The sequence below is a fragment of the Oreochromis niloticus genome, unplaced genomic scaffold (genome assembly GCF_001858045.2).
Source record: "Oreochromis niloticus isolate F11D_XX unplaced genomic scaffold, O_niloticus_UMD_NMBU tig00008834_pilon, whole genome shotgun sequence".
NCBI lineage: Eukaryota > Metazoa > Chordata > Actinopteri > Cichliformes > Cichlidae > Oreochromis > Oreochromis niloticus.
In genome coordinates this window covers 59,212-120,159 of record NW_020329461.1, presented here as the reverse complement: position 1 = coordinate 120,159, position 60,948 = coordinate 59,212, and the positions used below count along the sequence as shown (strand labels likewise).

General features: G+C 43.3%; 3 long non-coding RNA genes across 3 annotated transcripts; all 3 read right to left on the bottom strand.

Annotated features, from left to right (window-relative positions):
* Positions 1–16,321: 16,321 nt before the first annotated feature.
* Positions 16,322–16,973, bottom strand: LOC112845979 (uncharacterized). The gene is made up of 2 exons (XR_003218827.1): positions 16,486–16,973; positions 16,322–16,392 (listed from the first exon to the last, which is right to left on the bottom strand). It is a non-coding gene; the product is annotated as an uncharacterized LOC112845979 (long non-coding RNA).
* A 6,193-nt stretch (positions 16,974–23,166) lies between these two features.
* Positions 23,167–23,803, bottom strand: LOC112845978 (uncharacterized). Its single transcript, XR_003218826.1, has 2 exons — positions 23,331–23,803; positions 23,167–23,237 (listed from the first exon to the last, which is right to left on the bottom strand). It is a non-coding gene; the product is annotated as an uncharacterized LOC112845978 (long non-coding RNA).
* Positions 23,804–30,469: 6,666 nt separating this feature from the next.
* On the bottom strand, positions 30,470–31,626 carry LOC109201590 (uncharacterized). The gene is made up of 3 exons (XR_002061642.2): positions 31,587–31,626; positions 30,632–30,715; positions 30,470–30,508 (listed from the first exon to the last, which is right to left on the bottom strand). It is a non-coding gene; the product is annotated as an uncharacterized LOC109201590 (long non-coding RNA).
* Between the last annotated feature and the right edge of the window lie 29,322 nt (positions 31,627–60,948).

Below are 60,948 nucleotides of genomic sequence, written 5' to 3'. Positions count from 1 at the left end.
CGAGACACAAGCATGACAGCATTAACCAGGCAGACCAGAAACATGACACATAAGACACAATAAACAACAATGGGAACTTCAACACATGGGAACACCGCTGACACACATGAACCTAATGAGAGGGCAGGGGAAGGGAAGGGAAACTAAATACAATGAACAAAGAACATACTGGACTCTTTCAAAGTAAAACAGGAAACATGGAGACGTAGACATGACACACAGGGGAGCCTGAAAAACCATGACCTAAACTGCAAACTAAACATGGCTGAATAACTAGATAACTGAAAGGAAACTAGAATACCGATGAAATATCAAAACAACATGAAACAACATGAAACTCAGAAACACTGGGTCGCATGACCCAGGACCATGACACCGAGCCTGCATGCTAGTAGCACCTTAGCCACAGCTCTGGTGTGAAAAAGCTGGAAAACAAGGTTTTCTAGTTTGTAAGGAGGAAAAAACTGAGAGGACTGAGTTAAAGAGAGGCTGGAGAGTAACAGAGAGCAGCCATGAAAGCTGCTCACACAGTTTAGACAGTTTAGCATCAAATGTTCTAGTGAGTTAGCTCCCAGCTAACTAGCAAACCAACTAACTGAAGCCACAAGCTGCGACTGCGTGTCACGGTTCTGGGTCGGTTCGACCCAGCATTTTGTGTTCTTATGTTTTGGTTTATTTTTGAATGATCGTTTTGTTTCTCTGGTGCTTTGTTGAGGATGATTATTATTTATCTATTGTTCAGTGAGTCTGGTTTAGGGTTTTGTTCTCAGGTTTTGTGTTCTCATGTTTTGTGTGGGTTTAGTTCTGTATCTCGTCTGCGTCTTTGTGTAGTGATTTCTTGTTTCCTGTTTTATTGTGAAGGTCTGCATCTCATGTGAGTGTATTCAGTTTTACCTCCTTTGTCTCATCTCATTAATTACTTCCAGCTGTGTCCCCCACCTGTGTGTAATCTCCCTGTGTTTCTCTGAGTGTATTTAAGTCATGTCTTCTGTCGTAGTAGTCGCTCATCTGTCTGTGTATCCACCGTGCTTCATCAGTGTGTTCTTCCTGCCATCTACCGTCATCTGCCTCTGCCCACCCTCCTTCATGTTTGTGTCCTTGTTCATGTTTAGTAGTTTAGTTGTTCCCAGTTTAGATTATCTTCAGTTCGTTTTGCCGTTTTCCACTTGTGTTTTATTTTCTCAATAAACCTCCTTCGCACCTCCACGAGTGCCTGCAATTGGATCCTCCTTTATTTTTCCCACACGGCTCACTCCACTCGTCGTGACAGAATGGACCAGCCAGACATGGATCCAGCAGCATTTTCCCCTCCCAAGGAGCTTCAGAAGGTCATAATTGACTTGTAGCCAGGCTACAGCAGCTTATTTCCGGTGACCCCTGGCTATTGGACTCACTGTACCTGCTCATTCAGGATTTTATACTCCATGAACTTCACTTTCACTCTCCCCGCTGCTACCGCTCACCTCCTCGCGTCAACAGAGGATGTGCTGTCCGAAACGCCGGACGTGGAATTACCCGGCCCGTTGGAGCCGTCTCCGAGAAGAAAGCAATGTTCGCGTCGCCGGCGCGTCCCCCCCACAGCCGGATGTCGGGATATGTAAGTAACCGGCAGTGGTGAGTGAGAGGGACACTGTGCTTTGTCAGATACTAGGACTGTTTATTCTGGGACTATTTTTTGTGTGTCTTCTGAAGATAATAGTGGTTTCTAGGTTTCATCCATGGCCATTGCTTCAAAGACTGCCTTTTCTGAGCCCACATTCTGTGTTAATGACTGTGCCCCTCTGTTGTTGCCAAGCCTGGAGTTACTGAGTCTAGCGTTATGAATTTAAAGAATGAAAATGTTTGGGATGCTTTTTCACCTGCACTGGTCCATTCAGGGAAAGCTGTAAACCTCACTGAAACAGTCTTTCCTGACCATATTCTCCCATCCACACCTTCACCACAGTCAAACATCGGGTCTTTAGCACAGTTAGCAGTTCAGTCAGCAGCCCCGCTGCCCGCAGTTCAGTCAGCAGCCCCGCCGCCCGCAGTTCAGTCAGCAGCCCCGCCGCCCGCAGTTCAGTCAGCAGCCCCGCCGCCCGCAGTTCAGTCAGCAGCCTCGCCGCCCGCAGTTCAGTCAGCAGCCCCGCCGCCCTCAGTTCAGTCAGCCACTCCACCACCTGTTACACCGCCACTACAATCTTCACTACCTGTTGCTCAGTCTGTAGCCGCCTCGCTACCTGTAGCTCAGTTGCCGCTAGCTCAGCTGTCTGCCCACTGATTCATTCAGCCACCATCCTTACCATCTCATTCTAAGCAGGGAACACACTTCACAACAACATGGTAAATGGCCTGTATTTGTATAGCGCTTTACTAGTCCCTAAGGACCCCAAAGCGCTTTACACAACCAGTCATCCACCCATTCACGCACACATTCACACCCTGGTGATGGCAAGCTACATTGTAGCCACAGCCACCCTGGGGCGCACTGACAGAGGTGAGGCTGCCGGACACTGGCGCCACCGGGCCCTCTGACCACCACCAGTAGGCAACGGGTGAAGTGTCTTGCCCAAGGACACAACGACCGAGACTGTCCAAGCTGGGGCTCGAACCGGCAACCTTCCGATTACAAGGCGAACTCCCAACTCTTGAGCCACGATCGCCCCTCTGCTGGTTCTCCAAAGCTTGCTTTCTCAGAGACAGTTACTCCCTCCAGGGCCTCCCCAGAGGCTGGGTGTCAGCCACCAGCCAACTCTGGACCCCTAGAGATCAAAACGCCAGCACCAGCAGCTTCACCGGGGAACTCAACTGAACAGTCTCAGCTGTCAGCACCCACTGAGAGTTCTAGTGAGTTCACCCATCCACCTCCGTCCTCAGCTGGGTGTGTTGGAGAACACTTTCAGCCCTCTGAGGACTGCATCCCACTGTTGCTGCCTGAGCCAAGCCTATGGGCCGCTCAGCCCCAGCCAGTGTCCACACTGCCAGAGGTCTCCGTACCTGCTGCTTCAGTGTCTGTCTCTGCTGGAGGGTCAGAAGGACCCATTTAGCCGCCTATCTCCGCTGGAGGGCCCGAGGGGTCTGTGCAGCCTTCTTTTGTTTCTGCTGGGGGTTCAGGGGAACCCAGCCAGCGTTATGCCACGTCAGCTGGAGGGCCCGAGGAGCCCGTCCAGCCTCAAGCTAAGTTAGCTGGAGGTTCTGAGGAGCCAGTCCGGCATCAAGCTAAGTCAGCTGGGGGTTCAGGAGAACCCAGCCAGCATCAAGTCTCGTCAGCTGGTGGGTCTGAGGAGCCCATCCAGCATCATGCCTCGTCAGCTGGAGGGTCTGAGGAGCCCATCCAACTTCACGCCTCATCAGCAGGGGGTCCTGGGGGACCCAGCCAGCACATCCTCATGTCTGCTGACGGCTCTGGGGAGTCCTTTCAGCCACCACCTGCAACTTCCACACCGTCGCCTGCAGTGTCACCACCTGCAACTTCCACACCGTCGCCTGCCGCGTCACCACCTGCAACTTCCACACCGTCGCCTGCCGCGTCACCACCTGCAACTTCCACACCGTCGCCTGCCATGTCACCACCTGCAACTTCCACACAGTCACCTGCAGCGTCTGGTTCCGCAGCTCCCACGCTGCTGTCTGGTTCCGCAGCTGCCATGCTGCCGTCTGGTCCTGCCTCGTCTGGTCCTGCCTCGTCTCTTCCTGTGGTTGTTACACTGTTCCAGATCCAACTTGGCTTGTACCACCTTGCCTTTGCCGCCCACTTTCCAGGCCTCTAGTTGGGCATCGAGGTCGGCCTCCTGAGAGAGGTCTTCGCCGCCGCCGGCCAGCCTCCGGACCTGCTTTGTCGCCGCCGCTGCTGTCCGCATGACCGGCCCCCTGAACTATTTTGTCCCTTGTGCTGTCGACCTCCGGGTCGACCCCCTGAACTTTTCATGCACTCGTATTACGATCCGGTCTAGTGTTGTTAGAATCGTTGATGTATTTTTGGACGTGTGCTCCTTGTGTTTTGTTTGTTCCAGAACCTGGATACACAGACTCACCTGTCACACAGTGACACACAGTGTGGGCTACACACACATTAGAATGTGGATCATTCACACTTGTACAATCATTTGTAGTGCTGGGCAACCATGAGCACTTTGAATCACCATTAATGGCTTTGTTACAGCAACATTCAATCATGAATTCAAAAGTACTGTATTGTATACTTATTTTAATAGTACTGCTGTATGAGAAGTGCAGCGTTCAGTGTGCAGATGTGAAGCAAATCAGGTGCTTTTGAACAGCAGCATTCCCTTTAACACAGTAGCAGTTCAAATATTTCTATCAATCTGAGCTGAAACATGAATCTAATCAAATCAAATATCAAATCAAAGTTATTTGCCTCTGCCAGGACGTTAACATTTGATCTAGTTTGTTCCAAACAAAGTTCCCCTTAGAGTCCAGAGCCACCATCATAACATTATAACAGGCACCTTTGATCAACAGCAAGTGAACATTTATAAATGTGTGTTTTTAGAACAGGAAGCAGCAGAACTATTTTTCTGTCATCAGGTAGCAGCACAAACGCTCATCAGCTCATTTACTGTGCAGGGACTTTGAGTGTGTGAAGTCTGTGCTTGTACTGGATTTTCTTTGGAGAATCTCGGTCAGAAACAAGACAAAGAAAAAGACTTTCAATAGTCCAGGTTGAGTTGACAACATGAACTGCATTTATCTTCCTCTGACTTGACATTTTCTTCCTCCTTTGCATCGAGCCAGCTGCTAAGACACACAAGCTCATTGACATTTTCTGATGATAAAGAAATTCTCTTCTTCTGTACAATATGAGCAGCAGCAGAGAACAACAAGACTGGCTATGTTTAACTTGCTGTTTAAGCAGCTCCCAGTTTGAGTTCAGGAGACAGACACCCTCTGTACTTTGAACATCAGCTTCAAACTTTCCTTTTTGATAAAGCTTATACTTAGAGCTGGATCAGGTGATCCTGAACCATCCCTTAGTTATGCCGCTATACGCTCAGGCTGTTGGTGGACTTCCCATGATGCTCTGCTTTCTTCTCCACTCCCCTCTTTTCACTCCTGATGCTTTTATATGCCACTACTGCATGTCCTTAACTTTTTTCTTCTCTCTCCTTAGTTTGTTTTGTTCTTGTCTCTCTGAGCTCATCTCTTCTCTTTCCCCTCACCCTGCAACCAGTCATGGTAGATGCTCCTCCTGGAGCCTGTTTTCACTGGGAGGATCTTTGTTTCAAAGGGAGTTCTTCCTTCCCACCATCACCAAGTGCTGCTCACAGTGGATTGTCTGATGGTTGGGGCTTTCTCTCTAATATTGGAGGCTGTTACCTTACACTGTTAAACAGCTTGAGATGACTGTTGTTGTCTGTTGGGAATTGTCACTTATAAATAAAGTTACATTGAATGGATGTAAATGGATAGATGTTATTGTATGTGACAAAGAGAAAATGGTTGTTGAAAGATGGATTGTTGTGTTGTGTGTCTGCAGTCTGTCAGGCTGTCTGATCACAGAGGAAGGCTGTACTTCCCTGGCCTCAGCTCTGAGCTCCAACCCCTCACATCTGAGAGAGCTGGACCTGAGCTACAATCATCCAGGAGACTCAGGAATGAAGCTGCTGTCGGCTGGAGTGAAGGATCCAGGCTGGAGTCTGGACACTCTCAGGTATGAAGAATGTCTGATAGAGGAGGAAGAGCTGGAAACATTTCCTGTGTCCTTCACTCACTTCCTGTTGTTTCCTGCAGATGAGACATGAACAATCACACATGCAGGAATATTTTCAGGGACAGACACACTAGTCTAGCTGGATAGTACATGGATATTTATGTAGGGGTCTCCAAGGAGTCTGTTTGCAGGAACATTAATGATCACTGATAAGTCATGTTGAGAGTTTCATTAAAATTAGACGTACAGTTAGGTCCATAAATATTTGGACAGAGACAACATTTTGTAATTTTGGTTTCCACAGTGAATTTTAAATGAAAAAACTCAGATGAAGTTTTCAGTTCAGACTTTCAGCTTTAATTCAGTGGGTTGAACAAAAAAGATTGCATAAAAAGGTGAGTAACTAAAGCATTTCCTTAACACAATCCCTTCATTTTAGGGGCTCTAAAGTCATTGAACGAATTACCCAACTGAGCAATTCACTTGTTAAAGATAGATTTTGTCACTCCCGATATTCCAGCAATTTCTTGGATATTTTTTTCTCTTGTCACAGCTTAAGGATGGCTTGTTTCACCTGCATGGAGAGCTACTTTGGCCACATATTATTAGTTTACAGCAAAATGTTCCAAATGCAAGCACCACACCTCAAATCCACCCCCTGACCTTTGTCTGTATAGCGACTTCCACAGCCGCTAGAGGCCGGGGATGGAGCCTGCCTATTTGCCTGACACGCTGTCGTCAAAGGAGTTTGCAAAGAAAAGCGTCTGGACTTCTTTAAGTTGCTTGAAGACGTTTCACCTCTCATCCGAGAAGCTTCTTCAGTTCTAAGGTCAAATGGCCGAGAGTCCCAGATTTAAACCCAGTGGGAGTATCCCCCCCAATGAGGGACAAAGGACCCCCTGGTGATCCTCTAATCACATGCGCCAAGGTGTGAAAGCGGGTGTGGGACCTAATCAGCCAGGGTTTCGGGTGAGCCCATTGTGAAACCTGGCCCCACCTTGTCATGTGAATTCCTGAGGTCAGATGGCCCAGGATGTGAGTGGGCGTTAAGGCGGGGCCAGGTGGGGCCCGCCTTAACGCCCACTGGCCCCAGTGGGGCCAGGTTTCACAATGGGCTCACCCGAAACCCTGGCTGATTAGGTCCCACACCCGCTTTCACACCTTGGCGCATGTGATTAGAGGATCACCAGGGGGTCCTTTGTCCCTCATTGGGGGGGATACTCCCACTGGGTTTAAATCTGGGACTCTCGGCCATTTGACCTTAGAACTGAAGAAGCTTCTCGGATGAGAGGTGAAACGTCTTCAAGCAACTTAAAGAAGTCCAGACGCTTTTCTTTGCAAACTCCTTTGACTACGATGACCTGGATGACTGAGAACCTTCACAGACATACTGACACGCTGTCAACTTTACGCAATAATGCGAGGTGGAATCTCTTGCTTGTTTATTAAAGTGCTTTGAAAGTGAACAGAGTAATGTGATCGGCTCGCGATTCAAACTCTTAAAACATCACAGGCTCTAATGCAACAAGGGGAAACTCGTTGTGCAGCGGTCAACAAAAACTACGACTACCCAGCCCTCCTCTCTGTCAAAATCAAAACCAGAGAATGACAGACTGACAACGCCCTCTTAATGTCACCACTAGCACCGACATTATTCCAGTTACACATCACCATAACAACCAAACAAATGAAAACCCAGTGATCATCAAAATCCAAGACATTTAGTTATGGCTCCTACAGCCCGCCTAATAGATAAATAGAAAAAAAAAAAGTTTGTTTTAGAGTAGCCTTATCACTAGAGAGCAAGCGCTATGTCGGCTGCGTTTTGTTTACAGCACTTTATAGATGCCCCATCTATTGAGGTTATTAATAGCTGTCGCAAAAATTTGCTGCAAATTGTTGATCACTTTCAGCTGCAGGTCTCAAAAACCCTCTGTAAGTGTGATTTGAAAGCTTTAGTAGTGGACAAGTTGGTGGAAGCTGGTGTGATTCAAGCACCTGTTCTGCCTGTGGTCTCTGGTGTGCCAAGCCAAGTTGCCTTAGTTGAGGAGGGCCATAAGGATGGTTCTATTGGGGATGCCGTTAGGCTGCGAAAGCTTGAGCTGGAGTCACAGCCACAAGCCTCGTCTGCCTCTGCTGAAAATCCCGGTTCCACCTCCTCGTCCGCTTCTGCTTTTGATATCAGTAAGTGCATTTCTTTAGTGCCCGCTTTCAGAGAAACTGAGGTTAATACATACTTTGCAGCATTTGAGCGTATTGCTGGCGCATTGCAGTGGCCTAGTGATATTTGGCCTCTTTTGTTGCAGTGCAAACTGTCCGGCAAAGCCAAAGAGGTGGTGGCTGCGCTTCCTTTAAAGGACAGTTTAGGCTATGCGTGTGTTAAAACAGCTGTTTTGCAGGCATATGAGTTAGTCCCTGAAGCCTATAGGCAGAGGTTTCGTGAGCAAAAGAAATTGCCGACCCAAACTTATGTGGAGTTTGCTAGAGAAAAGGGGATTCTCTTTGATAAGTGGTGTGTTACTTCAAAAGTGAGTGACTATGACGCTCTGCGCGAGTTAGTATTGTTAGAGGATTTTAAGAAATGTATTCCTGATTGTATTGTGCTATATTTAAATGAACAGAAAGCGACGTCTCTCGCATCTGCTGCTGTTCTTGCTGATGAGTTTGTGCTCACTCATAAAGGCTCGTTTACTGGCGGTGAGAAGCCACGGGCTAGCGCTATGCAACAGCCCCACCTGGCTAAAGTGTCTGGTTCCAGGGAAAACCACGAATGTTTTTACTGTCATAAAACTGGACATTTGATTGCTGACTGTTTAGCCTTAAAACGCAAAACATCAAACTCTCAGCAACCCAAAGGGGTGGGTTTTGTGAAAGGTGAGGTCCGTTCTGAGGTCCATGGTTGTGGTGGTAAGGTGCCGGATCCCTATTTCGAACCATTCATTTTTGATCGCTAACCGACAATCACTCTGATTTAAAACCTGTGCATAATTTAAGGGACACTGGAGGTTCTCAAACTGTCATCCTCTCGAGTGTTTTACCTTTTTCTGCTGTGAATGTGGTTTTAATTCTGTTCTACGAGGGATAGAGATGGGTTATGCTCTCAGACCAGTTCACAAAGTTTTTATAAAATCAAAACTTGTTACAGGATTTTTCCCTGTTGCTGTTTATCCGGCCTTGCCAATAGAGGATGTGGCCATGTTGTTGGGCAATGATATTGCGGGATGGTTATTGCTCCCTCATCTGGAGGTTTTAGACAACCCCCTAAATCAGAAGACTTCTGATGTTTCCATGCACCCCCAGACTCAGTGAAACCTGAGGAGCCTGATCCATTTCCAAAGGTCTCTTAGCTGCCTTTTGAACCTTTGTTTTGAGTAGGTGCCTGTGAGATGTTTAGATGATTATTATTTGATTATTAGATGATTAGTGTTTTATTAGTGTTATTTGAATATATGAGTTATTTGTTGTGATTGTTTAAATCACCCCATTGCCTAGTGAGTTGTGTCACTAACGGTTTTCAGTTGTGGTAATAAACCTTCTGTTTTCTTTTTATCTAATCCTCCTGCCTCTTTGCTCATTTATGTTAAATCCCCTGTCGCCTAGCAGAGCTGGGTTGTAACACTTTCACAAACATAACAGTGCACATTCCTGGCACCGTTGCCAGTCTTCGTCTCCATATCGGTCATTCGGCAAACACAGCTATAAACATTCCTCATACCAGGATGCCAGTTTCCCCACTTTTTTCAGTCTTCCACAAGATGTAGCAGCAAACCCTTCCAGGACCGAGATGCCAGTTTCTGTGGCATCTTTCCTGCCTTCGCAAAATATCAGTGAACCCTCATAGCACTGGCATGCCAGGTTCTGTCCTCCATCGCTTCTTTTAAGACATCTGAACTGCACTTTGTGCATAATTCTTCAAGGGGTCCCTTCACTTCGCAGATGCTTTCACTAGCATTATCTAAACCCTCCATCTATGACACAGTCATTCTAGACTGCTCTCCAAGCTGACTCGCGGTTCTGACAACATCCAAACGACTTTATCATCTTCCATGAGGTTTGGTGGAATCATACTCTGCTCTCTGCCAGTTTTGGGGGTTATCATTATAGAAAGCAGTTTTTCTCTAATCAGTCTTTCAATTCATCAGCCCTTCCAAAGCTGCTTACCGTCACCTGTTCATTTCAGAAATCAGCACAGTAGTTATCGCTACCTTACCCAAAGTAAATTAACCAACTAGGCACCCCCTCTCTATCTTCTACTCAAAGACAAGCTCACGCAAGCTTTTACGAGCCGACAAGCCATTACCTCAAGTCTTAAAATCTGGAATGCATCTCTGTGCAGAGCCTCAGTTCAGAGTCGGGCCACGTTGGTACCTGATCGAGGGTTCCCCTCATTCATCTATTAAGGTTTCCATTGTTCGAATTTTTTTCGATCTCTTCTCCTGCCATTCCTTCCTAATTGTCTAAGCTTATTAACTCCACTCTATGGAATCCTCAAACACCTTATTGAGGTCATTTTTGCTAGCCTGCCCACCAGTTATATTCCTCGCCTTTGGGTGGCGATGTCACTTAGCATTCACTCTCTCTGTACATGTCTTTGTCCTGTTTTCCTTCTCTTACCCCAATCAGTCATGGCAGATGGCCACCCCTCCCTCAGCCTGGTTCTACTGGAGGTTTCTTCCTGTTAAAAGTGAGTTTTTCCTTCCACCCACTGCCAAAGTGCATGCTAATAGGGGGTCATACGATTGTTGGGTTTCTCCCCTAGATATTATAATAGGGTCTTGATTATTGTTGTGATTTGGCACTGGACAAATAAATTGAATTCAGCACTGAATTATTAACGCAGAGGTCTTTGACCTTCGTACCGCACAGTTATTACTGCTCTAGGGGATGCCTTCTTTGGTGATCTGCCAGGCCCGGGAGCCGCCACCGGTCTCCTTTGAGAAGTTCCCCAAACCCCCCGCTCAATTTATGTCCAAGCCATTCACCTTTATCTACTACAATGCTGTCAAACCTAAAATGAGGTGGGCCCATCGAGTGAATATTAATTTAAAATGAGGCTTCAAAGTGACGACATCTGATTTTTGTTAGACACCTGTTTCCATGACTCCTCTCTTCTTGTGTCCTTTCCTTGGCTCCTCTGCTCACATCTCTGGTGGGTAGGGATAGGTATCGTTTAGGTTTTATCCGATACCGGTGCCAAACCGGTACTTTTGAAACGATGCCGGTGCTTAAACGGTGCTCGAACCGGTGCTTAAAGAATGGGGAACACAACCTTTGTCCAAAAACCTCTCATGTTTAGCTGGTTTTTTTGTTTTGTTTTTTTTGTAAAAAGATAACAATGCTTCTGAGTTTGCATCTTTTGCTGTGAAGTACAGCCAGACTTTTGACCGCTTTGCCTTGGGCATTTTTAATCTGTAGCTCTGCTCTAAAAGAACGAACGTATCTGGGCCCACCTGCTATCCTTGGGAAGGTAAAATGATTGTCTAGAATCCAAAATGTATGACATCTCAGGGGGGGAAAAAGCACCAAAATAAAGCACCGAAATGTGCGTTGTTTTTCAGTCTGGTTACTACCCATCCCTACTGGTGGGAGGGGCTAACATGTGAGGAGAGCAGTGGAGGATATAAAAAGGGAGAAATGAGAAAGGGGCACAGACTGAAAAGCCTGATGACCTTAGGCAGGTCTGTGGGACAGACAAATGATACAGTAAATGTATCATGTTTGAACTCAGTGAGTGAGATGAAGACTGATGGTCGGGATGGAGTCCATACACAGGAGCCTGACCCTGAAATGCGCTGTATGAAAGGTGAAATAATGCTGAGGACAGGCGAAAGATGCAGAGGCAGGTGGGGAAGTGAAAAAGGGAGCCTTTAGTGGCCAAAAGACAAAAGTCCAACATCAGGAAACACAAAGTCCATCAAACAGAAATCCAAACCAGGCACAGGAAAAGAGGACAGTATATACACTCTTCTCTCTCCTGAAGTTCACAATGAGCACTTTGGTTTTGCTGGTATTAGAAGCAGGTTATTGTTAGCACATCACACAACTAGTTGCTTTACCTCTTCCCTGTAGTCAGACTTATTGCTGTCACTGAGGAATGAGAGGAATGAGCTCAGCACACAGCTCTGTGGAGTGCCAGTGTTGAGAGTGATGAGAGGAGTTATGGCATGACCTAACATGCTGGGGTCTGTTGGTCAGAAAGTCCATGATCCAGTTACAGATGGTGTTAAAGTGAATTGTTAAATGTTGATAATTGTCATTGTCATTGTTTCAAACTCTGTGATCAAGGCATTCCTTTGTCCCCCTCCCTAGCCTCTCTAGGTTCTGGGGGGGGGGGGGGGGGGGCTGTAGTGTTTTATCACAAGCACATCCCTTGTGAAGGTTTGTTTGATGTTTGGAAAGCTTCCTGCCCTTTTTATGGATTTGAGCCATATATTGGGTGTGGGGGAGATTACCCCCTTTATGACCAAGGATGTTTCTAGAAGCAGTTGTGATCAGGAGGTCACACAAATGCACCCCCATCACACACACACACACACACACACACACACACACACACACACACACACACACACACACACACACACACACACAGTGCCTTGTCTTTGTAACCAAGGGGGGTTTTATGAGGGGAGGTGCTTGTGTGAACTATTGTGTAAACTACTATTGTAACTGTTTTTCCAATAAAAGGCAGCGAGAGGAGGCCGGAGTCGGGGTCATTTTGTGGTAGGATTCGAAGTGCATTCCTGAGATACCGACGAGGCCTCCCTTGCGCAAGTAAATCGATCGACCGCTGTTGCCTTGCTTTTTTGTCCTTCACGGGAATAAGTCCCGGGGTCAGCGGGGTCTAAGTTTAGACCCGACAGATGGAGTTGCTAATTCTAAGGTCCACAAGTTTTGTGATCAGCTTGGAGGGAAATGCTGTACTGAAAGCTGAGCTGAAGTCAACAAACAGCATTCTTGGATAAGTGTTCTTGTTGTCCAGGTGTGAGTACACAGTGAAAAGCTGTGGATACAGCATCCTCTATACTCCTGTAGCTTCACTAGGCAAATTGATAAGGATAGAGTGTGGGGGGGCGAGCATTTCTTTAGGTGTGCCAGGACCAGCCGTTCAAAGCACTCTGGCCCTGACGGCATTCTAGGACGTGTGCTTCGAGCATGTGCTGAGCAGCTTGCAGGGGTCTTCAGAGACACAGACTAAAACACAGGGGTAGAAGACACAAGGGGAATCTACAGGGAGTGCAGAATTATTAGGCAAATGAGTATTTTGTCCACATCATCCTCTTCATGCATGTTGTCTTACTCCAAGCTGTATAGGCTCAAAAGCCGCCTACCAATTAAGCATATTAGGTGATGTGCATCTCTGTAATGAGAAGGGGTGTGGTCTAATGACATCAACACCCTATATCAGGTGTGCATAATTATTAGGCAACCTCCTTTCCTTTGGCAAAATGGGTCAAAAGAAGGACTTGACAGGCTCAGAAAAGTCAAAAATAGTGAGATATCTTGCAGAGGGATGCAGCAGTCTTAAAATTGCAAAGCTTCTGAAGCGTGATCATCGAACAATCAAGCGTTTCATTCAAAATAGTCAACAGGGTCGCAAGAAGCGTGTGGAAAAACCAAGGCGCAAAATAACTGCCCATGAACTGAGAAAAGTCAAGCGTGCAGCTGCCAAGATGCCACTTGCCACCAGTTTGGCCATATTTCAGAGCTGCAACATCACTGGAGTGCCCAAAAGCACAAGGTGTGCAATACTCAGAGACATGGCCAAGGTAAGAAAGGCTGAAAGACGACCACCACTGAACAAGACACACAAGCTGAAACGTCAAGACTGGGCCAAGAAATATCTCAAGACTGATTTTTTCTAAGGTTTTATGGACTGATGAAATGAGAGTGAGTCTTGATGGGCCAGATGGATGGGCCCGTGGCTGGATTGGTAAAGGGCAGAGAGCTCCAGTCCGACTCAGACGCCAGCAAGGTGGAGGTGGAGTACTGGTTTGGGCTGGTATCATCAAAGGTGAGCTTGTGGGGCCTTTTCGGGTTGAGGATGGCATCAAGCTCAACTCCCAGTCCTACTGCCAGTTTCTGGAAGACACCTTCTTCAAGCAGTGGTACAGGAAGAAGTCTGCATCCTTCAAGAAAAACATGATTTTCATGCAGGACAATGCTCCATCACACGCGTCCAAGTACTCCACAGCATGGCTGGCAAGAAAGGGTTTAAAAGAAGAAAAACTAATGACATGACCTCCTTGTTCACCTGATCTGAACCCCATTGAGAACCTGTGGTCCATCATCAAATGTGAGATTTACAAGGAGGGAAAACAGTACACCTCTCTGAACAGTGTCTGGGAGGCTGTGGTTGCTGCTGCACGCAATGTTGATGGTGAACAGATCAAAACACTGACAGAATCCATGGATGGCAGGCTTTTGAGTGTCCTTGCAAAGAAAGGTGGCTATATTGGTCGCTGATTTGTTTTTGTTTTGTTTTTGAATGTCAGAAATGTATATTTGTGAATGTGGAGATGTTATATTGGTTTCACTGGTAAAAATAAATAATTGAAATGGGTATATATTTGTTTTTTGTTAAGTTGCCTAATAATTATGCACAGTAATAGTCACCTGCACACACAGATATCCCCCTAAAATAGCTCAAACTAAAAACAAACTAAAAACTACTTCCAAAAACATTCAGCTTTGATATTAATGTGTTTTTTGGGTTCATTGAGAACATGGTTGTTGTTCAATAATAAAATTATTCCTCAAAAATACAACTTGCCTAATAATTCTGCACTCCCTGTAATAAACAAATGAACTTAGATGACCTAATGAACTTAAATATAAACATCAACATCCATATAAACTACAACTTAAAACGCTGGGTCAACAGACCCAGGAACATGACAGAGCCCACCCCCCTGGTGAATTCCAGACACCCTAAACCATGAAAAGAGAAAGAACACCAAGAAAATAAACATGAAACAAAATCAAAACAACCCATGCACAGCGGGCGGTGGGGGTCAAGGACAGAGGGATTGAAACTAAACAACCAAATAAACAATCTAGAACACTCAGTCCAAACACAAGTGCATAAGAGTCCAAGAACATGGTCTTTTGCCTGCTGTTAATTCTTCAAGTCCACGGTGTTGCTCTGTCTGTCTTCTGTCTTCTGTACTCATGTAGGAGGTTGAGCCAAGTCCATGGGCACCTGTATTAACACACTAAGACATTTATTTAATATAATTTTCATAATTAGTAACACTGTCATTCTCTGATTCTTCTATCTAAATTTTAAGGCATCTCTCTCTCCCTCGTTCCACACACATCAGGCAATTTCCTCCAAACTGCATGCAGTTTCACTTTCTGTCCCAGGCACACACACACAACGGTTTTCACACTCACAGACTCTTCACTTCACTGCATTTCATCAGTTTCTACAGCCTAATCAAACTCTTGTTCTATGTTCACACTCTATATACTGTACCCTCTGTAATTCTACTCACTTTTAATATAAAAGAATGCACCCTCAGCCACACACACAAACTGAACAGCTTCACACAAGTAGATAGTAAGGTCTTTACACTTGCAAGCATTAACAAAAAGAAATCCTTCACATCAAAGTCCTCAGTGTTGTTAGCAGACTTCCTTTGACACAATCTGCAGCACAATTAACACAGTTTTTCAACAGACGTCACAATTCTTTTAGCTCAGCTCTGTAGCACAGTTCACACAATACTTTCAGCACCATTTTAGCCCAATTCACGCAGGTCTTTAGTAGCTGTTCTCACACACATCACACCATTCTCTGTCACATTTTCAAAACAAATCTACTTCTGACCATACACCCAAGGGACAAGTTTACACTTAACTATATATTCACATGTTTTTGCGCATAACAAAGGACACCAAAGGCCAAGACACATTATTCAAACGCTTTCTGCGTATCTCAAATCCTCAAAAGCCATTACAGTCTGTTACATCATCATTCACTGGTACCAGTCGTCCCTACACAATTTCAACAACTTTAAAAGCCTATTTGCCCGCAAGTCCAACCTTCTGCTGACCAATTAACCCGTATCTGGCCCGGACAGGGGTCCGATTTCTAAGCCCTGTATTAATTTAAAAGCATTTCCCCCACCCAAAGCTTTACCCGAAGCTTTACTTTACCGGCGTCTCTCGCCTGAAGCTTTACCCGAACTTCACGTGACGGTTTCATACCCGAAGCCCGGCTTCTGTCAACCAAAAAGTGCAAGCTTCGTCCCGGACGAAGAAGTGGTCCTTGACCACTGATTATTAATGTGGCCCGGTCATGGGGAATGAGACAGGACACAGGAAATACTCTTTTGTGGGCTTTTTTATTCTCCGACTGTACTCGGAGGAGCACAGTTTTAATTCTGTAGTTTTGAGTGAAACGGCAAAATTTAACTATTCCACTGGCTCAGCCTAAAACTGTCTTTCAGGGTCTGAGAGAACAGTAACTATCATGTGTACACATGAAATTTAAACAGTATAGACAACAGTAGTGACCTGTCAAGAAACAAATACAAAAAAAGAGAAAACAAAACAAATAAACACATTGTTTACATCCCACAATTTCACAGTTAAACTGGTAATAAAGTACACTGTAAACTGTCTTTTAAACATATACATTTCTAAGGGAGAATGTCATGAACTGACTTTGGTTTCTCCACACAGCCACTGCTAGGACAAGTACACACGCAGGAATCACACAGCAAGTGATCTCCCCTCTGAATCAAACAGAAATATACAGAGTTATGCAAAATGAATAACAGTATAAACTTAACAACTTTGAACTCTGTTATGACACTGTCACTACTCACGCCAACCCGCTCTTCAGTCAGTCCCTCTCACAGCACGTGACCATTAAACATACACCCGTCGCGCGTTAAGAACTCTACAGAAATGGTCACAAACATGGAGTCATCGCTAAAGAAACTTAGCTAATTACAGTCTACTACAACACTGGTGACAATATTTTGCAGTATGCTACACTTTTTAAGCACATTTACCTCTTGTGTAGCTAGCCACAGAGTCGTTTGCAGCCTCTGACTCTCCAGTGCTCCCGCTCACAGCGCTCAGTGTGTGACGCAAACTTGAGTGCATGCGTGCTCCGGCTTACAGCGGCTCTTAAAGGGACAGTATACCCCCAAAACGCGAGGTCTAGTCATCACCATGACAACTCTACAACAGACCTCTGGTAGACAGGCAACCAGCCATAAACACAAGCCCCTCTTTTTAAACCCTTTCCATGCATAGTTTCAGTTCACTTGGCTACATTCTCCCCTGCTACGAGTCAACGTCCCCGGTGACCCCCCCGCTCATCCACCATTCCTCTGAGTTTGGTAGTGTAGAGAACCATACCGGCTAACACCTGGGAGAGTACATCTGGACTGAAAGATACTGCATTGCATGCTGATCTAGGTAGATTAAATGGGTTTGTGTGGACCCCTGCAGTCTCTCTCCTACTCCTGCGTGTAGCAGGTGTGGGCGGACCTGCCTCCGCTTTCTCTTTTTTTCCTTTCCTTTCCAGATTTTGCCACCGGTTCTTCACTGGGGAACCCAATGCTTCCTGGTCCAGGTGGAAGGTAAGCTTTTGGCTCCACCTCGAGGTCATCAGGGTCGTCGCCGCTCTCCTGCTCTAATAGATCCTCACCCTCCACCATATTTTCAGCTCCATTCTCCAACTGGTTATCAGGCCCGTCGACCGTTGGAACCAAGTTCTCAGGTCCCTGAGCCACTGGCAGCTCCATTGGGTACTGGACCTCCTCCATCAAGGCAAACTCTGGGTGCTCAACCTCAGTGTCAGACTCTTGGTGCTCATCTGCAGAACTGACTTCCTGGCCACGTAGCCTTGGCTTGGGTGCAGGTATAGACTCCACGCATGGCCTCAAGTTAGATCTGTGGACTCTTTTCACGAGCCCTCCTTCTAGTGGCATTACTGTTGTCCCTTGGATATCAACCACTTTATACACAGGGGCTGCCCAGGCATCTTGAATTTTATTCCTTCCTGGTGGTCGGTAACGGAGATACACGAACTGTCCGATGTCAACAGGTGGACAGAACACCTTTCCTTGCTGCTGAACCACTCTCTCTGCAGCCTTCCGTTCAGCAAATTCTCTGGCTCTGGCATGTGCATCCTGGAGACGCTCCTGGTGCACTGCTAACCAGTCCAGTTTGTCATCCTTCACTTCCTCCCGGCCCAACAATGCATCAACGGGTATATGTGGGTGGACCCCAAACAGCAGGTAATGGGGCGAATACCCTGTGGTCGAGTGCGGCGTGACATTGTAAGCATACACCAGCTCTGACAGATGCTCGGGCCAGCGCCGCTTCTTCTCAGGGGGAAGCGTACGCAAGAGGTTGTGCAAAGTCCTGTTGAACCTCTCACAATGTGGGTTACCCTGAGGGTGGTGGGGTGTTGTACGAGTTTTCTTTACTCCATACAGTTTGCATAGCTCGGCAATCACTGCGCTTTCAAAATTCCTGCCTTGGTCTGAGTGCAGGCGCTCTGGTACCCCATATTTCATGAACCACTCTTTCAGGATAATCTTAGCGGTGGTGTCTGCTTTTTGATCTCGTGTGGCAAATGCCTGACTGAACTTGGTGAATACGTCAGTTATTACAAGAACGTTTTCACGACCATCCGTAGCCCGCTCAAGGGTGGTGTAATCAACAGCAACAACTTCAAGTGGGCGGGTAGCTAAAAATGGAGCGTGGGGTGCCTGAACTTTGGGTTGAGGCATCTTTGTCAACACACACCTCTGACATTTCTTCACCCAGTGCTCAACATCTTCAAACATGCCCCCCCAGAAACATCTTTGTTTCAACAATCCCAGGGTGCGTTCGATTCCCTGGTGTCCCATGTGGTCATGCACACTCCTGAGCACTTTTTCCTTAAGACAGGCAGGTAGTAGCAGCTGATGGCACTGTCCAAGGTGAGCATCCTCAATCACACGGTATAGCAGTCCATCCTTTTCTCTGATCTGAGGCCACTGCTTCAGTAGAGAACGTACCGGTTTAGACAGACCCCCTCTCTCTCTGTAGGTAGGTCTCTTCTGTCTGCACCAAAACTCTCTCAAGACACCAATTGTTGGGTCTGACTCTTGAAAGTGATAGAGTTCTGCATTGGAATAACCAGGCATCGTTGGGGTGTTGCCCAGCACAGCCTCACTGACTGCTTCGTCATCTGGTTCGGAGGCCTGCAGCAGTCTGATCCTACAAGCCTGAACTCCAGTCATGACAAGATCTGAGCCTAGACTGGTACCGGCCCTTAGCACATTACATATGGCTATAGAGCCATCATATTCTGCATCCTCACTGTCAGGTTCTGCCGTGTCAACTGTTGGTTGCCGAGAGAGGGCATCAGCGGCAGTGTTGCAGCGGCCAGGGCGATACTTGACATCAAAGTCAAACACAGACAGCTGAGCTACCCACCTCTGTTGAATGGCTCCTAAATTAGCAGTGGGAAGGTGACACAGGGGATTGTTATCTGTTATGATTGTGAACTTGGACCCCAGCAGATAACTCCTAAACTTTTCTGTGACCGCCCACTTTAATGCTAGGAGTTTGAGCTTCATGCTGCTAAAGTTTTGATCATTCTTCTCAGCCCCTCTGAGCCTCCTACTAGCATAAGCTATGACTTTAATCCTTCCCCCCTGCTTCTGGGACAGAACAGCACCTAATCCAAGACTGCTAGCATCCGTCTCCAGCGTGAAAGGGAGACTGAAGTCAGCATAGCCTAGAACAGGGGCACTAGTCAACTTTTCCTTAAGCAACTCAAAAGCTTGTAAGCATTGTGGTGTCCAGGCTGAAGCAAAAAGCTGTTTAGCCCTGACAGGACTTATCTCCTTAACACAGACGTTCACTACATCATGGAGTGGCCCCGCAGTTTGGGAAAAGCCCTCAATGAATCTCCTATAGTAGCTGCAAAATCCTAAAAATGACCTTAGCTCTTTCACAGTACTAGGGATGGGCCATTTTGCCACAACACTTATCTTGTCAGGATCTGTGCTTATTCCCTGAGCCGACACTTCATGACCGAGAAACTTGACCTTGGGCTGGAGGAAATGGCACTTTTCAACCTTAACCTTCAGCCCCGTATCCCTCAGTCTTTTCAAAACAGTCTCCAGTCTCACAATGTGATCCTGGAATGTTGTTGAAAACACAAGCAGATCATCCAAGTAGATCAACGCAATCTGAAAGACCAAATCACTCATTGTGGCCTGCATAAGACGCTGAAAGGTCGCGGGGGCATTACATAGCCCAAAAGGCATCCTCAAGTATTCATACAGGCCAAATGGTGTGGTAAATGCTGTTTTGTCTCTGTCTTTCTCATGTACCGCTACCTGATGGTAGCCACTGGCAAGATCTATGGTTGAGAAGAACTCTGCACCACTCAAGGCATCCAGGCTCTCCTCAATGCGAGGGAGTGGAAACGCATCACGCCTGGTCTTTGCATTTAGTCTGCGGTAGTCTACACACAGTCTAAGACTCCCATCTGACTTGCGTACCAGAACAACTGGTGAAGCATAGGAACTCGAACTCTCCTGAATCACCCCCTTTCTCAACAGTTCAGAAATGTGCTCCCTGACCTCTTTGTACTGATTTGGTGGAATGCGCCTGTATGGCTGAGAAACAGGGACTTCATCTACAACAGGAATTTCATGCTTCACACGATCAGTGTACCCCAAATCCTCATCATGAAGTGCAAAAACATCCGCATACCTTTTCAAAAGAGTTCTGACCTCGACCCGTTGTTCTGGTGTGCCACCTATGTGTAATCTTCCCAATAAGTCCTGAACGCAGCTGTTGGCCCCCTGACAGTCCTTTTGGTTAAGAGTCACCTCCTCATGGTTGGCAGATATGCGCTCAAATTTCACCTCGCATGGGTCACCCTCAATGCAGCGGCCAGGACTAATGATGCCTAGTCTAGCCTTAGGTGGAAGCCAAACATCCTCTTGTGAGATGTTCATCACCTGTACTGGGAATACCAGGCTGTTAGTTGACACCAGAGTTGGGATCACCAGTAAGCCACCTGGGAGCTGAACATTCCCTGGCTCAACCAACGCACTACCAAACTGCTTGCCATGGCCCCTTGCATAGACAGTGGTCAGGGATGAGGCAGGCACCCGCACTTTGTGTTCTCTTGCAACACGGGCAGTAGACACCTTTTCCACCAGTTCAGCAGCTTGTACGCAGTGGCAGGCCTTCCTCCAGCTGGACTCCAGCTCTCCCCCTAGAGTGGTGTCAAACTCTGAGAGTACTAACTGTCTACATCGTTTTGCAATGTTCATCCCTATAATGCCATGAGGTGACGAATCCAACCATTTGGGACTGTCTCTTTCTGCTTTATCATCTTTGATTATAAGAAAACCACATTCTGGTATAGTGAGCCCCATAACCTGTACATCTAACTCTACATAGCCTAAATAGGGCAGCGGCAACTGGTTGGCTGCTGTGATTTTAAGCCACTTGGCAGTACAGTGCATATCTTCATCTTCTCCCTGGAGATGATTTCTGAAAAAGCTTTCTGTCAAAGTGCTTACATTACTTCCTGTGTCTAGCAGACATCTCAGGGATACACCACCTATCTGGATATCTACTTCAGGGCACTGACCTACAGCATGTTCTAGAAAATGTTCCTTGGTTAGAGCTTCCTTTGAGCCTTCTGACTTGCCTCGCATTGCCCGGCTCATGGCAATGGAGGGTTCCCGTTTCCCGTTAGTGGTGAACTGGGCATGGTTGCAGACTGGCTCGTAGATTGTCGGGGTGCATTACAGTGCCTGGCCATATGTCCCACCCCTTCACATCGGAGACAAATGGGCTGACCCTCTCTAGTGTACTTAGGCTTGGGCTTAGCTTTAACACCTCTACTGTCTTCGGAACTGGCAGTCTGTGTTGTGAGCTCCCTCACTGCATTAGTTAACTCCCCTATTGCCTTACCCTGTTGTGTGATTATTTTAACCATCTCTTGCAGGGCCATGGTAAAGTCTGTCTGTACATCACTTGTGGAGGTTGTCTTTTCACAGCTTTCATCTGGCCTGTCACTCACTATATTTCTATGTCTTGCTACATTAGTGCTGCGTGGACGATCTTCCATAGTCCACATGATTGCCTCCTCTCTGACATCAAAGAGACTACACTCAGGCTTCTCCCTAGTGAGCCTACGTAGTTCACGCCGGAGATTTGGGGCATGCACACCTTCAATGAACTGATCCCGAAGTGCCAGCTTGGGTGTTGGGTACTACATTAGGGGACTGTTGTATTGCAGCATTGAGCAACTGAGAGAGTGCATGTGAATAATCTCGTAGGTCTTCCCCATCTAGTTGGCGGCGTGCATAGAAAGCATGCAAGAGCTGTGGTGTGGTGCGCTTCTCTCTAAATGCCTCGCTCAAATATGAAAAGAGATCACTCGGTTGCTTCACCTGGCCTGCCATACGTAACTTGACTTCCTCTAGGGCAGACCCTTTCAGCTGTGAGAGGATAAAGTCTGTTTGATCCTCTCCACGCAGACCCCTAGTTCTTATTGCTCTTTCCACCTCTTCTATGAATTCATCAACAGTGTAAGCATCTTTTGCTGGTTCCCCACTAAAAGGTATTATCACCTTTTCTCTTGGAATGTACACAACAGATCTGGTTGGAACATTACCCATGTTAGCAATACTAGACATAACAGCATCATGTTTCCTACTCAGTTCGTTAATCTGTGTTTGCAGCTGCACCAATGGGTTACCTGCACTGTCAAACAAAGAGGCAGCTTGGCTGTCTTCAGTGGGGATAGCCCCGGCCCCTGAAGGACCTTCCCCCTCGTCCTCTTGTGACATACTGCAATGTCTCTGAGTCTTTACTGCAGCAAATTCCATTACAGTCACTTGTAGACGAGATTCAACAGTTCAAAATCTGTGTCAGGCGCCCTCCTCGTCCAACGGCTGAAGCAGGCTCCTGTTGTACCAACTGCCACTGCACAGGACCACCTCAGGATATCCACACTGCAGTTGCCGCCCTCTGGGAAGGACTGGGATCTTCTCAGCCACTACTGTTGTCTATAAAGCCCCACTCACTGTGTCTCTCTATACTGAAACTCAAAACTAAACTGAGAATCCCACTTCTGACACCAAACTATGTGGCCCGGTCATGGGGAATGAGACAGGACACAGGAAATACTCTTTTGTGGGCTTTTTTATTCTCCGACTGTACTCGGAGGAGCACAGTTTTAATTCTGTAGTTTTGAGTGAAACGGCAAAATTTAACTATTCCACTGGCTCAGCCTAAAACTGTCTTTCAGGGTCTGAGAGAACAGTAACTATCATGTGTACACATGAAATTTAAACAGTATAGACAACAGTAGTGACCTGTCAAGAAACAAATACAAAAAAAGAGAAAACAAAACAAATAAACACATTGTTTACATCCCACAATTTCACAGTTAAACTGGTAATAAAGTACACTGTAAACTGTCTTTTAAACATATACATTTCTAAGGGAGAATGTCATGAACTGACTTTGGTTTCTCCACACAGCCACTGCTAGGACAAGTACACACGCAGGAATCACACAGCAAGTGATCTCCCCTCTGAATCAAACAGAAATATACAGAGTTATGCAAAATGAATAACAGTATAAACTTAACAACTTTGAACTCTGTTATGACACTGTCACTACTCACGCCAACCCGCTCTTCAGTCAGTCCCTCTCACAGCACGTGACCATTAAACATACACCCGTCGCGCGTTAAGAACTCTACAGAAATGGTCACAAACATGGAGTCATCGCTAAAGAAACTTAGCTAATTACAGTCTACTACAACACTGGTGACAATATTTTGCAGTATGCTACACTTTTTAAGCACATTTACCTCTTGTGTAGCTAGCCACAGAGTCGTTTGCAGCCTCTGACTCTCCAGTGCTCCCGCTCACAGCGCTCAGTGTGTGACGCAAACTTGAGTGCATGCGTGCTCCGGCTTACAGCGGCTCTTAAAGGGACAGTATACCCCCAAAACGCGAGGTCTAGTCATCACCATGACAACTCTACAACAGACCTCTGGTAGACAGGCAACCAGCCATAAACACAAGCCCCTCTTTTTAAACCCTTTCCATGCATAGTTTCAGTTCACTTGGCTACATTAATGACAGTCTTAAGTGGTCGCAGTCATCAACCGGGCTCTCCTGTCGCCGCAGGTCCACGCCATGTGTCCGCAGCGGAGTGGAGATGCCAACCTCTGAACCCTTTGCACTCCTAGGGCATTACCAGCAGGATGCAAATGATATATGTACTTTATTTAGTTAATAGTTATTTTAGTTAATTAATTATTGTAAATTCATAAGAAACAACTGATTACGGCATGATATTAAATTATGAAATCAGACCTGCTTCTAGGATATCAGGCCTCTCAGTCCAGGTGGTCTTGAACTTTGGAAGAAGGATTGCAGCAGCAATCAGTTCAGGGTCTTCCATAATCCCACCAAAGCGCTTTTGGACACCATCCTGAATGGCTCTGATGAGTGGGAGACACAATTTGGTGGAGGTCTCCAGTCTGCTGAGTTTAGCATTTAGCTGGAAGATCACAGGAAGGAGCCACCCCATGTGCATATTGGTCTCAGACTGAAGGAGGTTTAAAGCCTTCACCACAGGCTTCATCACAGTGCAGTGCTCAGTCAGGAAAGCAATTTCAGCTGGACTCAGACTGTATGACATAAAGCAAAACAATTTTTAGTAAATTACATTCAGGCATAGATGTGGAATGTAGAACGAAGTATGGACATGCACTTTAAAAATTCAAAAAAAGGTTTGAAAAACAAATAACCCATATGGAAAAGATATATAAATCCTATAAAGTTTGTATCTGTCTTGTGTGAAACTTGTATGAAAAGAATACAAAGGGTGAAAACAGATATAAGATCCCTTGAAAAATTATATAAATGAAACTTGTATGTTTTGGATACTTACTAAAACAATATATGAAAGTAATGAGAAAGTGGCCACTTCCATGAGTAAATCATGAAAGCCTTATATGATTTACTCATGAAAGTGGCCACTTTCATGAGTAAATCATATAAGTTTTTACTATTTCTTTTGTGACGTAGCTCCAGCATTGTTTTCCACGTGTGTCATTTGTCATACTTTAGAAATAAGAAATAATACTCACATTTTCACTTTGAATTCTTCACAGACATTCCTGATAGCATCCTCCCCCTTCGCTTGTATGATCCGTATGATTCTCTCCAGAGCTATGTCTGTTGAGTTCCACCGAGTTTGATTTGGCCGGATGAGCTGGAACTTGCATTCACTTTCCACAGTTTCTGCTGCCATGTAGGACCAACCTGACTTATTCCAGATTGCTTGGCATTTCCCAAAGGCTGCTCGTGATAGCCGTTTGTATGCATCATTCATCTCTTCTGCCTTGGCAGCATCTGTTGTGGCGGCTAAATTTAATAGGTGGCATACACACCTTTGATGTGGTGGAAGCTGGTACTCAAGACCGCTATCTTGTTCCAGGATGGTGAGTGTGTCCAGGTAGTCTGCTTAGGTCTCTTCAGAAGAGTCTTGATCTGACTCTGACTCCGCTTCCTCAGACTGACTTTGTTCACCAAACACACTGAATGCTTTAATAAAGTTCGAGCCACTGTCTGTTGTCATTCTTACTACTTCCCCCCTTATTCTGTATTGACAATGAATGTCATCAAGCGCACCAGCTAGGACATCAAAGGTGTGGGACCCTTTCAACCTCTGGCAAGCAAGGAAGCAGATCTCCTCTCCAAGGTTTCCTCATCTATCCAATGAGCTGTGACTCCTATGAAACTTTGCTGGTGTGCTGTCCAACAATCTGTAGTGGTGACAACATGGCTGACTTTACTGAGGTGCAACATCAAAGTTTTTTTTCATCTGATTGGCAGCTCCCTCTATTCTGGTCCTGAGAGTTGGTCTGGAAATTACTTTGCATTGAGGATTCAGTGTCAACAAAAGTTCTTTAAAAGAAGGTTGTTCAACCACAGAAAATGGATGAAGACCTTCACAAATGAAATTAATCATGAGCTTGTCAACCTTTGCCTGTGATACTCGTCTGTTTGCACCCACTGCCATCACATCATTGACTTTTGCTTGCTTTCTTGGGGATTTGGTTGCTCCAGGGCTTGCTTCCACGTCGCTATAAAGTCTCTGAAGGCCTTCAGCTTGGATGGATGTTTTCTCTGTTAACAACATTTTTTTAAAATCAGTATGTAAATCAATTTTGTTTTCATTAAACACACACAAAATATTTTCTACGTTCCTAATAAGACATCAATACATTAGATAGCTACCGCTGGTAAATTATACCATTATACCTCGTGGGTTTTTTTGTTTTGTTTTGTTTTGTTTTTTTTATTGGACAATAACAGGCTAGTTAACGGGAGGTTGCAAGTGCTAATTAACAAGTAACAGAAGTCAGCTTTCTTTGACTAATCTAAGGCAAGTGAGTGCTCTGTTTTTCTTTTGCCTGCAGTGTGAACATATGTGGGTTAAGTAAGAAAGTAGCCGCTTCTGTCTTTAATTTAACTATTTTTTTTAAACAAATTATAATTATTATCATTAACAAACAGGAAAAACGTAGGTAAACACATTTTTTTTTTGGCAATTTACCAACCCAGTAAAAAAAAGATGTAAGTTGTGTGGACAACAACGTGCCCGATTACAGCAAGTTGTTAGTACAAACCAACTTTAGCAGTGTTCTTCACAGATGTCTTAACTTAATGTGATTAACTTGAGCACAGCCTTTTTGCTACCATAACAGTACAAGTTTTATTTAACTTGCCTCTACATGCTTGCGCAGGTTTGATGTGGAATGTTTAAAAGCTGCTAACTCGGTCTCTCTGGGCAAACACAGCTTACACTGCATAATAAAGCTGTTGCCTTTCTTGCACTTGAAGCCGAAATGGTCCCTTAAATACGGCCAGGGGTTCACATTGGTTTCTTCGAATTCAGGGTCAGCAGAAATCGACGGGGTTTCTTTTTTCACTGGATCCGTAACACCGATGTCAGACTCCATCTTTATCGTGACCTTAGCGCCAATTTGTTCTATTACCCATCATTCCCTGCAGTATTTCCGAAGCGCAATTTTTTTTGTGTGTGTGTGTTTTGTTTTTTTTTTAATTTAGTCAGTAACGGGTGTGATTGAAAACGTAGCGAACTACAATACTTTAAAAAATATATATAATTAAGTAAAAGTAAAATTACAGACTTGAAAAATGACTTTAAAAAGTACAAATACACAAAGAAACTACTCAATTACAGTAACGCAAGTAAATGTAATTCATTACTTTCCACCTCTGTATGAGAGCCATGTAATGTCCATGTGTGCATGCTGACTGTGCTGCTCTGACCCCTCCTCCTTTCAGGGTGGAGCCTGCTGGAGTCCGATGGTTGAGACCAGGTCTGAGGAAGTGTAAGTGTGTTTTTAATGGGATTCATGAAAACAAAGCAGCACACATTCAACCATCTTCATCATGTCAGGAGTCATCATCAAAGTGTCAATCAATGAACAGATGATGGATCAATAACTGCAGCTGGATTGTGTTTGTTCTCTCCATCAGATTCCTGTCAACTCACAATCGACACAAACACAGTGAACACAAACCTCCAACTGTCTGACAACAACAGGAAGGTGACACATGTGGAGGAGGTTCAGTCATATCCTGATCATCCAGACAGATTTGATGTTTGGCCTCAGCTGCTGTTTAGAAATGGTCTGACTGGTCGCTGTTACTGGGAGGTCGAGTGGAGAGGAAGAGTTTATATATCTCTGAGTTACAGAAGAATCAGAAGGAAGAGAAACAGTTATGACTGTTTGTTTGGACACAATTATCAGTCCTGGAGTCTGCTCTGTTTTGATGATGGTCCTCGTTCTGTCTATCATAACAAGATAAAAACATCCATCTCCTCCTCCTCCTCCTCCTCTGTCTCTAACAGAGTAGCAGTGTATGTGGACTGTCCTGCTGGCACTCTGTCCTTCTACACAGTCTCCTCTGACACTCTGATCCACCTCCACACCTTCAACACCACATTCACTCAAACTCTTTATCCTGGGTTTACTATCTGGTTTCCTGGTTCATCAGTGTGTCTGTGCTGAATTGAGTGTAAAGAGTGTCTCCTGTTAGAGAAACACTCTGAACACGCTTGAACAGATATTTCAGTCTGTACATGTCTGTCTCTTTCACTCAGAAACACATTTTCTGAATCATGGATTCAATCAATGATTTAGATTGTTTTTATATTGTGGTTTATGTATATTTGTTATTGTGTTGCTGACATATTGTGTGTTTTACATTGTTGTGCTTGAGAGATACCATCGACCGGAATCAAACGTTGTATATTTTTTGCGCATTTACTTGGCCAATAAATGTGATTCTGATTCTACTGCAAGCAGTGGCATTTCTTATCCATGTGATAAGATCTCACAAACATTCAAACCAAAACAGCAGGTGTACAGGATGGTACATATGTCAGTTACCTCATACTGTGGATGAAATAGCTCAAGCAAAATATGTAATTCTGAAAGCGACACAATGGCCAGCCTTTGCAAAGGAACTTAGTCCTCCAAGTAAACAAAGTGGTGCCCACAAACAGCCCTTTGATTAAACTCAGTCCAACCTTCGAGGGTAAGCTCATTTGTGTTGGAGGCAGAGTGAAACATTCTTACATGTTGTCATGAAATTAATATATATTTTAAGGCTTATTTTGCTGATTATATTGTTTTAGGTATAAAAGAAGGCCAGCGTTGAGACAAGGGCTGTGTCCGAATTCAGGGGAAGGATGCTCATAAGGACACTACCTCCCTACGTCACAAAGTAGTGTCCTTAGACGGGCGGGTAGTCAGGAAGTGAGCGGCTTGGACAGCCCCCTTTTTTTCTCCATAGAAACTTTATTGAACAAACAATGAGTATCCAACATAACAGATGGGCTGTGGACAGCCTCCTAGCCTTCAACTCCGCCCTTACTTGTGTGTTTTTCCCGTTCTCTAGCGCCACAGCGCGAAAACTTTAAAATGGACCCAGAAATGTTGCTCCGTTGTTTGGACAATTTCATTTCAAGGAGCTAGAAAAACCTTATCGTCGTCGCCCGCACGTTTTGTACCTTAGGCTCATCAGAGACAATCATATCCAGGTAAAATAATTTCCTTTAATCTACACGCTTTTAGGAATTACTGAGCTAATTACACGGATAATTGAATTATTGCCAGCGTTGTGCCAAAAAAGTGTTCGCCTGCCAAAACTGATTTCCAATGTTTCCATGTGTAATATCTTCATGTATGTTGGTAAATAGACTTCGGTGAACATGGTTTACTAAGGGGTTTTATATATACAATAATTACCTGTTGTTCAAGTATCTTTATAACTCTGGTTATAATGTAGGTACAATTGATATATTTGTTGTGCTGTCTGCTGTCCTCTTGGCCAGATTACTCTTAAAAAATAAATTTCTAATGTCAATAAGATTTTTTTTGAACTGGATGAATAAAGGATATATAAAAGTCACTGCCAAAAACTGATTGCAGCTTTTACCTTGTTACAGGAATGTTGCTGGTGGCTCAGAGTGACTTGATATCATTAATGAGGGATACATTTGACATATGTTTCACGTATTATAGACCAACAAGTTATTCATGGCAGGTTAAATACGAGCAGTCAGTTTAGGGCAAAAACCGGAAATCAGTTTTTGGCAGACGATCATTTTTTGCCACAACATCGGTCATTCTCACACATGTACTGTATCATATAAAATATATAAACTAAATATCTTTGAAACGTATAGAATCTAATCTTTTGTTTGTTTGTTTTTTTACATAGCACTTTATCAAACTGTTGTCTGCTCCAGAGTTACAAGTATTATACTCATAATATAGCATCCACCATCTCCTGCTTGCATATCTCTGTAAACATCTTAGTGGTGTGGCAGCCATGAGTGAGCCCTGCAAACCCTGTGGATGGACGATGCAGTGGACAGTGGGAGGAAGCATCCTAAAGCTCTCTTTGCAGACCACCCTGTGTGATTCTCCACTCGCCCACCAGAAAAGACAAACCGCAGGTCTCAGTTGCAGCAGCTCATCCACGTCTGATCTTGCTCGGGCAGATTCAGCAACACTGCCAGAGACTTCCTGTAATCTATTACAGTTGTTAAAGAAACGGTCCAGGAACAGGTCACTCAGGTTAATCCTGTGTGAACAACTGTAAATGTTGTTTTTTCATCTTTACATACTGTGTATTTGAAATATTCTTGTTTAATTGTTATTGTTATTTACTTTATTGCTATCAAATAAATATCCATGTAATATTGTTCAAAGTTAGTGTTATGTTCATACATGTTAAAAATGCCTGTAAATCAAATTGAGTTCAGTGACAATTACTGTTTGTTTGAATCAATTTATTAATAACATAAAACCTTTAAACTAATGCAACACATATAACAATGTAACAAATATATTCAAATAAATAAATTTCTCAATACATAACTCATTTTGGAACTAATCTTTCTAGCAGTGAAAACAGTCTGTCCATCCTCTCCCTGCTCTCCTCTCCTCAGCCTCTCTTTGCTGCCTCATGTCCTCTCTGATGAGGTCTAGCAGCTCATCATCCCTGTCTCTTTTCCTCTTTCTCCCTGTCGTAGGTGGCTGAGCCGCTTCGTCATCGCTGTCGTTTTGGTCACCCACTGCTGCGCTTGGTCCTGGAGTGTCCTCAGGGAGAGAGGACATTAGGACAGAGGCTTAATGGAAGGCATCTGTCCTATCACCTCATCCATGAGGGCAAACCAGGGCCAAGTAGCAGCAGTGGGCTTTCCACTGACCCCCTCTCCTGAGCCTGGATACTTGCAATCCTAAAGGCAGAGGAAATCAAAAATGACAGCAGGCAAATAAAAACACCACAACAACTCTTAGTAATTGCACATTTATTAACTTGTGTTCTTAAGAATTATCTTCTTGATAACACACATACATACTTTGTATTCTTTAAAGTTATCTCATGTCTCCTGGCCTACAAGGGGGTGACTTTCCCCTGCAGGCCCATCCTCTCCAGAATTGTCCTGATCACACACAACAAATAAGAGAAGAAAGGAAACCATGGCAACTATGTTAATCCCTAAGCCCAAAGGTTTTCACAGCAGAACACCAGAGGAACACCGTCTGGACATCACAGGTTCTGTACAGCAGCGGTCCGTGAGTCGTTTGGTACCGGGCCACAGAGTTAAGGCTCCGGTGTGAAATTTATGGTTTTCAGGGGTTTTATCGTTAACTCGGTTTCCCTGGATCTTTCCCGTGTTGTAGTAAATATTTACATGTTACCATAGCGACCAGAGAGCATTAAGCGGCAGAGAGGAGGATGTTACTGTCAATATTGGCGCATTTTCAGGAGGACACTGCTAATAAAGTTACACAATTACACAGTACATTCACGTTTATTATTATATTTACAAAATACCACAGTTTTTGTCTTGGTCGGATCATTTTATGTGGTTGTATTTATCCGCGATACCTTAAAGGCTCCGTGTCTGACATAAACCGGTCTGTGGCGCAAAAAGGTTGGGGACCGCTGCTGTACAGCATGAGGGCTAATAGGACTGCACTCATATGAATACGATGTGTACATTGATTTATTCTTGTACATCCACGCCGTAGCGGCCCAATTCTTCACCCCAGTGAAGAGGTGATCGTTTTCTCCTCGTTTTAATAAATTAAGCCGTTTGGTCTTTGTTCCCCACAACATATCACCATTTCGAAAAAATCTAAATTAGCTGTATGTAAGCGGCATTACATGAAAAATCGCGGGACCCGCGATACAAGCTGGTTTACGGTTATTTTAAAGAAAAGAAACATGTCTATGCAGATGCCCAAAGCTTAACAACACGACCGCTATAACAATTTAACTTTTGTACAACCAGATTTTTATATACTTACATTTGAAAGTGTTTTCCTCTCCTGCTTCGACCACCATCGTTATCAGAAACAAATCTCCTCTATGACCCGCAATGAATCCTGGGATATAGTAGGACATGAAGGATACATCAGACCATCCTTAGAATTCAGGGCAAAGTAGGACGCATTTGTCGCCACATTTTGAGTGCTCTTTGAATTTGGACAGCCTTCGTCGCGTCACCGTGACGTCATTGCCTCCAAATATGGCATTGGCGCATCCTTCCCCTGAATTCGGACACAACTAACCCTCAAATTCGCGGAAAAGTAGGACACATTTGTCGTCACATTTTGAGTGCTCTTTGAATTCGGACAGTCCTCGTCGCGTCGCTGTGACGTCATTGCATCCAAATATGGCATTTTAAGCATCCTTCCCCTGAATTCGGACACAGCCTGTGTGTGACGTGTGTAACGTCAAGATGGAGTATATAAATATAACTAGGCTTCCTGTTTGTGTTTTAGACCTGAGGTTGTGTTTGAACAGCTGATTGTTCTGTAAATAGTTTGAAAAGATAAATGGCTGCAAATAACTTTGTTGTTTGCAAAACTTGTGCATAGGATTTTAAAATGGACAATTTATATTTGCATTTAAAGTTATGAAATATGATTCCTTAAACATGTTTGTGGTTGTTACAGTAAAAAATATAACTTTTTCTACTCTGATTTTGTTTTTTTTCTGATTTTAGATCAATTGTGTTAATACAGTATGTCTAAATGAAAACACAACTATAAATTCAGACATGTGAGGTTGTGCTGAAAAGAATGATACCAAACAAGGCAAAGTAAATAATTTTTGAAGGTAAAATGTGGAGGAAACACCAAAAGTAGTAAAAATGGCCAATTCTACCCTGGACCCCAGAGGGTTAAACGTTTTTTAAAGTAACGCAATAGTTACTTTTCAAGTAATTAATTACTTTTAGCATCTTGTAACTCAGTTACTAACTCAGTTACTTTTTTGAAGAAGTAACTAGTAACTATAATTAATTACTTTGTCAAAGTAACATGCCCAACACTGGTCACCCACAGACATCACCTCCTCTGTAAACCTGGCTGATCATCGTTTGTTCTTTGGGATAATTTTCATTCAGTCTAATCAATAATGTCACTGGACTGTAAAGAATGTGTGTGATCAGTTATTAACATCCTGTTATTTTATGGACATGTGTTTGTGTGAGACCTCAGTAATACTGGTCCTGTGTAACATCTGTGTCCACTCCACTCTGACAGCATGATGGAGGTCAGCTGTGGTTTTAAAGGGCAGCAGAAAGGTGTTTTTGTCCAGATGAGCCCAGAGAAGAAACACGAGTGTTCACAGACATCAGAAGCTCAGAGAGGTGAAACATGAGGTTGGAGTCCTCGTCAGCATTCAGAAGAGCTGCTGTGAAACCCTGAGTACTCATGACAGACTCTGATGGCACAAACACATCATGATTCAAACAGAAAGACAAACATGGAGCTCCTGATCCTCCTGCATGAGAACAAGCTGACATGAGCGCTGTGTCTGAGAGTGTCTCCCTGTCACAGTGACAATAACACAGCTGCTGCTCACAGTCATTAAACTGACCTGAGGTCAGCTGCTAGGACGTCTCTGTGCTCCTTACATATGAACCATGTGACCTCACATCAGTGCTGTGGATGACTGTAGTCATAGAAGAGTAGAGCTGTAGCAGGTGGTGTGAGGAGGAGGAGGAGGTGGTGTATTCTAGTTGCCGCAGTACTGAAACACTCCAGCAGAGGGCGCTGTTAAGTCCTTATTGTAACACAGTTACTGTGTGCAGTTATACTTCATACATAATCTGCACTTATTTCAATCATACATGCTGTCAGTAAATGGTTGATTCCAGATGACTTTTTTGGAGTAATGACACCAACACTGATCAGTAAACAGGTGTTTGTGTGTGAATAAAGATCAGCAGGTGAATTTATTAAAGTGTGAGTTCAGGTGAAATCAGACAGAAGTGTGTGTTAAAGAGTGTAACTGCCCACTGTGATGTCACATCCACAGTGTGTCATCAGTGTTTGTGGTCACAGTCTTTCTGTTTTAATGTTCAGGTTCTAGTTTAAAGTGCATCTCTCTCCCTCACACTTTACTGTTAAATGTTTGAATGTGTAAATGTGAGTGTGTGCCTGTGTAACAGCGCCCTCTAGTGGACGAGCTGGCCTCCTGTACTATGAGCTCTGCACACAGGAACGAGCTTAGAGCAGCTTTACATTAGGCATCATGCTGACACTATGTGAGAGCATGAGAGGAGGTTAAAGTTCACAGAGGAACGCTGACAGGCTTTAAGGGTCACATGATACCTCACTCCATGATGTCATATCCTTGTTTGGTTCAGAGTTTAGTGGAGCGGCTGAAGCATGAACAGGGTCTGTGTGGTCTGCAGTGGTGTGTGGGGAAGGTAAAGGTGAGGATGGATGGTGTTCACCTGAGCTTTAGAGGTTTGAGGGGTGTGGCTGATGGCTGATGAACAGGAAGTGTCACACACACAGAAAAAACTCTGATCCTGACGTTAAAAACACAAATCATCTCAAAGAGAAAGAAACAGGAAGCAGATGTTCTCTCCTTCCTGTTCTCCTCCATCGCCCCGACTTCCTCCCTCTGACATGAAGCTGTTTCTCCGTCTGTGAAGACAGCTGACTGTAGCACTCACACACAGACACCAGGTGGCAGCAGAGACCAGCCTCATCATCATCTTCATCACTGGGTCAGCGTCTGTTTTAAATGTGTCCTATAAATCAAACACTCAGCACAAAAACATTGTTATGTTTACATATTTCACCAGTTTCACCTTTGGCTGTGTGTCCCTGCTGGTAGCACGAGGTCATACCTGGACCCTACAGAGGTAACACAGATAGTCCGAGCCCCTTTATTTTATTTTATTTAGAGCAGAAACTATTCAAATGTCTGAATCTAGTTCCTAAGTAATCAGCTGCTACAGCATCAGCCATGATCACTAACTAATGCTGCAGATGTGACATCAGTCATGGCTGAAACATCACCTTTACACCAGGTTATACTGAGTCAGTGCCTCCCATATTGCCTCCACCCTGTTAACAGCTCACCACCCGCTCCATGCACTCACAGAGACACTGCTGCTGTTTTCAGGTGTGGGTGTGAAGCTGGGTTCATTTCAGGCGTGTGGGACGAACACAGAGTCCAGAAGCAGCAGCAGGAGGAGTCGTCGGGTCATGACTCCAGGACTTAATTTCTGATTTAGGCCTGTGTGCAGGTCCTTTGTGCTCTTTGACCTATAATAAAGTGGTGTTCCTATCTTTAATATGAATGTACCAGCAGGTTATGGGCTCAGCAGGGAGCCTGGAAGATGGCAGAGATGAGAAATACACTATAAATTATGGGAGATGGAGTTTCCAGGTCAGCTGCTTCTAGGTTTTCAAGGATGCCATTCTGAGAGAGGCCAATGATGGAGAAGAAGATGAAAATGAAGAAGCGTACTCTGAATCTTTCCCTCGTTATGAGAGAAGCAGAGGATGATGGAGGAAGGTGTTGGAGATACTGGGAGAGTATCATGCAGGTAAAGGTACGCCACCAGTGATTAGCCTCTACGCTGAGCTAACGTCTCTGCAGAAAGGCACCAAGGACAGCGTCACAGGTTATTATTGGTGCTGAAGGGTACAACAAGACTGGTACAAACATCAGCACAGAGCTTACTGTGTGAACATGATGATGGTGTCAGGCCTGCTGTGATAGTCACACATGGGTCACTGTAGAATAGAAGTATTCCTTATTGTCCCTCACTGGGGAAATCCGTGTGTTCCCAGTCAGGTGGAGCACAAGGATTCAAACAACTATTTACAACATAATGAAAATACTGCACAGTTATTACGTTATTAAAACCAGAGAAACTGTGCAAACACCAGCAGGATGTTTGATGTCTGCTGGGAGCAGTGATGGTTATAAAGACTAAGAGCTGCTACAGACACCATACTACATGCTTACTGGGAGAAAGGATGAAGGTGTTTGGATCAGAGTGCTGTGCGTACAAACAGGATGAGGAAAAAAGTGGATTTATATGGTCTATGATGAAAACAGCCCATCCTCTCTGCTCTGTCACACAGACCTGTGACGTTTGTTAGAACAGCTGGAGACAAACACAGACACATCTGGACACATGTGATGTTGAGACAAATGTGGAGACAAAGACTGACCAGGTGGATGATATTCAGAGAAGATACAGGCCTTCAAAATAAGAGCCCAGAGAGCAGGGCAGGGAGACAGTGTCAGAAGTCAAACCCTAACCCCACAGAGAGGATAATAAATATACTTTATACATGAAGACTGAGAAATTTTTACTTTTAACAAACACTTTGAAGAGGAGGAAATAACAGCACGTGCAGGCCTGCTTTATATGAAACATCTGTCTGTTTGACTTCACAGCTTCTTGAAAATTAATCAAATAAAAAAACCTCCAAATGCATAAAACGCAGGCGCGGGCCAATAATTTAAATATAATTAATATTGTAATCATGACTTCAGTTATTTCAGTGACCTGTGTTTGTAATCACGCTGCAGGCAGCCGTCGAGCTCATGCTGAGAAAGCTGCTCACACGTGGGTCCAAAGATGGACAGGACTCTGCAAATGTGTCCGATATGATCCACACGCATGAACATTTACAAACGTGATGTTTGTGAAGGTTTAAAGGACTCACACACGCGTGCTTCAATCCACATGAAGCAAACCGTTTCACACTGAGTAAATGATCATTTATAAACAGTTTGCTTTGCTCAGCTTCATTTTCTCTTTCTGTGACACATGTCTGAACTACACGTGTAGTTCAGGTCTGAGTCAGAGACGGAGCGACCCAGCAGAGCTTTATCCCCGTAGAGCAGGGGTAGGCAACTCCAGGCCTCGAGTGCCGGCGTCCTGGAGGTTTTAGATGTGTCCATGATCCATCACAGCTGATTTAAAGGGCTAAATGACTCCTCAGCATTTCCTGAAGTTCTCCAGAGGGCTGGTAATGAACTAATCATTTGATTTCTCCAAAAGTTGAATCTGTTCATCTGGACGTAGCGTTTTGTGGGAGAAACGTTTCATCACTCATCCAAGTGACTTCTTCAGTCTCAGCTGACTGCAGGTTTCCCCAAACCTTATAAACAGTACATTTGCATAATGACTGAAACCAGCCCACTGAAGGAACAATGGGCTGTGAGGTCAGTTCCTTAATCATAATTATGCAAATTCCCATGACCATTGACCAAACCCCACTGATCAAAGAACACTGATCAATGGCCATGAGTACCATTCACAGAGTGTTGGGGAATGGCTGCAATCACAGCATTGTAAGATGGCGAAAGATGTACCCTTAGGCCCCCTCCTCGATTCAGAGATGGTCTTTCCCTTTTCACGTAAATGGCCTCCTTGACTCCGCGCTCAAACCAGCGTTCCTCCCTGTACAGGATGTGTACATCCTCATCATTGAAAGAGTGTCCTCTGGCCTGTAGGTGTAAATAGACTGCAGAGTCCTGGCCTGATGAGGTAGCTCTTCTGTGTTGTGCCATCCGCTTCGCTAGAGGTTGTTTGGTTTCCCCGATGTATAAATCCTGGCAATCCTCCTGGCACTTAACAGCGTACACTATGTTACTCTGTTTGTGTCGGGGGACCCGATCCTTGGGGTGGACCAGTTTTTGGCGTAGCGTATTTTGGGGTTTAAAAGCCACAGAGACCCGGTGTTTAGAAAAAATGCGTCTCAACTGTTCCGATACTCCTGACACATATGGGATCACTACAGGTTTTCGCCTGGGCAGCGGTTGTCCTTCTCTCCTGGATCGGCTGGAGCTTTCTTTAGGTGCCTTCCCAGCTTTGACAAAAGTCCAGCTGGGATAACCACATTTACTCAGGGCCTTCTTGATGTGCTGTTCTTCTGCCTCCCTGGCCGCTGTGTCATTTGATTCAGGTGTGTTAACCCAGGGTGCGATCTAAAACCTGCAGGACACCGGCACTCGAGGCCTGGAGTTGCCTACCCCTGCCGTAGAGGGACACTAACATCTCACTCACAGCTGGGTCGGTCAGTCTCTTTGTCTGCAGCAGCTGCTGCTATGAACACTCTCTCTGTAAACTTCCCACTGTAGATGTTACTGTGACACCTCAGAGAGAGGGCGGTGATCCCACAACATTCATCCTGTGGCACACACAGGCTGTCTTATTAAAGGAAGGTTATGTCTGTAACATTTGAAATGTTCTCAATTTTAGTTTTTCACATAAAGGCCAACCTCCAGCTTACAGAAAACAGCAGGTTCACATCACCACACTCCCAGACAGCAAACATGCAGTGGGGGCGAGTGGGTTTATACGACGAAAGAAACAGCTTATCTGCTGTAACAGACTGACGAGTCTTTATGGAGCAACCTGAGGGATCTGAAGTCAGAGGAAAGACTGAATACGTCACCCTGCAGGTTTTAGATGTGTCCTTGATCCATCACAGCTGATTTAAATGGATAAATTACCTTCTCAACATGTCTTGAAGTTCTCCAGGGGCCTGGTAATGAACTACTCATGTGATTCAGGTGTGTTGACCCAGGGTGAGATCTAAAACCTGCAGGGACACCGGCCCTCGTGGACTGAGATTGGGGACCCCTGGTCTACGGGGTGCTGTGCTGTCAGCGTTACTCTTTTATTTTGATAGTCTACGGGGTGTTCTGCTGTCAGCGTTACTCTTTTATTTTGATAGTCTACGGGGTGCTGTGCTGTCAGCGTTACTCTTTTATTTTGATAGTCTACGGGGTGCTGTGCTGTCAGCGTTACTCTTTTATTTTGATAGTCTACGGGGTGCTCTGCTGTAGCGTTACTCTTTTATTTTTTTATAGTCTACGGGGTGCTCTGCTGTCAGCGTTACTCTTTTATTTTTTTGATAGTCTACGGGGTGCTGTGCTGTCAGCGTTACTCTTTTATTTTTTTATAGTCTAGGGGGTGCTGTGCTGTCAGCGTTACTCTTTTATTTTGATAGTCTACAGGCTGCTGTGCTGTCAGCGTTACTCTTTTATTTTGATAGTCTACGGGGTGCTGTGCTGTCAGCGTTACTCTTTTATTTTGATAGTCTATGGGGTGCTGTGCTGTCAGCGTTACTCTTTTATTTTGATAGTCTACGGGGTGCTCTGCTGTAGCGTTACTCTTTTATTTTTTTATAGTCTACGGGGTGCTCTGCTGTAGCGTTACTCTTTTATTTTTTGATAGTCTACGGGGTGCTCTGCTGTCAGCGTTACTCTTTTATTTTTTTATAGTCTAGGGGGTGCTGTGCTGTCAGCGTTACTCTTTTATTTTGATAGTCTACAGGCTGCTGTGCTGTCAGCGTTACTCTTTTATTTTGATAGTCTACGGGGTGCTGTGCTGTCAGCGTTACTCTTTTATTTTGATAGTCTTTGTCTCGTCTGTTAAGTTCAGTTTTACTTCCTGTGCCTTGTCAGTTAGATTTAGTTCAGCTGTGTTTCATCTCCTAATGACGCCGTGTGTGTTTCTGAGCCCTCTGTTCTTCATCATCGTGGCCTTCATCAGTGATGTCAGTGTTTCAGTCAGTGTTGTGTTTTTAATAAAGCTGCGTTTAGACTTACTGTCTGGATGCCATCACACTGAAGGATCTCCACAGACTGTAGTTCATGTTAAGAGCAGCACCTGTGGCCACACGCTTATTTTCCCACCACACGTTTTATTTGGCACAGACTTTCTACCTGATGCTCTTCCTAACACAGCCCTCCCATTTTACTGTTCTGGGATCAGCACGAGGAGGACTCGACATGTGCTGACTGTGGTCCGTTTAAATGTGACTTCATCAGATTTACTTTATTAGACTTCATATTTCAGCAGGAGGCTGGAGAGGATGAAGAGAGTGCAGCGTGACTACAGACCTGCATACTTCATAAATACAGCCTTCACTGGCTGCTCTATGAAGCTGTGACAAATATACAATAACTCCACTGTGGACAATTTCAACACAGTTATTGATTGATCGTTCTTCTGTCTTTGAGTATAGACGGCTGAATTTATGAGCTGCACCTAAAGGCACCACATATTTCCAAGTGTAGATGGCATAGCAGCTGGTTCAGAGTCAGCAGCATGTGTGTGGACTGTGGGGCCCACACTGCCCACAGTGACACAAACACGGACCTTCATGCTGTGTTAACAGTGTCACAGTAACACAGTAACTTCATAATATCTAAAATAATAAATGAGACGTGATAAACAAAGCTGCGTGAACTTCAGCCTGAACATTAAAGGATGCGTTATATGTTTTACTGTTAGTGTTTCTGACATGTTATAGCCAATATTATTACTATAACACCACTGCTGACAAATGGGCCCGTGCAGTCATTTTAGAAACATGCGGGATTTTACATCTGAGCTCAGATTTACTGAGAGTCTGCTGCACAAGTTCAGATGTGCATGATTCAGTGCTAGGACTGTTCAAAAGTGTTGTTTATCTGAAAATGATGGTGTTTTCTGTCCTCTGTGGGCAGACATCATGAACACGTCCATCCTCTCCATGTTTCTGGTGGGTGATGGCTGTTATAAAACCAGAATGATCCAGAGTTTATATTTATGATCCATGGCCTAGTGTCTGTATATAAAGCATTGCTCTGCTGGTGGGTCACCCACAGACATCACCTCCTCTGTAAACCTGGCTGATCATCGTTCGTTCTTTGGGATAATTTTCATTCAGTCTAATCAACAATGTCACTGGACTGTAAAGAATGTGTGTGATCAGTTATTAACGTCCTGTTATTTTATGGACACGTCTGTTTGTGTGACAGTGAGCTGCACACAGCCACCCGACCAGACACAATGTCAAGATCAAAGAGTGTGACTATCAGAGCATCAGTGAGCACAGAACATAAAGATTGTGCTAACAAAGTGACTTCCTGATAATGTGCTGCACTGCACACAGGAAACATCACTGATGCTACCTGAGATCACAATATTGCAAACACAACTGGAGCCTGGTGTCAGTAACAGTCAGAGAGTCAGTGTCAGTGTGGTGTTTCAGTCTCAGCTCCCACTCGTGTGTCTGTGGGTCCAGAGTGAAAGTGGCAGTGCTCACAGTGCTGGCAGTGATTGTATTTGTGTAGGTTTTTCTGAAGAAGGAAGCTTCTGTGAGGGTTACAGACGTGGTGGGGCTGCTGTCTCTGGGCAGAGCTGAGTTCATGTATGGCTGTTCTTTCAAAGAGAAAACAACATAAAGAATCTCATTTCATCCGCGCTGTGATCCAAAGCTATGAACTAAACTAAAGCCATGTGGAACAAAGACCTTGATACCTGCTAGCATGCTAAATCCCTACACAGACAAACACATGGAAATATGACAGGAAATGAAGTCAGCAGCTCCTGGTTTCAGCTGGGAAACGTCAAACACATGATGAACTCTCATGTTCTGAGGCTTCTTTAAGCCAGCAGACAGGATTAATCATGGTATTTATCTCAAACAGACCAATGAAACTGGGAGCAGCTTTCTTCAGACTCACACTCAGAGGGCAATGGTATATTCCTACCAGATAATCAGCTGCTCTGACCTGACTGTTATGATAATGCAGGGTTCTGATGGCAATCATCTTATGTCTTTAACAGAATCTCTTGGGTGGAGCTTCAGAGAGGGATGCAACAATGAAGATGATGGTGCATGGAGGGAACTGAGTGCTCACCTTCAACTGTGGGGAAGAGTGGAGTTGATAACAGAGTGAAGATTCAAAGAGGGAGAGTCCAGTGGCTGAAGAGCTCACAGAGCTGTGTGCATACTCCACCATTTATTTATTGATGTCAACAGCGAGCATGACTTCTGATTGGTCAGGTTTAGGCAGAGCCCTGAGTGAAGCTTGATTAAACTCCTGCAGGAAATCTGAACCCGACACTGCAACCTCCCACGCCATTCAAGTCACCGTGTGTCCACCCAACGCATAGTTACGTTTGTCAGGAGGTGCACGTCAGGTCACGTGTAAGGTTACAGCGTAAGTTACTCAGATTACTCACAGAAGTCTAAATCGAGCTTCAGTCTGAGTCGAGTCAGCCGAGGTTGAGAACAGTGGATCCTCACATCGCTCATTCAGAGATTTCCTCAAGTGTTTGTGTGAATACAGAGAGACGCAGCTCTGCTTTATTCATAATTACTAGTCAATATGTCACAGTCTGGCGAGGGCAGACTGTATGAATTGACGAGAAGGACCCAAAATGCAGACTCCAAGAACATGGAAAACTTGAATGTTAACAAAAAGCAAGCCGTTTAATGAGGCTGGTAAAAAGTACAAACAAAAGGCAAGGCAAACTGAAGCAAAATTAACACAAACCAAAACTAGGAAATCTAAACAAACAATATGAGAAAACCTGGACATGTAACATAGAAACATGGTGTAAAGAACATGGTGTGAACAACAGACGACCTGACAATGACATACTGAAAACAGAGGACTTAAATACACAGGAGGTGATTAGGGGAAGTGGGAACACATGGAGGAACAGCTGACTGACATGAGCCTAATGACAGGACAAGGGAAGTGAAACTAAATGCAATGAACAAAGAACACACGACTCCTTCAAAATAAAACAGGAAACATGAGACAGACATGATAATACAAACTTGATAAGATAAGACACGCAGCATGAAACACAAAGGGTGAGGGAAACTTAAATACAGGGGAAGAAAACACAAGAAGTCTAATAACCAAATGAACTTTGCTAATCTAATGAACTTAAACATAAACAACATCCAAATCAACTAAAACTTAAAACGCTGGGTCAACAGACCCAGGAACATGACACAATACATTGTGCTATAAAATGATTGTAGATCAATCACATGTACGAGTGTCATGTGACCTGGGGTAGAAAGATATAGAAGTCCTCCCTGGCTGCCTCTACATCACAACTCAGAGGTTCAAAGGTCTTAATATCCAGCTTTATGTGATTAAATATGATCAGAGTGCTGAAACAGAACTTTTCTCTGTTTCCTAATAATAAAGCATTTTTATTGTTAATCAAAGATAAACAAGTCTTCAGTGAGAGGAGCAGGTCAGCAGGTTGGATCTAAGAGGTTCATGTTGAAGACTCCAGCAGAGACACTAGAGGAGGAACCTCAGTCCAACCTGTGAACCTGTCAGCTGATTGTGTGATTTTTGGCTTCATCTTCTCATTGTTGTCATGTTAGATGTTCATTCAGAAGGATTTGGATGACATCACACTCCCACTGGATGCCCAGCTGCTCTCCTGTTGCGGGATCAACACAGAACTCGGGGATAAGAGCATCTTTAGGCCTGGCTGTGCTCATCCTCCCTCCAACCTCTCCTCACCAAAGAGCAGAATAAACTCAGCATCAGCTCAGAGTAGCTTAGTTACATCAGTAGAGTTTAAGTCATCTGATTATTATTATTTGATTTTGCTAAACTGCTTTAATAAAGTTCCCTGTAATTAAAGTGTAAATTGTGGAGGTTGACTCTTTAAGCTTTAGTGAAACAGTGAAGGTAAAAGTCTGAGTATTATTCTTTATCAGTGCAAACAGCTCTTACAGGTTAGCCTAGCATCATAAAATCATGTTTCCTGCTGTCCAGCCTACTAAAACCGTCCCTCCATCTTCTTCCACTTATCTGTGAAGTTGTTACTCTATCAGTGAGTTACAGAAGAATCAGAAGGAAAGGATTCAGTAACGACTAAGCGTTTGGATTCAGGGATCAGTCCTGGAGTCTGGACTCTGATGATGCTCCTCAGTCTAACTTATTCAATGAAATCATCTGTGTCATTTTCTCCTGCTGTGAACTCAGGGATCCACTCAAAGCTCAAATCCAAACCACTGAAGAACCTCTGCTGGAAGGATTCAGCACTGATTTAAAAACAGTGACAGTTTATGAAATGAAGTCATCAAAATGAAGCAACTTGTTTCAGATATTTAGGATGATGAACATTTCTGCCCTTTACTGAGGCCACTTTGTCCATTTAATGAAAGTGTCATGAACAGTTAGCTGTGACATCATCAGTACAGAATAGTTATGGTGTAACCAAACTGATTATGATATTTCATTGACAGACTTTTAAGTCTGAAAGATGTCTTATTTTGTTGAATCCTGCTGTTGATATTTTCCTCCAATTAGGACTTTTCACTTGCAGAAATGGTCCTGTGTGATTTCCAGGCTGTGATATAAAAACTAGTTCCTAATGGCAGCGATTCACTCAGTAAACATGTGTTTCCTTCACCAACCTCACACACAGATCCAATAAGATCAGGAAGTGGGCAGTATAGTACAATATGTGTTATTTTGTACTGTGCTGCCCAAACTAAAGATCTGCTGAAGTGTTGGAAATGATTCAGATGTTTATTTTGGACGATACAGCAGAAGATCAGACATGAAAGTGGAGATAACACAGAAGACCTGCAGCAAAGGGTCAGAGGTCAGACTGGGCCACGTGATTCAACAAAGAGCCAATGATCATCAAGTAGTGACTAAAGCAGAGCCCTGACATTCTGACATTTATCACACAGTTAGAACAAATGTCTGCTGATGACTTCATCTCATGAAATGACTGATAGATGTCAATTCATTGATCAGCTGAGCTGCTGATCTTCATCGTGCACAGAAACATTCAGCTTGTTTCAATCAGTAAATAACTCCCACTACTCCCAGTTTGAACTGTTCCCACTCAAAATGCTGTCAGAACAATGATCATTGTAGAACTTCACAAACATCACGTGTTGTTTTCCACATGTAAGATCAGCAAACATACAGAAACTTCCTGTTGCCACACACGGCCTCTAAAATCTCTTCCACGCTTTCTGTCTGAAGTCCACTCTCTGTGTCGGATCCACAGGAAACAACAAGATCTTATTAACATGGTTTTCAATGCGTCTCCTTCCAAAAAGTCCAACCAATGAACAAATGTGTATATTTGTGGAGGCCGAACAAAAGCATGACACATTTGTCTGTTTCTATAAACTGGTGTCAAACACAAATATGAAGAGTTTCATTGACAGACTCCAAAATGCCCCCGCAGTGAATCACAGGGAAATCCTACAGTGTGCAGAGAATCTTAATGGCTCCAACATCAACACATCCACAATGTTGGATCCAGTTCTACCTCACAGAGTTACTAAGACACACCCTCTGCCAGCATTACAACAGCTCCACCTGCTTCACCTGCCTCCTCAGCCTCTGTACACCTGAAGAGAAAAGAAAGGCTCCAAAAGCTCAAATCTACAAAGGATTCATGAAGTTTCATCCAACAAGAACATGTTTGCCTTCCACAGTGTGCTGTTAGACACCACTGTACCTCTGCCATTTCAAAAAGAGCAGCTTGGGAACATTTTGGCTCCAAACACTTTGTGTTTAAGTTCCTAATCTTTGTTTTCTTTGTGAACAACATCTGGAGCTTTTTGACTCATAGAAACATCATTTTGTTCTTTAGATGACAGCAGATTGGGACTGAATAATCAATCACTATCAAACCAATAAAGATGCTGATTTTACAGGAACTTTGTTGGAGAAGCTGGAAAGACATGAAACTGGTGGAGATCCCAAACCAGTTGATAGTGCTGATTATTCCAAATAAAGCTGTTTTCCATTTGAGATGAAATGACTTTCTGTCCTGATATATAATAAAGATGTTGGTTGTTTTTGAGCCCCTGTATTAAAAGTAGATCCAGTTTAAAGTCAGCTTGAGTTTGATGTCTTTATGTCAAAGCTGCTCATGATGTTGAGCTGCTGATGGAATAAAAACAGTGAAAAATCTGCCTCAATATAAAAGCATGTAGTCCAGACTTAAATGTAGCCTATTGTTAGCTGAGGTCCACACACAGTGTTTGACAGTGTAAACTGTGTGAAAGGGCTGCTGGTGGAGCTCACTAGGATGAGCAGGTGACCATGTGCCACGAGGTGGAGAGCAGCTGGCCTGGCTTTGATTCTGACCACGCCCCCTTTCTCTCTCCCTCTGCTTTGCTGTCACTTATCTTCACTGCTCTGTCCAATAAAGCTGAAAAAGGCCCCAAATCAAAGAAATCTGCTGCAGCCTCTGAAATGTCTTCTGTTTCCTTCCCGACGGCTTTTTCACCGTCAGCCCATCAGACAGTCCAGCAGCATTTATGATGATGTCATGATGTTGAAGAGACTGCTATGGTGGCCTCCCATGACCCCCAGCCTCATCTACACTGAGATGCAGACATTTGAAAACATTCAGCAGACAACTGAATAATAGTCCAACACAACAGTCTGTGTACAGACACACACTGAGCTTTCATAGAGTCAAAGGAGTCAATCAAACACAGCTAGTTGAGTCATTTCTTGTGTGAGTCTAAAGTGAATCTAGTATTTGAAAGTCCACTTCCTGTATTTGTTGTTGAAGACTTCTTCAGCTTCTTCTCAAGGACATCAGCTGCTTGTTTGGCAGCAGAGGCAGTTAAGAAGCTTCCTGAAAAACACTGAACAGTGAGTTCACTGTGGCATATGACAAATTCAGCTTTCTATGTGCAAATGTGTCTGTGTCAACCTTTCAAATGCTGTTGAATCCAAAACATCAGCGGCTCCTTGGCTGCTCACTTCATGCACTTCTGTCTTTGTGACAGTCCAATGACATCACAGCTGTTTCCACCCCCAGTGTCTCAGGACTGGACACCTTTAAACATGTGGAGGATCAAACAGGCGTCCAGCTAAACATACATGAAACTATCAAAGCTGACAATCATTCCAATAACATCTAATGCTACATATATATAGACACAGGACTACAAGGAAATGGCTCTCAGCATCTGGCTGTGGGAACAAATGAGTCCCTGTTTGTCTTCAAATTGTGTGCATGTTTTAGACGTGTGTCACATGTAGAAACACAAAAATGACACAAAGATGTGTTTGACACAACTGTGCAGCTGTAAGTTGTTTCTAATGATTCATTGAAGCTCTTCTAACATTCTGGAGACAATCAGTACATGAATCTGTTCAACACCACAACAATTTGACTTCAATGTGAACGTTTGCCATTAAATAACCTTCTTCATCCAGCTGACAGCATCCTTCATTCTATGATATGAACAGTTCCTCCTGTTGATGACAAACCTCTGACATGATCTGCTTGAGGAGCTTTTTCATGTGAAGCTCTCTGAGCTCAGGGCTAAGTTGCTGTGTTTCATCTTTAAGAGCTGCTGCCTCCTCGCCGTTCTTCTTCTCCTAATGACACCATTTCTGCTTCAGATCTTTCACTGGGCCTAAAACAGATGAAGAGTAGATCTACTGCTGTTCACTGTTTGTGTCAATATGGAGAAATATGAAAGACAAACACAGCACATACAGAGAAATGTAGACAGAATGTGCAGCCAGTGCAGTAAATGGTCTAAATATCAGCTCTTTAGAAAATGATCCTGATGAACATGAAACTAACATCCAATGAGAAACACAGCTTCCTTGTTTCATGTCCAATAACAATAAATGAAGAGCTAATAAAGAGCTATTCTATTGTAAAATGCTGAGATGATTATTAGACAGAACCCAGCGGCTCACCAAAAGCCTGCATTGCAAATCTATATGAAAGTAATCTATGCTCATATATGGCAAAATCCTTTAAGTGTCACTGTGTTTTTCATCTGTGCTCTTGTTGGTTGGACAAGTTTGTAAATGACAAAGAGCTCAGTGGACTTTGCATCCATCAAATCCTGTTAGATGTTTGTTTTTCCTTCACAGCTTTGTGATGAAGGCTAAAGAACAGAGATATGAACTATTGCCAATATGAATCCTGATGCATGACGTGGGCACAGACCCACCAAAGCAACACTCAGCTCACCTCATTCCAGGCGCTTGTCTGCTGGAGACCATGAGCCTTGTTAGTCACACATTAGCACCGTGGTAGGAAACAGCCTCCATCATTTCATTAGATCTGAATTTGGACTGTTTCCCTCTGGATGAGAACCAAGTCTGTCAAATCTATTGATCCAACACAAACTATCAAACACATTGGCTCACAGTCAGATTGGCTTTGTATGGATGGTGTAACAGGGGCTGGGAAAGGATGCTGAAAGCTGAATATAATACAGAACAATAACAGGACATATAATCATGTAGAAACATGATCTTCAACAGGCACACTTCTATTATTCATGATCACAAAGAACTTGTGCAGCCCTGATATCAGCCCTAATATATGAGTGTGTTTGCCCAAAGACTGAAACAGCATCAACATGACAGCTGTAAGAAATCTTCTCTCAGCCTTGTTTGGCAGAAGATCCCTGCAACAAAGATTGTAGCTGAAAGATGACGTGTGTAAAGTTTGTCTTTGGGAGGGTTGAGGCTGTTTTTAGACCTTTGATAGTTTCAATCCAGTTCTGAAAGACAGAAATAAAAACAACATCATTAAGATCAGATCATGGAGCTGTTTCCTGCCTTGTTTCTAGCTTCACATTACAAGACTTTACTACAATAAAGATGCTAACATGTATCTGTAGCAACAACATCATTGAATCTAGAATAACTGGAGCCAAACCAGTGGCTCTGCTGGGATCACTGGTGAGCCAACACTTCCTTGTTGATGCAGATTTCAGGGCTTCCTGTTGCTCCTCCGTTATAACTGTTCTCTCTTCTCAACACATGATGACACAAAGGAATCAGCAGTGACGAAGATGATGCTGAAGCACACATTTCACACATATAACAGAGCAGTCCAGTTACACACACCTCTGCTTGACATTAGGCCTCAAACAAAGACACAAAACACTAACTTGACTCTAAATAGAAGAAACTGGCAGCTTTTTCTGTTCTGTGCTTCTTTATATTTGACACACATGCTTCTCTTTGTGCAAACACACATTGCACTATAAGGGTAACCTAGCACACAATGATTGGACAGCACAGTGATGATGCTGGGAGATCCTATACGAAGCAACACAGAAACACTGAGAACTTTAAACATTGATTATATTGAGATAAGCAGCCGACCCAGTCTAGATAAAGGCGAGCAGCTGGGACCGCTGCTGCACCAAAAACAGGTTTCAGTGTTTCCATGTGTGTGTGTGTGATGTCTTTACTTATACTGGTCAATAGACTTTAGTCAACACATGATTGAAAGGTGTTACACATGAAATAAAAACAGTGTTTCATCTTTATTCCTCTGAAGCAGCTGCATTATAACCAATCTGCTCCTTTGTGGCCTTTAAAACAGCTTAAATAACTGTTGTTATATTTGTTTCTGCTCCTCTTGGACAGACGACTCTTGAAAAGACATTTTTGAATTTCAATGTGACTTTAACTGGATAAATATGGGATATATAAACGTCTGCAACAAACTGATTCCAGCTTCTACCTCATGATAGGAATGTTTTTGTGGCTCATGGTCAAACAGGAGTTTTTATCTCCTGGCTCTGACTCTCACTGCGGCCCCGCTGCTGTGTCAACATGTGTTTGTGCTAAACAATGATGGAAAGTGTTATAAATGACTTGTTGGCCTCTGATCTGTCACAAACAGCTGAAACGTGTCTCTCATGAGTCACATGAAGGTTTCTGACAGAAAGGACAAAAAGTAGCTGCAGTCAGTTTGTGTCATTTTTATATTTATTCATCTGGGAGAAAAATCTGAGGGACATTAAAATGTGTTTTTCAACAGAGACAAGAACATAAATATAACGTCACAGGTAAATGAACATATTTCAAGTAAACAGCTGGACTGATCAGGTCCAAACACAGAGTGATAAACAAACAGCTGTCATATCTTTATATATAAGCTCTTTATAAATCCTGTTCACTGCAGTCTGTTTCCTAATAATGTCAAACTGTTAGAAACACAGAAACATCAGAATCGTCTTTGTTGACATAAACCTGTCTGGGATCCTTTGTTGTTCTTTTGATGCAGAGTTACATTATAAATATAAAGAGTTATTTCAGAGTCTCATCAGTTTTCCTGCATGTCTTTATTGAACACATCAGCAGGGCTGAAGCTCTCATGTTAAACACACACTGATCTATGGACACGTTCATGTGTTTCTAACAGCATCATAACCAGGCTGTTATCAGCTGCACTAACATGATGTCACACACACTGAATGTAACAGTGACATCATCACACAATCAGCTGTGATTGTTTCACTGTCATCAAACTAGTCAACAGGAAGTAGAATCAATAGAAACCAATCATTTACTGACAGCATGTCTGATGGAAATAAGTGCAGATTATGTATGAAGTATAACTGCACACAGTAACTGTGTTACAATAAGGACTTAACAGCGCCCTCTGCTGGAGTGTTTCAGTACTGCGTTAACTAGAATACACCACCTCCTCCTCCTCCTCACACCACCTGCTACAGCTCTACTCTTCTATGACTACAGTCATCCACAGCACTGATGTGAGGTCACATGGTTCATATGTAAGGAGCACAGAGACGTGCTAGCAGCTGACCTCAGGTCAGTTTAATGACTGTGAGCAGCAGCTGTGTTATTGTCACTGTGACAGGGAGACACTCTCAGACACAGCGCTCATGTCAGCTTGTTCTCATGCAGGAGGATCAGGAGCTCCATGTTTGTCTTCATGTTTGAATCATGATGTGTTTGTGCCATCAGAGTCTGTCATGAGTACTCAGGGTTTCACAGCAGCTCTTCTGGATGCTGACGAGGACTCCAACCTCATGTTTCACCTCTCTGAGCTTCTGATGTCTGTGAACACTCGTGTTTCTTCTCTGGGCTCATCTGGACAAAAACACCTTTCTGTGTTTGGCTCCAGCCTCATTCTGACTGACAGGAAGTGTGTTATCCATGAGCTTCTTTGTTTCCTGCTGTGTTTCCTGTCTGTGGACAAACACGAGTGTTTCAGCTGAGGACTTGGTTCCTTCCACCTGTCCATACAGGACATCACGCTGTCTTTTCTCTTTAAATGCAGCTCCAGGTCCTTCCACGTGCTGCTCTGTATTTGTGCAGTTTGTAGTGTGTCCTGGGAAGCGTAGCACACATGGTGTTCTTCTGGTGTTTCCTCCTTTCACTGAGTGTGAAACACTGACGCTGTGCTGTTGTTCACAGAGCTGATTCTAGCTGCAGCTGGACTCTGTCATCTAACTGAATGTGTTGGTGCTGATCACGGGGCTCTGAGGGGGGAGCAGCAGGAGGACTCTGGATGCTGACGTCAGTGTATCTGTGGAAGCTCACACAGCGTGTCTCTGTCATTCAATATTGTGCTATATATTGTATCTATGCAAAGATGAACAGACTGTGTATTCACTGGTCTCTGTGCTGCTGACTGCTTTGCTGCAGCTCTGATGTCATCATCACTCCCTCCTCCACCCTCAGCAGTCCCAGCATGCTGCTGTGGTGCACCCCACCCTCACTCTACACCTGAGCCATAGACCACACCCTCCACCTCAATATACACCACAGTTTTCTCTGCTATGGAAATGAGATCAGGAGGAAATCATTATTATTATTATTTAATAAATGCTCACATTAATGTGGGCTTATTTGTTTCATATTAGAAACATTAGTTGAGTGTTTTTAGTATAAAATGGTGAAAGTCCCTCTTTTTGCTCCTCCCCTCACCTGTGGATGGACGGTGCTGTTACCGTGGTGACAGCTGTGATGTGTTTCAGTCCTGCCTGGTTATCACTGCAGGAATCTTTCACATTTATTACAGGTAATAACTCTGATTTTTCTGTGTATTATGAACTAAATGTATCCTGATACACACAGAGATGGATGAGCAGAGGTCACATGATGAAAGAACAAACATGGAGTCTTTGATTTATTTAGATATTTATTGATGAATGCAAACAAACCCTGACACTGAACCATCGTCCAGCTTTCACAGAACAAACCTGATCACATGACCTGCTGACCCAAACAGTGAAAAGCTCCATGGCAACAACAACAAACAGCCTCACATATGTTAACAGAGGCTGTTAGAAGCACAGAGTCTTTACAGTCTTTCTCCTGTTTGTACACAGATCTCTGCACATCTTCATCACAGTTACTCACAGACCTCACGAACCAGATTGACAAGAAAACGCCCGACATACAAACAACCCTGACGAAAATTAAATCCTCTCTTAATGCGCTTTCTGAGCAGGTTGAGGAGATGGAGGCGCGAGTGAGCGCAAACGAAGACGACATTAAAGATGCACACAACCGTGTCGATAAAATGGAGAAATTGACAACGCAACTCAAAGACAAAATCGACGACTTGGAGAACCGCAGTAGAAGGTCCAACCTTAGGATACTGAACATCCCGGAGCAAGCAGAAGGCCGCGACGCTGTTGGATTTTTGGAGAAATTTATACCGCAAATCCTGGGGAATGATAACTTCACCTCACACATTACCCTTGAAAGAGCAAACCGTGTCGGGAAGAAGTCTGACAGACCACGGCCTCTTATCGCTAAGTTCCTGAACGTCAGAGACAAAGAAAAAGTCCTCCGACTGGCTAGAAGTAGGGGAGAGATGACATATGAGAATAAGAAAATATCTTTTTTTCCCGGATTACAGCGCAGACCTGCAACGCAGAAGAGACGAGTTCCGTGACGTGAAACAGAGGCTGCGAGAGAAGGAGATTGAATATGCTCTGATGTACCCAGCGCAACTTCGCATCAGGCACCAGGGATCTATCAAAATTTTCTCCACTCCTGCCGAAGCACAACGTTATCTGAAAGATCTTCCGAGTGAGTAGACTAAAGTGATCTAATGTGATTTCAACAAAGCAATTCGCTCCTATACTCTCAGATGAGAAGGCCTTCATTGTTAATCTTGGAGGTGGGGGCAAAATGAAGGGAAAAAAGACTATAATATCAAGCATTGACATAGAATCTCTCCATCCTTTATTCTTCAGACGAATTGGAGATACGATTTATGGTAATCCGGTATTTGATAACTAATAGAAATAATTGCTCATTAGTCAGTTAAAATAAAGTGTACGAATTCATAAAAGTACAGATTGTGTGTGCATTTATGATCATGATATCAACCCCCCACTGGATGAGTGTGATCACACTTTGATCAACCAGCATATTTGTCCTTATACAGCTATGCTCTATACATATCTGACTGTTAAATTCAGTACTTTGCTGTAAATATTTTACCAAGAGTGGCTAAAGTTTCAACCTTAGCAGCTGCCTGGGCCACCACTATTGTTTAGCTGAATTACCTACCTAATGTGGTTTTGTCACAGGGGTTTTATGAGGCAGGTTTTTACTTTAACGTTTTGGGGTTATGTATGGTCTCTTACCAAAAATCTTACTCACACTGACGCAACTGTTCAGACAGCTCCCTGGTCTAGGCTGTATTTTACTATTATACCCATGTACAGAGCTTCACCACATTGAAATTCAGAAAAGCAGGAAGGTGTTCAGAAATCCCCAGTGTTGAATACCATGACACTTATTTGTCCAAGATATTCATATAAAAAATTTAAATTATGGTTCATCTAACTTGTATATCTTGGAATATTAGAGGGATCAATTCACCCATTAAGAGGAAAAAAATGTTGACATACTTAAAGAGGCAGAGTGTAGATGTCGCTTTTATCCAGGAGAGTCACCTCACAGACGCTGAACATTTAAAATTACGAAGAGACTGGGTGGGCAATGTTTTTTACTCATCATATACTTCCAAAGCAAGAGGCGTTTCCCTGCTTATTAATAAACACCTGAACTTTCAACTAAACTCAGTCGAAAAGGACAAAAATGGCAGATTCTTACTTGTAGATTGTGAAATAAATAGAAATAAGATAATTTTGGTAAATATATATGGGCCTAACTACGACGACCCTTTATTGTTTAACAACTTAATAATGAAACTGGCTACAATTGAGGGCCAGTATATTGTGGGTGGAGACTTTAATTTGGTCCTAAATCCTTCTCTGGATCGGTCCTCACCCAAAACAACTTCACTATCCAAGGCAGCAATAGCACTGAACCAGGGTATGAAGGATATAGGCATAATTGATGTGTGGCGAAACCTTCATCCAGGCCAGAGGGACTTTTCTTTCTTTTCACCAGTACATAACACACACTCTAGAATTGATATGTTTCTTGTACCACAAAATATGACGGCAACAGTGGTAGATTGCTCCTACTTAGCAACTACTTTTTCAGACGATAATCCCATCAAACTCTCCTGGGCTATCAATATGTCGCAACCTGCAACCCACAGGTGGAGGTTTAAAAACTATATGCTAGGAGACTCTGACTTTATTTCATATATGAACATTAATATTGAAATATTCCTAGATGCCAACTCAAATTCCTCTTCACATGCCAATATCTGGGAAGGTCTCAAAGCCTATATGAGAGGTATGGTTATGTCATACAGTGCCAACAAGGCTAAAAAAATTAGAGAGAAGATAACTAAATTGGAGATTGACATTAAAAACCTGGAGCAGGAATATATTGCTACCAAAAAGGAAGAATACCTCAATATATTAACAAAAACAAGGTTGCAATATGATAATCTATGCACCAGCAGAGCGGAAGCAGCCATGGCCAGAACTAGATATCATTACTACGAATTTGGAAACAAAACAAGTAAACTACTGGCCTGGCAAATTAAGAAAGAAACATCTGACAAATTTATACGGACAATATTAACGGAAGATGATAAACTTCTTGATGAATCAGCACTTATAAATGCCGAGTTTAAACGGTTCTATGAAGATTTGTATAAGTCTGAGCAAGGGGTCGACAGTACTGCTGCAAAAAGATTTATAGATGGAATAACCCTTCCTAAATTATATGATGAGGACAAAGAACTGCTTGATGCAGATATATCTGAGATGGAGGTACTTCGAGCCCTCAAGTGTTTACAAAATAATAAGACTCCTGGACCTGATGGATTCCCAGTCGATTATTATAAGGCTTTCTCTAATAAATTATTGACACCACTTACAAATATGATTAAAGAAGCTTTAGAAAATAATAAATTACCAGATTCATTGGAAATTGCAACAATCACATTACTTCCAAAACCGGGCAAGGATAGACAGAGATGTGACTCTTACAGACCCCTTAGCCTCTTAAACGCAGATTATAAAATATTATCTAAAATAATTGCACTCAGATTGGAAGACATTATGCCTACGATAATAAATGCCGACCAAACAGGCTTCATTAAAAATAGGCACGGAGCAGATAATGTGCGTCGTTTGCTCCATATACTGAACACTGCTCAAAAAAATCAAGACCCACTGCTAATAATCTCAATGGACGCTAATAAAGCATTTGACAGGATTGAGCCAAACTTTCTATTTCAGGCAATGGAAGCTATGGGCTTTGGAGAGAAGTTTACCCGCTATGTTAGGACACTTTTTAATGCCCCCAGAGCCAATATCATAACAAATGATGTGCTCTCAGGCACTTTCTCTTTAACTAGAGGCTGTAGACAAGGTTGTCCAAGCTCCCCCTTGCTCTTCGCGATTGCAATCGAACCACTAGCAGTTGCTATTCGTACTAGTGCCTCCATATCAGGAATCAAATTTGGCACAAGTGAACATAAACTTTCTCTATACGCAGATGACCTCCTACTACTATATATAACGGACCCTCTTAAATCAATTCCCTCTTTAATGAAGTGTCTTAAAGAATACAGTGCAGCCTCAGGATATAAGATAAACTATACCAAAAGTGAGATTATGCCATTAAATATACAAGATAGCCATATTAGAGCTCTTACTGATCCATTACAGTGATGTAATAATGGTATTACGTATTTGGGTATACAAATTGTCAAATCCGAGGATCAAATATTCAAACTAAATAATATCAAACTGTTGGAGCAAACCAAACTTAATATTCAGAGATGGATGGATTTTCCATTGTCTCTTATAGGGAGAATTAATGTTATTAAAATGAACATTTTGCCTAAGTTCATTTATTTATTTCAATGTCTCCCTACAAATGTTCCTAAAAGTTTCTTCAAAGAGCTCAATAAACTTATAATTTCTTTCATATGGCAAAAGAAAAATCCAAGACTTAAACTCTCCTCTCTACAGGCCCCATATTCAAGGGGAGGACTTAATTTACCAAACTTTAGGAACTATTATCTTGCCTCTCAGTATCGATCAATCTGGATCTGGCTACATGCAGAGAGGAGTGAGGTTAGATGGGTCCCAATAGAACAACATGAGGTGAACCCCATACTATTAAAAGAAGTTCTATTTTTAGGTACAAAAAAATGTCTATCCAAGCTTACAAATAATTTGATAATATTAAACACCTTCTGCGCCTGGCAGGAATCCCACTCACTTCTGAAAATAAATATCTCTTTTCTTAGAAGGACACCCCTATGGGGCAATCCTGATCTTTCTAATCATATCGCTGACCCAATATTGCGGGGATGGAAGGACAGAAATATTCCAACTGTTGCTGACTTATATAATAATGATACATTTATTGACTTTCAACAACTAAAGGAAAAATTTAAACTCCCAGGACAAAGTTTCTTCAAATTCCTACAAATAAGAGATTGGGTCAAAGAGAAATCCAAAGGGTTATTCCCCGAGATACCAAAAGAAACTCCTCTTGAAACCCATCTCTGCACTAAACCACGGAAGTCAATAAAAGGAATAGCATCTTCTATATATGCTATTATCAATGAAAAGTTACCTGACTATAACAAAATATCTATAAAAAGAAAATGGGAGACAGACCTGGGCTATGTCTATGAAGAGGTAGAATGGCACCATTTATTGGAACAGGCACAGACCATGTTAATTTCTACAAAACACAGGCAAATGCAATTTAATATACTTCATAGGATATATTACACCCCTTACAGGTTACATAAAATTGATAATAATTATTCACCCAGATGCTTGAGATGTAAGGTGAGAGATGGTGATCTCCTGCACATGCTGTGGAATTGCCCAGTGATAGAAGCGCTTTGGAGACAGCCCATTGAAATAATCTCAAGGGTAATGGGGATCCAAATTGAATTGGACCCAAAACTATGGATTCTAGGTGACACAGGTTCTATCAATGTAAATTACCATAAGAAATATTTTATTTTACTTGCGAGTACAGCAGTGAAAAAATGTATTCTGCTACAATGGAAATCTGAAAATTCCCCAACATTGAGACACTGGATTAATGAGCTAGCGTCCTACTGCACACCTGAGAAGATATCGCATAGTGTAAAAGGGAAATATGGAACCTTTGAAAAAATCTGGGGCCCCTTCCTGGCAGTACTACCGTCTCTGGACCTAACAGATCAAAGAGGTGTTAGCTGCAGTTTTATGCAGTTTCATCGTGGGGGAAGTTGATCCCTGTGCATGAGAGGTGTAAATATGGGCTGTCTGGATACACGAATGTGATGAGGTTGAGAGCCATACAGGGGTAAAGGGGTGGGGGGATGGTGGGAGGGGTTCACATGATGTGTTCTGTGTTTTCTGTTTTACTCACTTTTTTTTTTTTTTGAGTTCTTTGTTCATTTGTTTTTAAAATTCTCTCTGTAATTATCAATGTTGGTATGTTGTTGTTGTTATTATTATTATTATTATTATTATTATTATTATTATTATCATTATTATTATCATGCTTGTATTTTCTGTGTTTGGTTTTCGGATGCCTGAGGTTATCCTTGAAAGGTACAGATACAAGAGTGTGCACCTGGGAGTGCTTCTGTGGTCATAATGGCCTGTCATGTTGTGGTTATTTGTTGATACTTGCTCTGTCCCATAGTTGTGAGTTTTCTGTTTGTTTGTTTGCTTTGTTTGTTTGTTTTTGTTTGTTTTCCAATTTAAAAATGAAAAAATAAAGCTTATAAAAAAAAATATATAGGAGGGGCTGGGCCACTTACTAGAAATTAGGTATATAACCTTAACTTTAGTGTATCAAAGTTAGAAAAATCATTTAAAAGCGGTCAAATGTGTTATATTGTTGAAGATAATTAAAGACAAAACTGCCTTCATCACAGCTTTCCATAAATGGATCTTTATTGATTTATTCAGAAAAAGCTTTGGTAGCTCATTCTCAGAACAGCAGCCTCAGATTTCTTCTTAGACAGAAGATTTACAGCACAGAGAAAAAACAATAAAGGGGAAAACGGGACGGGTACATTTCAAGTTTGTTATTTAAGTTATTAGGTTTAGCAACACACCTATATATAATCCAAAAGATTAGACAAGCAATTGGTACATCAACAGCAGATCCAGGATATGTACTGTGTCCACCGAAAAACTGCTTAAACACCATCAAACAGTTTCACCCTATTAACAGCAAAGACCTGGAGGACATCTTAGGTCAACTGAACTCCTCCTCTTGCTGTTTAGATGTCCTGCCAACAAGTGTTTTCAAAAAGGTCTCAAAGACTTTGGAGTCAGACCTGTTACAGATCGTAAACTTTTCTTTAATGTCAGGTGTGTTTCCAGAATCACTAAAAACTGCTGTAATTAAACCTATACTGAAAAAGGACAATCTTGACAAGACACAAATGAATAACTACAGGCCGATCTCAAATCTCCCATTTTTAAGTAAGATCATTGAAAAAGCAGTTTCTCAACAGCTCAATTACTTCTTAACACAGAGTAACTGCTATGATGCCTTCCAGTCAGGTTTTAGACAGACCCACAGCATTGAAACCGCTCTGACCAAAGTGTTTAATGACATATGTCTGAATACAGACAGTGGAAAAATGTCAGTCTTAGTTTTACTGGATCTCAGTGCAGCATTTGATACAGTTGACCACAACATATTACTCAAATGACTGGAGAACTGGGCAGGTCTTTCAGGAACTGTACTAAACTGGTTCAAAACATACTTAGAAAACAGGAAATACTTTGTATCAATAGGTAACTTCACATCTGAGCAGACAAGTATCACATGTGGAGTTCCCCAAGGTTCCATCTTGGGTCCCCTTCTGTTTAACATTTACATGCTCCCACTGGCACAGATTATAAAGAACAACAAAATAAACTATCATAGCTATGCAGATGACACACAAATATATATCGCAATGTCACCAGGAGACCGAGGCCCTGTACAGGCTCTTGGTAAATGCATTGAGGAAATTAATGACTGGTTGTGCCACAATTTTCTCCAGCTAAACAAAAACAAAACTGAGGTAATAGTCTTTGGTGCCAAAGAAAAACGATTGCAGGTCACCAGAGAACTTCAATCTATACACCTAAAAACCACAAACCAGGCGAGAAATTTGGGTGTAGTGATGGATGCAGACCTAAACTTAGAAAAACACATTAAGACAATAACAAAGTCAGCTTACTATCACCTCAAGAATATTTCAAGGATAAAAGATCTGATGTCTCAACAGGACCTGGAAAAACTAGTCCATGCATTCATCTTTAGTAGGCTTGATTACTGTAACAGCATCTTTACAGGTCTACCTAAAAAATCAGTCCGACAACTACAGCTCATTCAGAACTCTGCTGCTAGAGTCCTCACTAAGACCAAAAAAGTGGACCACATCAGTCCAGCTCTGAGGTCTTTACACTGGCTGCCTGTCCGTCAGAGGATAGACTTTAAAGTTCTGATGCTGGTCTATAAAGCTCTGAATGGTTTAGGACCAAAATACATCAGTGACCTCCTGACCCAGTATGAACCTTCCAGATCTCTCAGGTCATCTGGATCCGGTCTTTTATCAGTTCCCAGAGTCAGAACCAGACACGGAGAAGCTGCATTCAGCTTTTATGCTCCTTATATCTGGAACAAACTCCCAGAAAGCCTCAGATCAGCTGAAGCACTCAGTTTATTTAAATCCAGGTTGAAGACTCACCTGTTCTCAGCTGCATTTGAATAAAACACCAAATCCACACTTTTAAGCTTAAATTTCAAAATTTACATTTTAACTACTGATTTTATCTACTGTCCTGATTTTATCTACTGTTTTGATTTTATCTACTGTTTTGATTTTATCTACTGATTTGATTTTATCTACTGTTTTGATTTTTGATTTTATATACTGTTTGTTTGTTTGTTTGTTTGCTTGCTCGTCTTAATCAATTTTAAATCATGTTTTTTATCTGTTGTTTTCAATGTTTCTGTAAAGCACCTTGAATCACCCTGTTGTTGAATTGTGCTATATAAATAAACTTGCCTTGCCTTGCCTTGCCTATTAACGTTCGTTTGAAACGGTTATCAACATTAACAGACTGAACTGGACTTAATAACAGGAGTGCATAACTAGTGCATAATAAAGTAAATTATTCTGGTGAGTATCAGCTGCGCTGGGTATGTAAATGGGGCCATCCAGCTGCGGTGCTGATCGTACGCCACTCGTGGCAAAAATCTGGACAAATGTCACTTGATCAAGGATCTGCATCAGATGAGATCAGCTGACTTTGCATGTGCGTGCGCTGTGCACAGCGGTGTGTACTCTGTGTGTTAACAAGAAAAACGCATATAAGAAAGTGGTGTGCAAAAGCAGGGTAGTGACAGAATTGATGCGCATTATTGATATTTGAAGCATGTGCACCTGCACATTAACACACGTGTACTGTGGAATATATTTTTACTCACCTAAAGCGCTCGTGCTCTCGTCCACTCCCCGCAAAAAATTAGCAGCTGTGCGGCGTCTGTGGCATCGGTGCTCTCATCGCATGCGATGGAGTAAAAATCAAAAGCACAGCTTTATCAGACAGCTGCAGTTTAATGTTGGCTGACGAGTCTTCAATGCGTGGCACAACTGTATTTCTGGACATGCTGGCGTTGTTGAAGTCCTGCACCGTTTCCGGGCACATTATTTCGGTGACGAGGCCGTGTTTTATGAGGTCTCCATCTGAAAAAGGCTTGCCATGTCTTGCGATGAGTTGGGCGACCTCATAGCTGCTATTGGAACCTTTTCCTGGACAATTTGAGCACGAAAAAAATACTGTTGCTGACCCCGCAGGATAGCTACCCTTTGCTTTAATTTCTGCTCTCGCTCAGCACCAGTGTAGGATGCATAGGCCTGATGTTTGGTTTCATAATGACGTCGTACATTATACTCTTTCATAATTGCCACAGTTTCAGTGCAGATCAAACAGATACACTTCCCCTTGAATTCTTTCAAGAAATATTCACTCTCCCACCGTGTCTGAAATTTTCTGCACTCACTTTCTACCTTTCGCTTCTTTGGTTCTGCCATGCTTGGTAACTTGGGGTAAATTTCTTCTGTGATTGTCCTTTTTGGTGGAGCAACTGCCTTGATCAACAGTAGCTCCCCCTGGTGTTAAAACTAAGAAGTGCAATACACTCAAGCAAAAGTTGAAGTGCGGGCCATTTTCTATTCTATTTATAAAATTACTTGCGGGCCAATTAAAAATGGACCGTGGGCCGCAGTTGGCCCGCGGGCCGGAGTTTGGACACCCCTGTTATTGATGAATGCAAACAAACCCTGACACTGAACCATCGTCGAGCTTTCACAGAACAAACCTGATCACATGACCTGCTGACCCAAACAGTGAAAAGCTCCATGGCAACAACAACAAACAG